The 66,263-nt window shown below is 30.0% G+C and overlaps 6 protein-coding genes, 1 long non-coding RNA gene, 21 other non-coding genes and 3 pseudogenes across 30 annotated transcripts; 29 read left to right on the plus strand and 2 right to left on the minus strand.

Moving 5' to 3' along the window:
• The first annotated feature begins 458 nt into the window (after window positions 1–458).
• On the plus strand, window positions 459–4,285 carry LOC137812868 (uncharacterized). 2 transcript variants are annotated; one of them, XM_068615102.1, is made up of 5 exons: window positions 459–648; window positions 1,150–1,218; window positions 1,305–2,999; window positions 3,102–3,222; window positions 3,544–4,285. In XM_068615102.1, the coding sequence occupies exons 3-5, from the start codon at window positions 1,320–1,322 to the stop codon at window positions 4,170–4,172; spliced, it is 2,430 nt and encodes an 809-aa protein (XP_068471203.1). In that variant the 5' UTR covers window positions 459–648; window positions 1,150–1,218; window positions 1,305–1,319; the 3' UTR covers window positions 4,173–4,285. The 2 variants fall into 2 exon arrangements, with proteins under 2 accessions (XP_068471203.1, XP_068471204.1); XM_068615103.1 differs by lacking the exons at window positions 459–648; window positions 1,150–1,218 and having other exon boundaries at window positions 1,223–2,999.
• Window positions 4,286–4,777: 492 nt separating this feature from the next.
• On the minus strand, window positions 4,778–5,842 carry LOC137812870 (uncharacterized). Its single transcript, XM_068615104.1, has 2 exons — window positions 5,433–5,842; window positions 4,778–5,244 (listed from the first exon to the last, which is right to left on the minus strand). Exons 1-2 carry the CDS (start codon window positions 5,568–5,570, stop codon window positions 5,101–5,103), a joined length of 282 nt encoding a protein of 93 aa, XP_068471205.1. The 5' UTR covers window positions 5,571–5,842; the 3' UTR covers window positions 4,778–5,100.
• Window positions 5,843–11,446: 5,604 nt separating this feature from the next.
• On the plus strand, window positions 11,447–11,544 carry LOC137813113 (small nucleolar RNA Z43). Its single transcript, XR_011081351.1, has one exon. It is a non-coding gene; the product is annotated as a small nucleolar RNA Z43 (small nucleolar RNA).
• Window positions 11,545–11,844: 300 nt separating this feature from the next.
• LOC137813126 (small nucleolar RNA U83) lies at window positions 11,845–11,925 on the plus strand. The gene has a single exon (XR_011081361.1). It is a non-coding gene; the product is annotated as a small nucleolar RNA U83 (small nucleolar RNA).
• A 161-nt stretch (window positions 11,926–12,086) lies between these two features.
• On the plus strand, window positions 12,087–12,177 carry LOC137813099 (small nucleolar RNA snR60/Z15/Z230/Z193/J17). The gene has a single exon (XR_011081338.1). It is a non-coding gene; the product is annotated as a small nucleolar RNA snR60/Z15/Z230/Z193/J17 (small nucleolar RNA).
• A 213-nt stretch (window positions 12,178–12,390) lies between these two features.
• On the plus strand, window positions 12,391–12,492 carry LOC137813129 (small nucleolar RNA snoR99). Its single transcript, XR_011081363.1, has one exon. It is a non-coding gene; the product is annotated as a small nucleolar RNA snoR99 (small nucleolar RNA).
• A 70-nt stretch (window positions 12,493–12,562) lies between these two features.
• On the plus strand, window positions 12,563–12,686 carry LOC137813160 (small nucleolar RNA SNORD14). Its single transcript, XR_011081391.1, has one exon. It is a non-coding gene; the product is annotated as a small nucleolar RNA SNORD14 (small nucleolar RNA).
• A 112-nt stretch (window positions 12,687–12,798) lies between these two features.
• LOC137813165 (small nucleolar RNA SNORD14) lies at window positions 12,799–12,922 on the plus strand. The gene has a single exon (XR_011081396.1). It is a non-coding gene; the product is annotated as a small nucleolar RNA SNORD14 (small nucleolar RNA).
• A 64-nt stretch (window positions 12,923–12,986) lies between these two features.
• Window positions 12,987–13,110, plus strand: LOC137813168 (small nucleolar RNA SNORD14). Its single transcript, XR_011081399.1, has one exon. It is a non-coding gene; the product is annotated as a small nucleolar RNA SNORD14 (small nucleolar RNA).
• A 123-nt stretch (window positions 13,111–13,233) lies between these two features.
• On the plus strand, window positions 13,234–13,356 carry LOC137813158 (small nucleolar RNA SNORD14). The gene has a single exon (XR_011081389.1). It is a non-coding gene; the product is annotated as a small nucleolar RNA SNORD14 (small nucleolar RNA).
• Window positions 13,357–14,151: 795 nt separating this feature from the next.
• On the plus strand, window positions 14,152–14,249 carry LOC137813114 (small nucleolar RNA Z43). The gene has a single exon (XR_011081352.1). It is a non-coding gene; the product is annotated as a small nucleolar RNA Z43 (small nucleolar RNA).
• Window positions 14,250–14,591: 342 nt separating this feature from the next.
• On the plus strand, window positions 14,592–14,681 carry LOC137813102 (small nucleolar RNA snR60/Z15/Z230/Z193/J17). Its single transcript, XR_011081340.1, has one exon. It is a non-coding gene; the product is annotated as a small nucleolar RNA snR60/Z15/Z230/Z193/J17 (small nucleolar RNA).
• Window positions 14,682–14,822: 141 nt separating this feature from the next.
• On the plus strand, window positions 14,823–14,929 carry LOC137813132 (small nucleolar RNA snoR99). Its single transcript, XR_011081366.1, has one exon. It is a non-coding gene; the product is annotated as a small nucleolar RNA snoR99 (small nucleolar RNA).
• Window positions 14,930–16,471: 1,542 nt separating this feature from the next.
• Window positions 16,472–23,500, plus strand: LOC137812875 (uncharacterized). Of its 2 annotated transcripts, none has more exons than XR_011081292.1 (3): window positions 16,472–16,662; window positions 20,069–20,168; window positions 23,112–23,500. It is a non-coding gene; the product is annotated as an uncharacterized lncRNA (long non-coding RNA). The 2 variants fall into 2 exon arrangements; XR_011081291.1 differs by having other exon boundaries at window positions 16,523–16,662; window positions 20,123–20,168; window positions 23,112–23,249.
• On the plus strand, window positions 16,578–16,673 carry LOC137813122 (small nucleolar RNA Z43). The gene has a single exon (XR_011081358.1). It is a non-coding gene; the product is annotated as a small nucleolar RNA Z43 (small nucleolar RNA).
• On the plus strand, window positions 17,391–17,513 carry LOC137813166 (small nucleolar RNA SNORD14). Its single transcript, XR_011081397.1, has one exon. It is a non-coding gene; the product is annotated as a small nucleolar RNA SNORD14 (small nucleolar RNA).
• LOC137813175 (small nucleolar RNA SNORD14) lies at window positions 18,384–18,485 on the plus strand (annotated as a pseudogene).
• LOC137813108 (small nucleolar RNA snR60/Z15/Z230/Z193/J17) lies at window positions 18,858–18,923 on the plus strand. The gene has a single exon (XR_011081346.1). It is a non-coding gene; the product is annotated as a small nucleolar RNA snR60/Z15/Z230/Z193/J17 (small nucleolar RNA).
• LOC137813131 (small nucleolar RNA snoR99) lies at window positions 19,071–19,174 on the plus strand. The gene has a single exon (XR_011081365.1). It is a non-coding gene; the product is annotated as a small nucleolar RNA snoR99 (small nucleolar RNA).
• On the plus strand, window positions 20,090–20,179 carry LOC137813118 (small nucleolar RNA Z43; annotated as a pseudogene).
• On the plus strand, window positions 20,616–20,704 carry LOC137813106 (small nucleolar RNA snR60/Z15/Z230/Z193/J17). Its single transcript, XR_011081344.1, has one exon. It is a non-coding gene; the product is annotated as a small nucleolar RNA snR60/Z15/Z230/Z193/J17 (small nucleolar RNA).
• On the plus strand, window positions 21,651–21,745 carry LOC137813105 (small nucleolar RNA snR60/Z15/Z230/Z193/J17). The gene has a single exon (XR_011081343.1). It is a non-coding gene; the product is annotated as a small nucleolar RNA snR60/Z15/Z230/Z193/J17 (small nucleolar RNA).
• LOC137813157 (small nucleolar RNA SNORD14) lies at window positions 22,643–22,765 on the plus strand. The gene has a single exon (XR_011081388.1). It is a non-coding gene; the product is annotated as a small nucleolar RNA SNORD14 (small nucleolar RNA).
• Window positions 23,341–23,434, plus strand: LOC137813100 (small nucleolar RNA snR60/Z15/Z230/Z193/J17). Its single transcript, XR_011081339.1, has one exon. It is a non-coding gene; the product is annotated as a small nucleolar RNA snR60/Z15/Z230/Z193/J17 (small nucleolar RNA).
• Window positions 23,501–23,599: 99 nt separating the features above from the next.
• LOC137813127 (small nucleolar RNA snoR99) lies at window positions 23,600–23,704 on the plus strand. The gene has a single exon (XR_011081362.1). It is a non-coding gene; the product is annotated as a small nucleolar RNA snoR99 (small nucleolar RNA).
• An 89-nt stretch (window positions 23,705–23,793) lies between these two features.
• Window positions 23,794–23,895, plus strand: LOC137813174 (small nucleolar RNA SNORD14; annotated as a pseudogene).
• A 466-nt stretch (window positions 23,896–24,361) lies between these two features.
• LOC137813103 (small nucleolar RNA snR60/Z15/Z230/Z193/J17) lies at window positions 24,362–24,451 on the plus strand. Its single transcript, XR_011081341.1, has one exon. It is a non-coding gene; the product is annotated as a small nucleolar RNA snR60/Z15/Z230/Z193/J17 (small nucleolar RNA).
• A 1,052-nt stretch (window positions 24,452–25,503) lies between these two features.
• On the minus strand, window positions 25,504–28,306 carry LOC137812874 (chloroplast processing peptidase-like). The gene is made up of 5 exons (XM_068615109.1): window positions 27,833–28,306; window positions 26,547–26,684; window positions 26,188–26,274; window positions 26,032–26,099; window positions 25,504–25,933 (listed from the first exon to the last, which is right to left on the minus strand). The coding sequence occupies exons 1-5, from the start codon at window positions 28,253–28,255 to the stop codon at window positions 25,789–25,791; spliced, it is 861 nt and encodes a 286-aa protein (XP_068471210.1). The 5' UTR covers window positions 28,256–28,306; the 3' UTR covers window positions 25,504–25,788.
• A 5,181-nt stretch (window positions 28,307–33,487) lies between these two features.
• On the plus strand, window positions 33,488–35,284 carry LOC137812876 (polyol transporter 5-like). The gene is made up of 2 exons (XM_068615110.1): window positions 33,488–33,728; window positions 33,803–35,284. The coding sequence occupies exons 1-2, from the start codon at window positions 33,626–33,628 to the stop codon at window positions 35,167–35,169; spliced, it is 1,470 nt and encodes a 489-aa protein (XP_068471211.1). The 5' UTR covers window positions 33,488–33,625; the 3' UTR covers window positions 35,170–35,284.
• Window positions 35,285–44,858: 9,574 nt separating this feature from the next.
• Window positions 44,859–45,997, plus strand: LOC137812877 (transcription repressor OFP8). Its single transcript, XM_068615111.1, has one exon. The coding sequence runs from the start codon at window positions 44,931–44,933 to the stop codon at window positions 45,810–45,812; it is 882 nt and encodes a 293-aa protein (XP_068471212.1). The 5' UTR covers window positions 44,859–44,930; the 3' UTR covers window positions 45,813–45,997.
• Window positions 45,998–53,628: 7,631 nt separating this feature from the next.
• On the plus strand, window positions 53,629–54,878 carry LOC137809830 (uncharacterized). Its single transcript, XM_068610901.1, has one exon. The coding sequence runs from the start codon at window positions 53,847–53,849 to the stop codon at window positions 54,660–54,662; it is 816 nt and encodes a 271-aa protein (XP_068467002.1). The 5' UTR covers window positions 53,629–53,846; the 3' UTR covers window positions 54,663–54,878.
• Window positions 54,879–66,263: the final 11,385 nt, after the last annotated feature.

Consider the following 66,263-nt stretch of genomic DNA (forward strand, 5'->3'; position numbering starts at 1 on the left):
GTTTCTTCTTCTTTTAGCTGACTCCTAAATCAAACATTTTTATGTTTCTTTTCATCTTTTTTCTCAGTTGTTTTTACACTAATTGAAGTTGAGTTGGGTGAAGCCTTTGGTGATGGTAGGAAGTAACAATCATTTACCTATATGATATCATTGATTAGCCAATTAGCCAGAATTGAATGACAGTTTAAGTGAGGAAATGTGATGTCAGTGTTGAATCTCCACACCCCACATGAAAAGTTAACACGTCCTTTTTATGGTCATTCATTGTAGAAGTCTTTTTATAGAAAAGAAAAAGGGAAATAGTACTATTGTTTTGAACTGATTTTTTTGGCTTCACCAACTGCAGTGCAGTGCCAGTCAGTTCAACATGTCTACGACCAAAACCATTATCTCTCATTTATTGCATTCATAATCTTTAATTGATCCCAATAAATAAACCAAGTAAGCAACTTTACTTTACCTTACGTGTGTGTTACCCCCATGAGTCTCTACTATAGGACTAGGACTTCATTCGTGTGGTTCCTCATTCTTATACCAACACAACATCTTTTCATGTTTTCATCACTTTCTTCCTCCTCTTTATCTTGTTTCTTCTGCTGATTCTCACATCTCTGCCTGACACCGTTTGGGATTAATGCTGAGAAAAGGGTAGGTATGCATGAAACTATGACTCCCTTTTGTGTGCTTTTGAGCTTTATCTTGTGTTTTGGTTTCTCTGTGGCATGTGAGTTTTCTTTTCTTTCTTTTTTCTTGAAGAAAGGAAGCATGGGAAATGTAAGGTTGTATCAACTCTGAGGATGAAGAATAAGGAGAATATCTTTTTATTTAGGGAACAAAGAAAATGTAAAGAAATCAAGAAAAAAGGAGTCTTTTTTCTTATAAAATTTCTATACTAAAACCCTTATGAGTTTAGTGGTGATTCACTCACAGATTAACTCTCTCTGTCTGAAAAAAGTTACTACGAGAATGAAGTCTGATAAATATGCATTAGCTTAGCCTACAGTCCAGTCTTAAATGTTACGATACAGACATGTCTTTTTTTTTTCCTTTGTTGATGTTTCTTTGATGTATCTTTATTTTGGACAATATTTGTTGATGGGGACTGATTATTTAAGTGCTTATTTGAATGCTTAATTGCATATGTTTCAGTGGGACAAAGTGACAGACAAGTATTATATGTCGGCTATAGAACAGTGAAATTCAAGGGGACTAGACCATGTAAGTATTCTGTAAAAAATTATTAGAATTGTTGAGTGTTTTAGAACATAAACAAATTCAGTCTGTTGTTGAAATTTATGTGACAGAACAAGGACTAAGTCATGTATAGATCATTTCTGAAATGTGATGATCCAAAAGGAGTTATAGGATGTGGGACAATCAGGAAATACAGGACTCGTTCTCACAAAGTGAAGGACAAGACAAAAACGCAGAAGACATGTGAAATAATGGAGACATCCTTGATCAATAAAAGATACAAAGAGGAGAAGAAGGTTGCCAAAGAAGGCCTTGGAAATCTCATTGGCCCATCATCTTTGCAGCTCACAGAGGTCTCCGAAGAGGATCGTAGTTGGAACAACATGCTAGATTCATGGTCTAGAGATATTATAGGTGAAGGAAAGTCCGAAGATATTGCAAAAGATATTTTAAAAGGAGCTCTTGATCTGCAAGATTCTCTAAGCATGATACGCAAGTTGCAAGAGGAGGCCTCACAGCATACAGCTCTTTTTGGGAGAAAACATACTACGAAATCAGAAAGAGACAGAATTGATGGAAGCAAGATTGGTAGAAGGCAAGCTAATCTATTTGGGGAACAAAGTAATGCAAAGGGGTTTCAAAGACCACAGCCTTCTGCAGGTGGTTCTTCAAGTAACTGCAAAGAGGAACTTAAGAAGGTGATTAAGGAGAGTTTGGTTAGGCAAAGTATGTTTCCAGAGACCACTGAAGGATTTGATTCAGGTTTAGAAACTTTTTCTATAAGCACAAGCCAATGTTCTGGGGTCAGGACTAACAACAGTCTTTCTGATCCTTCTTTATCAGCAATAGCTTCAAAGATTGAAAGAGGACCTAGCCTAGTTTTCAAGCTGATGGGTTTAGAGGAAGGCCCCTCAAAATCATTTGCAGCTGTTAAGCAAAAACTGTTGGATTGTGAGATAGATATGTCAAAGGTCAGAAAGAATGATTCTATACCTGAGAGGGTTAATCCAGAACAAAGAGCCCTGAGGGAAACTCTTGACACTATGCATTTCAAAGGTATTTTGAAGGAGAGTTTTGTCAAAGATTCTAAGCTTCATGTGCATCATTTCAATGATACCAGTTCCAAGCAGTTTGTTGATTTATCTCACATTGCACTAATGAAACCTCAATGTACTCTATACCAGCAATCAGAAAAAAGTACCTATATTCCAGTTCTTCCAAAAGAGTTAACAAAACTGAGAGGAGAAATATCCTCTTCCAAAACTATCAAACATAGAAAAGGTTCCAGTTCCACCAACATGGGAAAAGAAATGGAAACGGGTATCAGGAAACGGCTTAACAAAGTGGAAGGACCTAAATTTCACAAAGAGGTTATTAAACTGGATGCAAAAGGAAGCAATCCTGTTGAAGAATATTCAGGTAAGGTAAAACTATATTGTCACATTGGTCACACGTCACATGTAAATGAGACAATTGATAGAAAATGGAAGGTAGATCCCATTGGTAGAAAACAGCCAGAAAATGATATCTCACAACCTACAATTGTGGCAAAACATCAATACCAACGAGAAATCCCCTCCACAAAATTGAGGAAGCTGAAAAGTGGATCCAGAATCGACAAGGATGAGATTTCCTGCCTAAAGAGTACAAGCTCAAACAACATCTCCACTCAAAAAACTAAGAATACCAAGGACGTTAATGTTGAGACTAAAAAAATTAATTCCATGGTAGATTCTTTAACAGGTAGAAAGAATCAGATGAAAAAACAAAGTCCTGTTGCTGAGCCAGAACCAGCTAAACTAACTGTAAGTTTACCTTTTATTCTGTGTATACATATATATATTAACCAGAAAATGGAATGAGATTTTCAATCTGAGTCTGAATTTACAATTCTTTATTATGCATAGGTTGAACAAATCAGGCAGAGAGAAAAGAAGAAAAATTACCCTGAGATTAGAATCTCCACTAGACTAGAAGATGAGCTCCTGATGGTGTGTGAAGCAGATGGCTTCATAAATAATATTGGAGGTAAGCTTATCAAGTTATTCCTGCTGACAGAATTGAAATGAAACTAAAAATGCATTTCTATGGTGCATCGTATGTGTATGTATGCTTATCAAATATATGGAAGTAGCATGCCTTCATAATTTCTTGAGCAATGTAGAAACAAGTAATTTAGTATCTAATTTCTTTAGTATTGTTCTATAATGACAACTTAATTCAGTCATTGCTTTGTATTCTGTTATCCTAAGCTTACACCCAGGAATAAATAGAGAACTTGATCACATGACATGCATTTTCATTCTGTGCGTCTTTGTGTAACTTATTTGTCTCATTTTGACACCACAGAAAAATGCAAGCTGAGGAAGAGTTCTTCAGGCGATGAGCTCATTATGGCGCTCAAATCTGAACATAAAAATGATGCTATCACTGCTTACAGCATTGACGCTGACAAAGAAGGCACAGAGCTGAAACATTTTCTTCTAACGAGTCCATCATTCATAGGACATACAAAGAAGCTCTTCAATCTTGATGTGGATTGTCCCAACACCCCACAAAAGGATGAAACTATTTCAAGCAGGGCCAATACGAGGCTTTATTTGGATTGCGCATACGAACTCACTGAACGTAAAAGTCTTCAAGACTCTCAAGTGGTTCCTTCTCTCTTGCCACCATGTGGGGGGAACTCAACACTACACATCTCCTTAGACAGGTTGGTGGAAGAAATCTGTGATGGCATTGAGAATCTAAAATTTTACAGAGAAGATTATGATTCTTGGGAGGAAGATTTTGCAGACAATGACGTGTTTGCAATGATGGAGAAAGACATGAAGTGCAACGGAGAGATTAATGGAATCTGGGAGAGTGGTTGGAGGACAGGCTTTTGTGCAGATGAAGCTCAACTAGTTGTCAATAAAATACAGAGCATGCTTATAAGTGGATTAATTGAGGAGCTTGTTATAGATTTATCAGCTTAATTTAATTTTTACTCAAATAATTCAGGAAAACTTACTTTAGTTTTTCTAACTTCAATTGTTCTAATCAAATTTTATTTTATATTTTTAAATTAATAAAATTCAGTATCAAATCACTTTTTTTTTTTGGATGTAAGAGTTATTTAGTGTCTTCATATATATTTTTATGTTTTGGGTTTTTTTTTTAGGTATCAGTTTTGCATATTAATATCACATCATTTCTAATAGAGATATAATTGTTAGAAATTTATTGATAAATTAAGTTTTGCACTGAATTTCGGAAAGAAAAATAGAGACACCCTTTTCAAACATAAACACTCCCACACCTAATAAATAATATATATTATAAGTCACAGTATTATGGTTTTTACTATTTGGCATCTATGTGTATTCTAAATTTTATTTAATCTATGGGTAAAGATAATTTTCCCCAGATTAATCCATTTCACATTAAAAAAATATTATTTTATTATAATATAATACTTTATTTAAAAAAAAAAAGGTTTGTTGAATAGTTATTTGTTTCTACATTTTATAAACAACACTTGCTATTTATAAAACGACACATCCTATTTTATCATTTACCCTTCGAAAATGAGAAAAAAAAATCAAAAAAACTGAGACAATTTTATTTATTTGTTTATTTTACATAAAGCAGAGACAACATCTTAATCATTGTTGGACAGATACACGCATTGGCATATGAGAATCTAGAGTGGTCGAAATGGTCCATTTGAGAGACAAGATGATGGAGACATTTCATCAGTCATACATACACAGTTCTTCCATGCTTGAACATCTCAAATATTCTGCTGCTGCATGGAACCAAAATCAGATGAAGAGAAGGGATGAACCAAAAACCTACCCTGCATGTGGATGCTTCTCTCATAACCAAACCCTGTATTTTATCTCAGATTCTACATAGCATAAATCAAGAAGATGTCCCTTTAAAGATAAGAAAATTAAGAGTCTCCAAGGCAAAATATATGAAAGTCCCTGATGAATGGGTGAAATAGCACCCAAAATTGGATCCCACCACACATTGCCACCCATTCCCATACACACTATCAAATTCCTGAAAAATCAAACACATCATCAATGGAAAATAACACATACACCCCAATGGAACAGACACTAGTCTTCATTAATTTTTCTGTTAAAAAAACTGAATTTTTAAAAACTGATTAATGCTAGATTATGTTCAGAGAATAATTGGAGAAGAGTAAATGAGAAAAAAGAGAAAAAAAGATGAAAAAGAGGCACCTTTTTTATATGGGCAGCAACAGAAGTGCAATCAGAAACATCATAGAGATCAAGGGCATGAGAAGCAGAGGCCATGGCATGGATCTGCATCTTGGGTGACATGTCTGTTTCTTTCACCAAAGCTTTGCCTTCCAACATCCTTAATTGAAGTGATTCTGGTTCTCCTGAGTTGTTGTTGCTCTTTGTTACAAGGATTTTGTAGTGTAACAATCTGTTATGTTTGGCTGAGATTGTGGCACCAGAACAGAAGAATGAAGAAGGCCCAGTTCCAACTTATTCTAGCGCTGGTTTCAACAATGATGCATTGCTGATTTGAGTGATCTTATTATTGATGGGGCGACACTACTTTAAAGGATACACGTAACCTTACACCACCTTTATTTTCACCTATCTCTTGTCTCCTTCTGCTCCTCTTTCTCTCCAACAAAACACAACCAATGTCTATCAAAAAATATGTTTTGCAACTGTTTATTTTACTCTGGATACGCGTTGAGAACACATAACCCCTTAAGAAATGTGGCAAGTGAAAGCTGTTAATGAAGAAATGTAGCAATTTTCCCAAAATTGGTGCAAGACTAAATATAGTATGAGTTGTTTTTACAGATTAATAGAAGAATAATGATATCTACCTTTTGTAAATAAATACCTACTAGGAAAAATATTTGTTCAAGCATGTATTGTGAAAAAAAAAGGTTTTATAATAGTTAAAAATGAATTCATAAAAACTTGTGTTTCGAAAAAGTATTTAATATATTGATAATTTTAAATGTTGTATTATTGTTGAATATTTCTTAATTGGAAATGTCAAAAGGGTTGGCGGGGTTAACTTACGTATCTCTCCTTCTCGTTCCTTCGCAAAACAAAACAATATTAAATTTAGCAATAATTAATATTATCTTTAAATTATTAAAATTTCATTCCCCTAAGTGCTTTACTCGATTAATAAATTTGTCTTTACTTGAAGGTGTTTTTAGGCAAAAGAAAATACTAATATGAAATGAATTTCCAATATTCGCTTCTTCTTACTTTAGAAATTCATGTGTCGAACTTTGTGCAAACTCGTAGAAAAGGATTAGGACGAAAATTAGTGCAGATTAGGGAGAATCTTCCCACTCAAATCGAAATTAGTTGTAATCATTGTGGTTGATGTAAGTAATTGGCATTAATTAATCACTCGATCATGTGGGTTGGGTTTAGATATTTAATTATAAAGGGATAGATTTTAATCTTAACTTAATCTAACTTATAAAATTAGATTTACACTCATTTATATACTATGAAATGTTTTAATTTTTAGTTGATATGGGATCTAATAACAGTTCGATAATGAAAGGTATCTGATAAACCCAACAAACAATTATTAGAATAGAGTTAAAATGAGTCTGATACCATATTACGATTTTTTAATGGTGTACAACAAAAGACTAATTCAATCATTTAATGATGATACATTATATTTTAAAATACAGAAAAAAAAACTAATTTAGTCATTCAATAACGATAACACATTATATGTGCATCTAGAAGAACAAACAAAGATATAGTAGAATGAATAGAATAATTTCTTATCTATTATTCATGTACTAAAAATAATAATAGAACAAACTATTTGTAAAGGAAAAATATTAAGTAAAAAGTCTAAAAAAAATAATAAAGACAAGTCGAATAGAATACAAAAATAATTTTAAAATAATGAAGTATGAGAAATTATTAGAAGGTCGCGTAAATAAGCTTCCAATAACATGATTTTGTATGGTATTGTGAAAAGAGGTAGAATGAAAAGTTGTTACAATTGTATTTTGTTTTTATTATAATAAAAATATGATTTGGATGTGTCACGTAATGTGTTTATAAATTTATTGGGTTAAGCCGAAAAGATAAGTGTGATGAGTTTGTTTGTAGAATAATAATAAATATAATAGTTGGATATGGGTTTCACCCGTCATTGGTTTGCTAAAAACAAGGTAAGATAGAATGGTTTGCTATGCGTCGTGAGTCGGCTACTTTCTTTATAATTTTATTTTAAATAAATAAATAAACATTTATTTATATTAAAAATATATTTAATTATGTAAATATTTTCTAAATTTTTAATCAATTAATGTTTCTAATCTATTTTTACATATTAAATTACACTGTGATTAATAATTATAACTTAATTTGTAAAGTTTAAATTAAATTACATATTTATATTTTTCAAATAATATAATATACAAGTTTATTTATTTTTTAAATATTGTTTATTTTAAAATTGAAAAATTGGACAGATTAGGCTGAAAATAAATTCAACCTATCATTCTTTAGTTATTTATTTATTGATAGTATGTATGTACTCCCATGAATAAAAAGAGGACGTTAAAGAAAGTCTTCACTATATCTAAGTAATTTTGTGAGTATTTGATATTTTTGATGTTATAAATTCTTAAATAATATACAGTAAAATTACTATATTTCTACAATAAAATTATTTTTTAAATATAAAAAGTTGTAGATCAAACTCAAACACTGTGGAATAAAATGACAATGATAGGTTAAGGTACTCGTGAAGAATAAAAATCATATTTATTATAATATTTTCCATTTAACAATTTAAAATAATAATATTTTTATTATATTGATTATTTTTTAATTTAAATTTCTCACATATATTATTATTAAAGTAAGTTGTCAAATTATTATGTGTTTTTATGACAGGGAAACAAAGTATTACTTTCCTTATAAGGTATGAGGGCGATGAAGACTACTCCATGAGAAAGTATTACGTGTGTAATTGTTCGTAGTATATTGAAATTAACGCATGTTATTAGTGTGGTTAGTAGGTTTATGACAAATCCTACACATGTGTTATTGGGAGGCTTTGAAGTGGGTATTGAGATATCTTAGTAGAACAATATCATCTAGTATAATGCATAGACAATCTACTCAACACAAAGTTATCATGGAGGTTTTTGTGGATGTTGATTATGGAATAAATGTTGATATTTGAAAGTCACTTTTTGGTATACTTTTACATTGTTTGAAAATGCAACTTGTTGGAAATCCAACTTGCAATCAGTGGTGACTTTATCTACTACCCATGTAGGGTGTATCACGCCCACAAAAGGTATATCACACTCACAAAAATAGTGAAGGATGTACTATGGTTAAATGGGACGGTTGAAGAGTTAGGTATTGTGCATGACTGTGTGGTTGCTCATTATGATAGTTAAAATAGCATACATATAATTGATAATCAAATTTATCACAAGAGAACGAAATACATATATGTTACATTACACTTTGTGAGGGACACTATGGAGTATGGGGGTCAGGCTCGAGAGGATAACCTCAACGGAGAATCTTGTATATGTGTTTACAAAGTATTTGCCAAGATCGATGTTCAAACAATATCTGGAAGTGATCAATTTTTCTTTTAAGAAAAAAAAAAAGACGAAGCTTGGAACTCTTTTGTGATCTGGAGTTAATGTGGAAAATTGTGATGATTGACTATAAATCATGTGCATCAAATTATGTCCTAAAAAGCTTAGTCAAATGATTATACCATACTAGAGATAGTATAGTAGTGGTGTGACTAACCATATAGTGCAACCATTTATTAGACTTGTATACTTTGATCAATTTTTGTTATTCCTTTAGTTTATGTTCTATATATAGATATCGTTATAGGCATGGATGATACACTTTATTGAGTTAGACTTTGTGTACAAAACCTTCTAACGTTTTTGCTCGCAAATAAATGTGGGTATGCAAATAAACCCACCATTCGAACACACACCTGCATAAAATTTCATTATAAAAGACTCGTCCTTATATCTTATAACTTTATTCGTCTAAAAAAAACCCATGGGTTAAATGGATAAACTCATACCTACAAAGATACATTGACATTCATTGCCATTCATTTACATAACAACAATCTACTTAATCCATTAAACAATACACAATAAATAAAAGCAATAAAAATTGTATTCTAAGTTGAATTGGACTCGGCCATATAGGTTACAAGAAGCCCATAAAGTCCATGAGTAAAATGAAAAAATTTCCCTACACCTCCATAAATCCTCCTACACCTATATATTTGTTTAATTCCAATCCTACCCCTTATAAGTATATGTTAATTTTTTTTATTTTTTTTCAAAAATATCGAATATCCGTAACACCCATTTAATATAAATGTATTATAGAATTGTATAATTTTGGATTTGGAAATATTTTATTGTACAATCGAAAATACATTTTAAAATTATATTTCGGATTGTATAATTTATAAATGATCTAGAAAACATATTATAAGAAAGAAATATTATAGATTCTACAATAAAAAAACTAATACTGGATTTGTGAATATCTTATAGATTTTGTAGTTTAAAATGATTTTTTTAAGAAAAAATATATTTCAAATGTAAAATCAGGGAGTGTAAATAGAAATAAACTCCTATGATTTGTTGTTAATGTGTAATTTTTTTCTAAACAATGTTGTGGTTAATATTTTGTCTTAAGTTGTTTTCTGGAGTTTGAATTAACTATGTGTGATGGGTGGAAAGGAAATGATTGAATTGGTAATATATGATAAGATATTTCCACTAAAACTCAAATGAATAAACTGATTTACCTACACTTTTTGAAAAAACGTTATAGGACATAGTCCTTTATAGTTTTGATTACACTCAAATATCGTATATTACTTGAAATTAGTGATATTGGTCATATATGAAATCTACTTATATATATATATATATATATATTTATATATATATATATTTACTTAAACACACCTAATTCTGTTGTATTTTAGTTAATACATATAATTTTAATTTAAAATATCCTATTTAAATCGCAACTGACTCTCATTAGTCCATCAATTATACAAATTAGTTATCATCGTCTTTTATTGTGTAGAAATATTTTTCTATGTATTAATATACAAAAATGTTTCTCCATTTTGTATACACAAATTGATATTTTCTATTTATTATGTATATCTAATATTTTTAAATAAGATTAAATCATAAGTGTTTTGAATATTTCATTTTACTAACAAACCTCTTATTACAACATGACTTCATTATAATATATATATATATATATATATAATTATTTTATTTACATATAAAATAATTAATAACAATATATACAGAATTTTTTCTTTGAACATTTTTCTATTTTGTCGTATATAATATTTTTAAGTTATCATATAAAATTCACCATAACTGACACGGATATCAGTTACATATACAATAAATAATAACAATATATACAGATTTTTTTTTGTTTTGTACATTTCCCATTTTGTTATCTATAATATTTTTAAGTTATCATATAAAATTCACCATAACGGATATCAATTTGATAAAATTAAATTACAAGTAACTGTTAATATATTTAAATAAAATTAGATTATAAATATTTTGAATATTCATTTTATATGATTAAACTTTTTATAGTAAAATAACCCTTCATTTTAATATATATATATATATATATATAATTTATGTTTATTTTGTATTTATTTTTTATATTGCTTTATATTTTCAATTTTTCATTGTAAATTTTATATTATAATTTTAAAAGATTCTCAAGATAAAATAAAAATAATAATTTGTATATGAATAAATTCTCATCATATATATTTTATAGATAAAATAACTACTAATTAAAATATTTAACCAATTAAAAAAAAAGTTAAATTTTTATTTATTTTGACATATTTGATAAAATATTTAATTTAAAATCCCGTGTAATCTGGTTGGTTATCAATTTTGCGGAATAGGTTAAGGAGTGCGCATCCTCCGCACATTCAAGAGCCGTTTACATACTCATCCAAAACCCTAGTTCTCACTTACTCCCTCCCCTCTTTATAAGCACTTCTTATGCCTCCTTATTCTATGCGCATCAAGAGGCTAGGGTTTCATTCTTGTTTTCTATTCTCAAGAACAATTATTTGTTCTTCTTTTTTTTGAATTTCTCATTGTTATGCTAGATTTTTGATGTAGTGTTCTCTGAAATCAAATCGTGGACTGTGACGATCTCTGTGATAAGGTCTCGTTCGTCGTAATTGGCCAAATCGGCCTTGCCGACCATCCTGCTATATCACCACCCATATTCTGAGTCCCTTTCTTGTTCATTTCTTTTTTCCCCTTTCAATTTTCAATCGATTAACGTATCTGGTTTTTTTTTTGTTCAGTGTTAGTTATTGTGTGCCGTAGCTACTCTTTGATCGGCCTATGATTAAATTAAAAATAATAGACAAGCATATGTCTGAACTACTCTGTGTGGATCAAACTAATCTTCTCTATGAGGCCAATGTTCATTATTTTTTCTACTGATGTTTCTCTTTTTCAGTGTTAATTTTTTACATGACTTAATATGGTTTGTGATCTTGCTGTGAAATGTTTCATTTCTGTGTTTGTTTTGCCAGTGATGAATGAATTAGTGAATAGTAATGTATGATCTTTCATGATTACGTAACCACTACTGCCTTCCTTCTGAGGCCTTCGTTTTCTTGTAATTTAATTTATTTGTATGATTTGTCTTTTGCAGTTAATTGTTCTTAAATTTGTTGTTTTAAAAAAATTACTTTTGTCTTTCTCTTGATCGAGTCCTTAAAAGTACCTTTGTCTTTCTCTTTGAGTTGATCTGTTACAATTATATAGGAAGGGTCATATGATGATCAATAAGCATAGTTCAGATGATTTATCTGTGATTATATTTAATTTTAGTCTTTCGCTCCTATCTGATGACCCTTTCATTGATCATACTAAACTTTTTATTTTTTAAATTCTTGAGATTTGTTAAATTATTTTCCTTTCAATTTTGTCCCTATTGGTGTTTTATCGATTAATTACATTGTTTGCTTTTTAATTACTGTCCGATTGGTGTTTTTTTTTTTATGTTGTTATTGATGTTGTATTGCATGAACATGAGGGACTTTCATTTTTCAGCCCTTAGCAGTGTCTGAGTGCTTTAGGGATTTATATGTCCCTAACATTCACTTTATCCATCCGATTCACTTTGTCAGCTCTGATTCTTATTTTGCTGATCATTTTAGGGTGGAATATTTAATCAATGTACTTAATATCCAATTTTAGTCTGTGGATGTTTTCCATTTTCAATTTTATAATGTAATGAATCGTCTGTGATGATACCATTCAAGGCTTGTTTCTCTAAACATTCGCAGTGGCCGCCTAAGAGCTTTCGCTTTCGCCAGGCTTGAGAGCTAATGCTGTCCTTATCCTTCCTTGGATGTCTGAGACTTCAATCATGTTACACTTTTATTAAATGATTACTTTTATCAATTGATTGCTTCTCAGCTGTAATGATAAGATGAATGATTTGTTTAGCATAGTTTCTTTGTATTTTTCTTTGGGTTCGATGATGACAAATCCGAAGGCTTGTTTCTCTAAACATTCGCAGTGGCCGCCTGAGAGCTTTCGCCTTCGCCAGGCTTGAGAGCTGATGCTGTATATATCCTTCCTTGGATGTCTGAGACCTCAATCATATTACTTTTGTATGTAATTATTAATTTTTATTATAGTTGATTGGTGTTTTCTTTTGATTCTATGATGACAAATCCAAAGGCTTGTTTCTCTAAACATTCGCAGTGGCCGCCTGAGAGCTTTCGCCTTCGCCAGGCTTGAGAGTTATTGCTGTCTTTATCCTTCCTTGGATGTCTGAGTTTTAATGTTTTTTTTATTATAATGGATTTTACTTTTAGTTTTCTTTGTATTTTCTTTATGAAATTGTGATTGTGATTTTTATTGTATATTGTTGTTAAGTAATGTTTGGTGTGAGTTCTTGAACAATTCGGTGATGATAATTCCAAAGGCTTGTTTCTCTAAACATTCGCAGTGGCCGCCTAAGAGCTTTCGCCTTTGCCGGGCTTGAGAGCTAATGCTGCTATTTCCTTCCTTGGATGTCTGAGATCAAGCTGTACTGTTTTTTTTTTTTTTTTTGTTAACCTAAATTCTTGTCTGTTCTTATTTATATTCATTAATTTGCTCTTTTGAACTACAAATTTTTTAAGTATATGTGAAATGAATTTATGTTATTGTGGTGTTTCAGTACAATCGCACTTATTAATGTGAAATTGCAGTCAAGTTTCATCCATAACTAAATGAAATATAAGCCAAAATAAACCCAAAATTTATGAAATGCTGAAATGCATTTAGTAAAGGAGAATGTCATCGTACCCCAAATTCTATTTTTCCTCATTCGTACTTCCAATCTGTATTTTATTTTTCGACAAATTATTTCAATTTTATTAATTAAAGTCATTTCTCCACCTCTAAACTCACTTAGACATTGTATCCATCCAACCATAGAAGCATGCTAGTAGAAGTGGGTGTGGAAATCAAAATTCACGCCAATTTGTATTAATTAACGTTGATTTTTATAATTAATTTTTGTAAAACTTAATTACCTTTAATTGTAAACTATTGAATAGTATATTGATTTTATGCGTGAAAATAAAGTAATCTTTTTCTTTGAACTTGATGTTTTTGAATATTTGTGTTATAACGAAGTTGATGATTTGTTGTAAATATTAATTATTTAGATTAGATGTTATTTATGATTCGTTAACCCGATTTGTTATCTATTGGTATTATGTAAATATAGTTGTAAATTTCAATTATTGTCCCATATTGATTTCAAATTAACTATTTTTCAAACAATCATTTCCTTTGATTTTCTATTCGGCTATGCTTTTTAATCAAATGATGGACTGTGAAGATTTCTGTGATAAGGTCTCGTTCGTCGTAATTGGCCTAATTGGCCTTGCCGACAATCCTGCTATATCACCACCCATATTCTGAGTCTCTTTGTTTATCCATTTATTTTTTCCAGTTTTAGTTATAACTAGCAGTACCATAATTCGTACTCTTTGGTCGGCCTATGATTTAATTGAATATAATTGACAAGCATATGTCTGAACTACTCTATGTGGATCAACTAATCTTCTGTATGAGGCCTTTTCATTTGTTTTTCTATCGAATGTTCTCTTTTTGAGTGTTGGCGTCTAGATCTGATTTTGTTGTGAAATGTTGTTCTATGCTTCCATTGATGTTATGATTTAGTATTGTATGATCTTTCATAATTATGCAACCACTTTCATTTTCTTTCTTTCTTTGTCATGAAATAGTTATTGTCTTGAATTTATTCCAGGGTCATATGATGATTATATGCATAGTTCATATGATGTATGTGTGATTATATTTTGTTTTAGTCTTTCGCTCCTATCTGATGACCCATTTATTGATCATACTAAACTTAATTTATTTATTTTTTATTTTTGATTTCATTAATTATTTTCTTTTCTGCTTTTTTCTTGTCCCTATTGGTGTTTTGTCATGTTATTGAGGATATATTGTTCGAACATATGCGGCTTTCCGGCAGCTCCTTTGGGATGTTCTTGTCACCATCATTCACTTCATTCATCCGTTTTCACTTTGTCAGCTGTGTTTTTTATGTTTTGCTGATCATTGTAGTGTGGAATATCTAATCTATGTACTGTAGTCACCAATTTTAGTCTGTGCATGTTTTCCAATTTTAAAAATGGATCGTCCGTGATGATGTCAACGAATTCTCAAAACATTCGCAGTGGTCGCCTAATAGCTTTTGTCGTCGCCAGACTTGAGAGCTAATGCTGCATTTATCCTTCCGGATGTCTGATGCTATTGTTCTACTGTCATTTTCTGGCCAACAGAAATACTTGTTTCTGGTAGACTTAGACCTCAATCAGTTTGCTCTTTTCATCTATACTTAGTAAAGAAAGTATGAATGTCATTTTCTTTTTGTGTTTTTTGTCGTTTTGTATTATTTTATAAGGATTTATTTACTGAAAAATTTCTGGAGTATTTAGTTTTGCTTCTGCATTTATGAGCTTTTGAATTGTATAGGCAGCTTTTATGGGAAATCACAAATGTGGGAAGACTGAATTTAAATGACTTACTGGTATTGCAAATACGGAAATTTTTTGTTAAAGCTGAAACATTATGAATACATAGTGAAATTTTTTTATTTTCTGGATTATGATTGATGTGTTTTGATTGCTTACAAATTTAGATTGTATTATTAGATCTCTTACCAAAGTCTTTCTATTAAAATTTGGATTATTTGAATGAAAGTAAAAACGAGTATTCATATATAATCGTACACAAACAGATGTTCAAATATTTCTGAATAGAATTTAATGTAACCGAAATTAAATGTAAGTCAAGTTTATTGTACCGTCTCTTTTTATAGTTACACTTTTTGAATGTAAAATTGTGGTCCATTTTCATCCATAATTGATTGTAACATAAGCCAAAATAAACCCAGAATCTATTTTTGAAATGCTGATATGGATTAAAAATTAACTGTATGAAAAGTAGAATGGCCTTAGAAAATTATGGATGTTAAAACATTGCCATTTTACTACCAAAGTCGACTTTCCCCATGTTATATTTCAATCTCAATTTTATGAAAGGCTCTGTCAAATTTTACTAATTAAAATACACATAAAAATTGTTGGGATGGTCTTTCAACTTCATTTCATCTCTCCTTTTGATCTAATAGAGATTAAAGGTGACTTTTTAAATAAATTTAATAAGTATTTTTGAATACATTTTTTATAAAAATTGTAAATAATATTTTTGTTACCAATTTTTTTGAAAATTTAAGTTTTTGAATTTTTTCTTTTGAAATTTTTTGAAGATTTAAAATTTTGTAAATTTAAATTTTTTGAAGATTTAGAGTTTTTAAAATTTAAAATTTTTGTAAAACAAGAAATGATGCTCATAATATAAAATAAAATCTAACTATTAATATAAGAATAAAATAGAAAAGAATCTAAAAAACTTCAATATTTTAAATATTTTTTTTTAAATTTTTTATCTAATATGTTTAAAAAAATTTATAATTTAAAATTTAATTTTTTTTGAAATTTAAAATATTTTGAAAAAACTTAAAAATAAATTTTGAGTTGAGAGAATAAAGAATTGAGAGAAGAATCCCATTCTACCTATATATAGGTATAGATAGAAGCGAGATTTTTAATTAGTATCACACAGATCGATTTTAAATTTTTTTCCAAACAAATTTTTTTCTTTTAAGTTGTGTGATTGTTGTGCTGGCTTTTTATGTAATATTTCTCGAAAATCAAATCGTGGACTGTGATCATTTCTGTGATAAGGCTTCCTTCGTCGAAATTGGCCAAATCGTTCGTCGACGATTCTGCTATATCACCACCCAGGTTCTCTTTTCGTTTATGATTCTTGATAATCGATGGTTCTCTTTTCGTTTATGATTCTTGATAATCGATGATTCTCTTTTCGTTTATGGTTGATAATCGATGGTTCTCTTTTAGTTTATGATTCTTGATAATCGATGGTTCTTTTTTCCTTTATGATTCTTGCTAATCGATGGTTCTCTTTTCGTTTATGATTCTTGATAATCGATGATTCTCTTTTCGTTTATGGTTGATAATCGATGGTTCTCTTTTCGTTTATGATTCTTGATAATCGATGGTTCTCTTTTCGTTTATGATTCTTGATAATCTTTATTTCTGCATTTGTTTTTCCAATGATAATCATCTTACTGTTGTATGTAATTATTATTTTTATTTTTTATAGTTGATTGGTGTTTATCTGTAATTGTAACATGAATGACGTAGTTCTGGAATTTTCTTTTGATTCGATGATGACAAATCCGAAGGCCTGTTTCTCTAAACATTTGCAGCGATGGCCTGAGAGCTTTCGCCTTCGCCAGGCTTGAGAGCTTTCGCCTTCGCCAGGCTTGATTGCTTTCGCCTTCGCCAGGCTTGATTGCTTTCGCCTCCTCCAGGCTTGATTGCTTTCGCCTCCGCTGTCTTTATTCTTCCTTGGATGTCTGAGTCTTGAATGTTTTTTTTTTTTTATGATATTGTGATGTTTATTGTATATTGTTGTTAAGTAATGTTTGGTGTGAGTTCTTGAACAACTCACTCGGTGATGATAATTCCAAAGGCGTGTTTCTCTAAACATTCGCAGTGGCCGCCTAAGAGCTTTCGCCTTTGCCGGGCTTGAGAGCTAATGCTGCTATTTCCTTCTTTGGATGTCTGAGATCATAGTTGTACTGTTTTTTTTTTTTGTTAACATAAATTCTTGTCTGTTCTTATAGACATCCATCAATTTGCTCTTTTGAACTACAATTTTTTAGGTTTATGTGAAATGAATTTAGGTTATTGTGGTGTTTCAGTATAATTACATTCAATGAATGTGAAATTGCAGTCCAGTTTCATCCATAACTATGTAATATAAGCCGAAATAAACCCAGAATATATGATATGCTTAAATGGATTAAGTAAAGAAGAATGGCTTTTTTACTGATATTTCAAATACTGTAATTTTTTGTTAAAGCTGAAACTGTACAAATGCATAGTGAAAAAGTTTTCTTTTCTGGTTTATGATTGATGTGATTTAATTACTTACAAATTTAGATAGTATTATTAAATGTTTTACCAAAGTCTTTCTATTAAAATTTGGATTATTTGAATGAAAGTAAAAATGAATATTTATAAATAATTGTATTCGAAGAGACGTTCAAGTATTGTATTATCATCTATTATAATAAATTTAATATCCTCATTCTTATGTGAATTTAATGTAACTGAAATTGAATGTATATCTCAGTTTATTGTAGCGTCTCTTTTTATAATCACACTCCTTACTGAATTTTATTAAGATTGAATGTGGCTTTCGTCGCCAGGCTTGAGAGCTAATGCTGTATATATCCTTCCTTGGATGTCTGAGACCTCAATCACCTTACTGTTGGATGTCTAAAACTTCTAAATTTATGTATTTAAAAGAAGAATCTGATTTTAAGTTTTGTAAGGCTGAGACAACAGAAGTATGATTTTACAGACGCAGACGCAGAAATCTTGGGAATTTTAATCTATGCATATTTTCCAATTTCAATTTTATTATTATTATGAATTCTCTGTGATGATACCAATCAAGGCTTGTTTCTCTAAACATTCGCAATGGCTGCCTAAGAGCATGCTAATGTTGCTTTTTCCTTCCTTGGATGTCTGAGACTATAGTTCTACTGTCATTTTTTGGCAATAGAAATACTTAATTTGCTCTTTTCAACTATGATGTTATGATCCCCAACGACGGCAAATACCAACGACGGCATCTGCATTTATCAGCTTTTGAATTGTAGAGGCTACTATATCTTATAAGTTAGGCAGCCGTTTTATGGGAAATCATGGCCATTATTTATAATTAATATTGGTCGAACTAAGTGGGCATTGAAATTTATACTACTGAATTCGTAGGATATGGATTTTAAGCGTCTAATTTATAAATAGTTAACTTATCCTTGAAATTAGATATGATTGTCCGAGGACGGTCTCAAGGCTGAGGCTTTCTACCCATAGTTGATCAAGTTGTGTTATAATTATATACGAAGGGTCATATGATGATCATATGATTATATTTAGTTTTAGTCTTTCGCTCCTATCTGATGACCCTTTCATTGATCATGCTAAACTTTATTTATTTATTTTAATTCTTGATTTGTTAAATTATTTTCTTTTCAATTTTTTTCTTGTTCCTATTGGTGTTTTTCATGTTGTTATTGAGGTTGTTTTGGTCGTCACCCCCTTAGCATTGTCTCTGAATACTTTTGGGATGTTCTTGTCTTCAACATTCACTTCATCCATCCGTTTCACTTTGTCAGCTCTGTTTTTTGTGTTTTGCCGATCGTTGTAGGGTGGAATATCTAATCTATGTACTGTAATCTCCAATTTTGGTCTGTGCATGTTTTCCAATTTTCTATGACTGCATTAATAATTTTATTGTTCTGTTTGTATTCTTTATCGTTTTGTATTATTGTATAAGGAATTATTTACTGAAAAATGTCGGGAGTATTTAGTTTTGCTTCTGCATTTATGAGCTTTTGAATTGTAGTGGCTAAAATATTAGGCAGCTTTTATGGGAAATCACAAATGTGGGAAGAATGGATTTACATGACTTATTTACTGATATTGCAAATACTGTAATTTTTTGTTAAAGCTGAAACTGTAGAAATGCATAGTGAAAAAGTTTTCTTTTCTGGATTATGATTGATGTGATTTAATTACTTACAAATTTAGATAGTATTATTAAATGTTTTACCAAAGTCTTTCTATTAAAATTTGAATTATTTGAATGAAAGTAAAAATGAATATTTATAAATAATCGTGTTCGAACAGACGTTCAAGTATTGTATTATCATCTATTATAATAAATTTAATATCCTCATTCTTATGTGAATTTAATGTAACTGAAATTGAATGTATATCTCAGTTTATTGTAGCGTCTCTTTTTATAATCACACTCCTTGAATGTGAAATTGCGGTCCAGTTTCATCCGTAATTGATTGTAACATAAGCCAAAATAAGGCCAGAATCTATGTATGAAATGCTGATATGGATTAAAATTAACTTTTCTGTCTTTAAGAAAAGAAGAATGGCCTTAGAAAATTATGGATGTTAAAACATTGTCATTGTACTCCAAAGGTCCACTTTCCTCATTTTTCAGTAGTTTCAGTTAGTCGTATGTTTCAATCACAGTTTCATATATCTTCAAATTAGTTTTTTACAAATTGAAATACACATAAAAAGAATTTCTTTGTAGTGTTCTCGGAAATCAAATCGTGGACTGTGACGATATCTGTGTTTTTCGTTGTAGTTGACCAAATCGGCCTTGCTGACTATTCTGCTATATCACCACCCAGGTTCTGAGTCCCTTCTTTCTCCGTTTCTCTTTTCCTGTCTTTGTTATTTTGAGTATACCATGATTTGTACTCTTTGTTTGGCTTGTGATTGAATCGAAAATAATAGACAAGCATATGTCTGAACTACTCTGTGTGGATCATTAGTTTTTCTATCGATGTTCTTGTTCATTAGTTTTTCTATCGATGTTCTTGTTCATGATTCTTGATAATCTTTATTTCTGTATTTGTTTTTTTCCAATGATATATGAATTAGAGAACAACATTGTATGATCTTTCATGATTACGCAACCAGTACTGCCTTCATTCTGAAGCCTTCATTTTCCTGTAATCCTGTAACTTATTTGATTTGTATCATGTTTATGTAGTTAATTGTTCTAAAATTTTCTGTCTTAAAAAAATACCTTTTCTCTTTCTCATGATCGTGTAATTGTCTTATAGTTATATAAGAAGGGTCATACTATGTTTACAAACATAGTTCAGATGATTTATCGTGATTATATTTATTTTTAGTCTTTCACCTCTATCTGATGACCTTTTATGATACTTAATCTAATTTTTTTAAATTCTTGTTTGGTTACATTGTTTGCTTTTCAATTGGTGTTTTGGCATGTTGCTATGGAGGTTTTGTTGTCTTAAATGTGTTACTTAGTAGTGTCTTTGGATGTACGGATCGGGTCTGAACGATGAGGATTAAAACTCTAAGTCTAATTCTCGAATTAACTCAAGATTCTTGTAACAATTGTTGGTGAACCCCCGTGGAGTTATCGTCATGTGATAATATTAATTTAAGTAAATATATTATGGAAATCAATCTTATTAATGCACAATATTAATAAAATTGATTTCCATCATATATTTACCTTAATGTTATTACATGAGGATGACTCCATGGGAATTCATCAACGATAGTTACAAAAATCTTGATTAAACTCGAGAATTGGACTTAAACCCAATGTCGTTCAGACTCGATCAATCAAATACATATCCGAGTCAGGTACGCTATCCAGTAGGAACGCAACTGGGCCACCTATAGGAGCATGTCAGATCGGCTTAAAACTGATCAATCCCGGGACGAGAATTGAACCTCTTAAGTCTAATTCTCGAATTAACTCAAGATTCTCGGGACAATTGTTGATGAACCCCCGTGGAGTTATTGTCACGTAATAACATTAATTTAGCTAAATATATTATGGAAATCAATCTTATTAATGCACAATATTATATTATACATTAATAAGATTGATTTCCATTATATATTTACCTTAATGTTATTACATGAAGATGACTCTATGGGAATTCATCAACGATAGTCTCGAAAATCTTTATTAAACTCGAGAATTGAACTTAAACTCAATGTCGTTCGGACCCAGCAATTGGACCACCTATAGGAGCATGTCAGATCGGCTTAAAACCGATCAGTCTCGGGACAGTCTCAAGGCTGAGGACTATCTACCCATAGTTGTTGTGTTATAATTATATAGGAAGGGTCATATGATATGATGATCATAAGCATAGTTTAGATTATTTATTTGTGCTTATATTTAGTTTTAGTCTTTCGCTCCTATCCGATGACCCTTTCGTTGATCATATTTAACTTAATCTAATTTTATTATTATGCAATGAATCGTCTGTGATGATACCAATTAAGGTTTGTTTCTCTAAACTTAATGTGTTATTAATGTATCAGACAATTGAAAAAATTCTTATTATAAGTTATAATAGGATCTTAAAAAAACTATGCATGCAAAAGTTTTGAAGGGTCAACATTCTCATTTTTCCTCCAAAGACCTATTTTTCCTCCAAAGACCAACTTTCCTCTCTTTTCTATTATTATAGTGTGTCATTTCTCCTTTCACCTTCAACTTTCTTTCTCAGCAATTCAGTGGAATTTTATCCATTCAAATGTGAACCTCATATTTAACTTAGACAGTGGAACACCTAACCTAACATACAGGCTAAGAGAAGTGTATATGGACATTAAAAATATCGCCAAATTGTATTAAATAATGTTTGATTAAAATTGGTATAACAAAGTGAGCGTTGAAATTCAAACAGTTGTTTTAAGTGGTTAATTTCTATGAGAAACTTTGCTGATCAACAAGTGATGTAAAACTTCTAAATTTATGTATTTAAAAGAAGAATCTGATTTTAAGTTTTGTATCTCTAGGCTGAGACAACAGAAGTATGATTTTACAGACGCAGACGCAGAAATCTTGGGAATTTTAATCTATGCATATTTTCCAATTTCAATTTTATTATGAATTGTCTGTGATGATACTAATCAAGGCTTGTTTCTCTAAACATTCGCAGTGGCTTGAGAGATTATGCTGCTTTTATACTTCTTTGGCTGTCTGAGTCTTTATGTTTTTTTATTATAGTAGATCTGCTACTTTACTTAGTTCTGTTTTATATTTTTTTGAAATTGTATGTCAAGTGTAGATTGTTGTTAAGTAGTATTTGGTTGTTCTTCAACAACTCGATGATGATAAATCCAAAGGCTTGTTTCTCTGAACATTCGCAGTGGCCGCCTAAGAGCTTTCGCCTTTCCCGGGTTTGAGAGCTAATGCTGCTATTTCCTTCCTTGGATGTCTGAGAGTATGCTTGTACTGTCGTTCAGAATAATGTTGAGAGAATTTGATTTTGCTTCTGAATTTATCACAGCTTTTGAATTGTGGAAGCTACTATATTTTCTAAGTTAAGCAGCAGTTTTAGGCTGAATCACAATTGTGGGATTCTTAAATGAAGAATGATATACATGACTTATTTTTGTATCAGTAATTATGTAACTCTAGATTTAAAATGTTTACTGATATTGCATATACGGTAATTTAATGTTAAAGCAAAATTATTACATATAGACAGTAAAAAACTTGCTCTGTATGTTTACATTTATCCAATTTATTGTTATTACATAATGATATCTCCATGGGGATTCATCAACAGTGTTCCAAGAATCTTGGTTAAACTCGAGAATTGGACTTAGGCCCAATGTCTTCCAGACCTGGTCGATCAAATACCTACCCGGGCGAGGTACGCTACCCAATACGAATGCAATTGGACCACCTATGGGAGCATGTCAGATCGGCCCAAAACATATCAGTCTCGGGACGGTCTCAAGGCTGAGGGATTTCTACCCATAGTTGATCAAGTTGTTGTGTTATAATTATATACGAAGGGTCATATGATGATCATAAGCATAGTTCAGATGATTTATCTGTGATTATATTTATTTAGTTTTAGTCTTTCGCTCCTATCTAATGACCCTTTCGTTGATCATATTTAACTTATCTCATTTTTTAAATTCTTGATTAGTTACATTGTTTGCTTTTCAATTGTTCTCTTGTCCGATTGGTGTTTTGGCATGTTGTTACTGAGGTTTTGTTCCTTGAAGATGTGAGACTTTTCGTCAGCCCTTTTAGGGGTGTCTCTGAGTTCTTTAGGGATGTACGAGTCTCTAACATTCACTTCATCCATCTGTTTCACTTTGTCAGCTCTATTTTCTTGTGTTTTGCTGATCATTGTAGGATGGAATATTTAATCTAAGATGGTAAAATTGATGTACTGTAATTGGCAATTTTAATCTATCCATATTTTCCAATTTCAATTTTATTATTATGCAATGAATAGTCTGTGATGATACCAATGAAAGCTTGTTTCTCTAAACATTCGCAGTGGCTGCCTAAGAGCATGTTAATGCTGCTTTTTCCTTCCTTGGATGTATGAGACTATAGTTCTACTATCATGTTTTGGCAATAGAAATACTTAATTTGCTCTTTTCAACTATGATATTATGATCCCCAACGACGGCAAATACGAAGTTTTTCCGTTTTCGCCAGCTCATTTTATGTCCGTCTACATTCATTGTTTTTTTTTCTACAATGCATTAATAATTTTATTGTTCTGTTTGTATTCTTTATAATTTTTGTATTATTGTATTAGAAATTATTTACTGAAAAATGTAGGGAGTATTTAGTTTTGCATTTGCATTTATCAGCTTTTGAATTGTAGAGGCTACTATATCTTATAAGTTAGGCAAATACCTATCCGAGTCAGGTACGCTACCCAGTAGGAATGCAACTGGGCCACTTATAGGAGCATGTCAGATCGACCCAAAACCGATCAGTCTCGAACTCTCAAGGCTGAGGGGCTCTCTACCGATAGTTGATCTAGTTGTTGCGTTATAATTATATAGGAAGGGTCATGTGATGATCATAAGCATAGTTCAGATGATTTATCTGTGATTATATTTAGTTTTAGTCTTTCGCTCCTATCCGATGACCCTTTCATTGATCATATTTAACTTAACCTAATTTTATTATTATGCAATGAATAGTCTGTGATGATACCAATCAAGTCTGTAATAAAATTAAGTTCCTTTCAAACAGTCTCATCTCCTTGTATTTTCTAAAGCAGTTGGATATATTTACTATTCCAACTAGTTTTGTGTTGCCTTTTTGGTTACTTTGCGCTTAATTTACCTTGCTTCTCTATAAATATTATTCCTGGTTTTAGTTAATGTCTTAATCATCGTTTAAACATCACATAAGCTCTATCCTATTATAATCATGCTTTACGAATTGACAATTTTTTGCAAACTATTCATGATTCAAGAAGGGGTTTATGCTTTATGGGTTGTTTTTAATTTTGGCTAGCTCTAAGGGAGGATGGTGTTTCTTCTGGGCTACCTTAGGGAGGCTTTTATGCCTTAGGATGAGGTTAAAATTTTCTAGGAGTTTTTTGGAGTAAAATTGTGAATATTATTTTACAGATTGAGGTGATTCTTGGTTGTCTTTTTGGAATTTTTTTTGAGATCGGACAAGGAAATTATGGGTGAGATTTCGGTGTAAACAAGTTGGCCAAGAGTTATCAAACTTAAGTAATGGAGAAGAAACTTAGCAAGAGCACAATTGAACAAGACAATAATTGGAATGAAAAACATCAAAGATAAAAACATATGATGAAAAAAAGAAGATAAAAGAGGGTGATGAATACTTAATCAAATGTACATAACCACATAGATTTGCTATAAACTATTAAATATAAATCAATTTTTTGCTTTAAAAGCCTTTTTTGTGTTTATTTTATGAGGTTTATTTAGTTAAATTGGCCTAAATAGTCTCTCCTTTTCTTACCTCTTTAAACTGCCAAAAAAGTGTATCAAGGGACCTTTTTAATTCAAGTCCACTCTGGTAATAATACGATGTTAGTTTGAATTCTACATTCCATAACTTTAAAATCCTAAATAAGCTTTATAAATTTTACTTGGTAACAATCAAATCAGCTATATTATACACACAACGCCTTTCTTCCAAAATAATCAATCATTCCTCAAAGATTCAATAACAATCGTAAACAATTTATCATTTCATAAATAATAAAGCCATTTTATAATGTAATACAAATCAATCGTTCTCTAGAGGAAAAGTAAATTCCTAGAAAGCTCTTTTGTTACGTTTGTGATGCACTATGTTTAAATAAATCTTGTTTGCATCTAAATTATGAGCATTTACATAAATATGTTTTTCCAACTTAGCAACGTTCTCTTTCTTTTCTAAGATTAAGACTAACCTCAAAAATTGGCATATTTTACATTATCCACACTAATGGATGGCAAGTGTGGTCATTGAGAAGGTAGAGCAGTCTCTGTATTCTCCGGCGTGGTCTCAATACTGCAACTGTCCTTAGAAACTGTGCCAGCAATTCTATTTGGTGGCCAATACCGAAATACTGATCTGCCTATGATGTTCTTCGATGGCAGGGGACCCCTAACAAAATCACATTCCATTCACAACATTATTATCAAATATGAAAATAATAGTAAAAAGAATGAATGTATGACAGGATACTTAAAAAACATCATTACCACACATGGGAATCATAGCTGTTATTCCGGTTGTCACCCATCACAAAAACGTAGTTTTCTGGTACTCGCTGCAAAACAAAACAAATTATGTAGTTCCTTAGGATCAATAGAGGAGAGAAAGACAACAGAACCAGAATATTAAAATATATAACTTACTGTGGGTTTCATCTCATATGCAGGTGGTTCAAGAATGTAGTCTTCATTCCTCTCAACCCCATTAACTACAAGATGCCCTTTACGGACCTGCAAATAATTCAATTGCTCACATTTCAGCCTAAGCTGCTGAATCAAGCACCCCATTAATCTAGCTTAAATTATAAATGGCTACTAAATGCTATTCATGCAGACTTTGAAGTTCCAATTACATATAACAACCAGTAGCCACTATCTAACCAACCAAGTGGAAAAGTGAAGGTATGGACAAACAAATGATAACATGACTATGAATGTAACATCCTCAAAAGACAATACCATCACAAAATAAGACTATCAATGCTCTTCTCAAAAGATCTTACCTCCACAATATCACCTTCCTTTGCAACCACACGCTTTATAAAAACATCGTCGTCACTATATCCAACTTCTTGAAGAACTGGAGGACTTTTAAATATCACTATGTCACTTGCACATGGTTTTCTAAAATAGTAAGAAACCTGAAAAATGAAGATGTATCTTTACAATGGAGATGCATCATGGCCGAAGTAAGTCTAGCTGAACCTTGATGTTAAAATCTATTATAGCTAAATTTGACACTTTGCCTCACAACACAAGTATCCAAGCCTACATGTACATATATATTTTGCGAAGTAGTCAAATTCAACATTAAACACTTGTCATCAGAACAAATACGTACAAACAAGTAAAAAAATAAAAAACTATTATCTACAAATTTCTAAGTTGGTAAATAATCTGTTTAAGCAAAACAAAAAGAAACTGGGAATTTACCAATTAAGTCTACCGTAATCCCCATAAGCTAGTATATGTCTCACAACAAGAAATTTTTAGATCCATGTTTTACATAGTTAAAAACTTTACAAAAAATTTCAGAGAATCAACATTTCAATCACTAGAACCCACAAAGGTAAGACACTTATAAACATTTCATGAAAAAAAAATTCAGTTAATGGTTTGAAAAGTAGTGTCTTAAAAAGGAAGTAAACAAACTACAACTCTTATGTTTCCAGAGCCTTACAGACTCTCCACACATTATAGAAAAACGCCAAATTCTTATAATTTCCAACAAATAGCTGAAGTTGTCATGAAGATGAATATTCAGCTCTTCACATACAGACACACCATAAATCATAGCAGAAAGCCTAATCAGATGATGATGATAAAATCTATTAAAAGGGAATAGCCATATCCACACACACAAGATGTTGTCTGGACTCTTTTTTCCTTTTCATTGGTGGAGTAGTTAATTTCAACATTGAGCCAGTCTCATCATGTTTCAACTAAACCGACTCTTCTAAAGTGAGAATAGTACAATTTCAGAGGATAAAGTGTACTTGCATTCGTCGTTTAAAAAATTAAATTTCAGATTGTGATCAAGATCAAATACATGTTTCACAAACTTCGAGTTTAATTACACTTTCAAGTTTAAACAATTGATTTCTTTAATCATTAATTACCAGTACACTTTATCTCCAAATAGCATTCTCCTTGCCGTAAATAGTGCCAAATCCGAGCTGAATATCGTCAAAGTTTCAGTCCTAATCGAAAATACACAGCTAATAGCAAGTTCATGAACAATTGAACACCCTTTTGAAATTAGAAGAAGGTAAAGGAACAAAAAGGCTACCTTTTCAGCAACAAGTCGATCGCCAACATCAAATGTAGGGTACATTGACAGCGAGGGAATGTACCTAGGCTCCGCCACGAAGGTGCGAAACGCAAGGGAAATTGCGATAGCAGCAAGCACCGTTTTGGCGTCATCAGTAGTGAAATTCAACCACTCCGGCAAAGGCCCTTCTTTTTTCTCCGCGTCCCGGTCACCCCCACCGTCTCCGCCTCCGTCTCCACCGCCGCTGTCGTCGGACTTGAGGACCGCTTTGGTGTCCTCGCTGGAATCCCTGAACGCTCTGCATAGGAAATCACGGCGAGAGAGTGGTGCGAAAGAACGCGTGGAATTGAAAGGGAAATTGATGAAATTAGAGAGACGGGGATTAGTGAAGTTAGGGTTTTGAAGCAATGGGAGTGAGGGAAAAACAGAGAGAGAAGTCATCTTGTTTGGTTGTAGTTGCAGTTTGAGACACCAACCTTACCTTACAAAGGAAATCTTATAATACTGATTTCGATCAAGAGACTTTGTCTTCTTCCTGTCAATTTTCTATTCCATCTTCACTCTTTTTTTTTTTACTTCCTACTTTTTAGTCAATCTTCGATTCTATCTGCATTTAATTATGTTAGTAAGATTTTCATGGATTGTATAAAGGGTAAAATATTCTTAGCATAAGAATTTTAATTTGGCTTGTTCTTTTTATCAACTTTGTTAAGATCTTGTTAAATTATACTTGAAAGGTATATTAATTATGATGTGATAAAAGAAATGCATGTTAATTGTGAGCTTTGTGTTGTTTTGGTGTATTTTTGGCTATATATAATAATATGGACAATGTTTGTATAAATAAAAGAAATGACATAAAAAAATTATGCAAATCTGAAAGTGTTGGGAATTATGATGTTATGCAGAAGATTGTGTATTGTGATTATTTTTGTTAGAGAGATGTTCGTGATGGGGGACCTTGATATTGTTTATGAAATGTGTTTGAAGAACAAAAGAATAAGATAATAAAGTTAAAAAAATAAAAAATAATGAGAGCAATAAAAGAAATTTGGTAGTATTGTGTGATTCAATATTTTGGATTATTACAATGACTCTATGGGGGGTGTATTGAATATGGAGTGGTGTAGCTAGGATTGGGTGACAAAATTGGATGCATCACAAATTGAATGAGTTAGTTTGTGGAGTTCATATATGATTTTTTTTATTTTAAAAATGGAATATGGGAAGTTTTTTTGTAGTGTTTTTTTTTTTTGCAATATATTGGTTTGTATCCAATTTTATTATAATGGTTAAAATGGTCAATTAACAAAATTAAGTTTGTATATTATACTTTGTATCAAATTAACAATGATTTATAATTTCTTTATACATAAGGTTAATTTTATGGTTAAGATGGTTGGTGGACAAGTTATTTTTATAATTCACACACCTTTTTATAATGTACTTTGGATGGTGAAAAATATTTAATTTAAAAAAAAAATTAATTTTCTATTTTAGATTGTTCATGACAATGAAAAATACTAGGTCCAAAACTAGAAAATGATTTTTTTAGAAACAAAGACTAAACAACAATGGGTTCCCAAAATAGTTCTTAAATAGACAACATAATAAATTTGAATTTCAAAAGAAATCCTTAAAAGACAACATTCACATGCCTAAAATTGGTTAGACCTCATTTGGACTCTAGTTAACCTACTTGATTCACTTATTAGACAAATCAACCTACCCAACTTATCTCTTGGTGAGTCCTAAAATGCTTAAAACAATTGAAGTTGGCATACTTATGTGTTTAGGATTTAGGGTTATTAACTAAAATGTTTTTGTTTTGCACTGAAATCCTGATATGAGTGTTATAACTCTTGAGGAGTGGAGATTTATATCTAGTCGCAATTGAAGTTTTGTATTAGTCCTGACAATGGAACCAATACAACACTCTAATTGTTGTTAGATATATGATCTCAATTTGATAAAACGTTTTTGTTACACCAAGTTTATCAAATTGGCGTCGTTATCGAAAAGCACATGCCATTGAATCTTATAAATTGATATTCTTTCATTATATATACATATATATTTGTGTTTTTCAAAATTATTTTACTATTGTACGTTGTTTGGTTGTTGAGTATTATAAAAATTTGTTCCAGAGGTGTATGAGCAAGAACATACCATATATATTATATCCTCTAAACCTCGAGTTGAAAGAACATGCAAAGAGATTACAAAAAGGGATTGAAGTTATATAATTCTTGATACAACTTTATCTAGTTATAAAACTAAGCATTCTCGTTTGAAGAAAGTGAAAATTAGCAAAAGAATAACTTTAGAATAATTGGTCAATCTAGACATTGGATATTAACCCTCATGTATTCAATTTCCATAACTACTACTATAAGAAGAAATTAATTGTGAACTTAAATTCGGATTGATACCTTTATTTTTCAAATTTCATGAACTTGAAGGAGAAAACATTCACAAACATCTAATGGAATTGAATATGGTATGTTCAACCATGAGTCTAGTTAATATATTTGAAGAATTGATCAAGATGAAAGGTTTTTCCATTTTTAATTGTGATATGGCAAATGAGTTGGTTATAAGTATAACCTTAAAACCATTATAATTAAATTTGTTACTAGATTACACTATTTTTTTTAATTTTTTTTTTATTAAAATTGTTGAACAATGACTTATCCATACTAGTAATATTTTTTTACTATTATGATAATAACGAAAGCAAATTATACAACTTTTGTGAAAAAAAAAATCACTTGATTAATTGTATATATGATCTTATGTCAATGTATCAAAATATTTTGGAAATTTTATAATTGGTAAAAATCTTATTAAAACAAACAAAATTTTATTAAATTAACTTAAATTTTTGTTGTGGAGAAATTTTCTTAAAGAAGTCAAGTACTTAATGTGCTGTTATTATCAATCAACGAGAATGTGGTTCTTTTATGAATTAACGGTCTTAGTTATGATAGATATGCATCAGTTTGTCATGCATGTAATATGTTTAAGAAACACCTTGCACAGTTTGGTGTTTATCATCAGATATATGCATAACATTAAATTTGTTATATTTTAAAAAAAATCAAATTAAATTAAACATGATTTTTAAAAATATTTTGAAATATATATTTGGTTACTAGCTAACATAGTAAAATGTATTTTATATCATAAATGGTGAAAACTCAAATTTGGGCTTATTATTAGAAAAAGAAAAAGAGGTATGTTTTGTGGAAAGATGGTAAATGCATTGTTATGAGATGTAATTAGAAGCATGTTGGAAAAGGTTGTAAGAATTGATACATTAATATCTCAAGTGTTTTTTTTTTAATTGATTAAAAAAAGTTTGATACATTATGTTGGTATCATAACATATCATTATAAGTATGCGGGAAGGATAATTATGAATACGCTAATTATTACTTTATTAACCAGCTTCATTATGTTTAATACCATTATTTTCTTATATGGTTTATATTTTTTTTATAAAAAAATGTAAATAAATAGTTTGTTAAACTAGGTCAGGAAAGTTGACTCACGTTTTTCAAATAAAAAAATTATTATTTTTATTTTATTATTTAAATAATGCAAAATATACTAATGTAATGTAAATCATTAATACATAAAAAATTAGTTATTAATTATAATAAAATAATTTAATATGTAAAATAATTATTATTTTAATTTAATATATATTAATTAATTAAAAGCATACAAATATTTATATAATTAAATAATTTTTAATATATATAATACAAAATTTAAAAAACTAAAAATAAAAAAAAGTTAATGGGCCGATCCATCTTTATGAAACGAAACCGACACCGATGGATTCCTATCCTATCATTCAATGAAAATGAAGTTTCCTTGCTTGTTCATTAATATCTCATTAATGCTTCAAAACTATTTTTTTATATTATTTTAAATTGCTATTAATATTTTTTGAATATATATAAGTTAATAAATTATTAAATGTAATTATTAACTCTTTTAAGATTTTTGTTTGTTTGTTTTAAGTACATTCTTTATTTCAAATTTGACTGATAAAGCTGGTGATCTAATTTTTAATAAATTAGTTTTTAATTTAAAACAGGTGAAACTAATTAATAAACTCGTTAGTATATATTTTTTATTTCAATAAGTGATTTTATCTAAATTATATTGTCAAGTATGTTTAATTAAATTAAATATTTACTTATATTCATTTCTTTTATGAATTTAAACTATTATTATATTGGATTTATCATTTTACAATTTTGTTGCGTTTAATTTTCATATGTAATCACAGTTTCAACAATATTTCAATTGGAACTGCATAAAAGATTACAAGTAATGAGTAATAGTATGTACAAAATGAAAATGGAACAAATATAGATAAGTCATTATTGATAAGCAAAATAAAGTATTGTTATTTATGATGGGAAAAACGCACGCGGAAACAACACATACAATCACGAATCAACTGCAGAAAAATAAACGACACAAGATTTAACGTGGTTCGATTGCCAACTGCAACCTACATCCACCCGAACAACTATTATGTTTACATTATATTCTATTGCACACCAATTACAAATACAATAAGAGATAAATAGAGATAATAAAGGGATATAATAATTAAGCTCACTTACTAAACATGTGTCTAGTCAGCCCAACCAATTGGTCCTGACTTCATATCCAACCATTTATAAGCAAGAAGGTCATAAATATAAATTGTTTAAATATTCTACCAAACATTTGTGTGAGTTAGAATCCTCATATTGGTCACAATTAATTATTAATTAGTTTCTATTACGTGAATTATAAAGTTCCTTGATTAGAGGAGAAGTAGCCTAAAAAATTAAAGATATATATTAAATTTAATGGATGTGTCTCTAAATACTAAGTCGATTTCAAGACTAACATACAGATTTGAACGATACCTAAACAGGACATGGCTCTCTCAACTTTGAGCATTGACAAGACACTATCCAACATAGAAGATGCTGTAACAATACAGTTATTCAGGTTTAAACATAAATATAAACACTCTTAAACGGGTAAGACTAATACCTACCGACACATAAATACAACTTTACATTATATTTCAAATGTAAGAAAATAAGTTTAAATATAAATAAATTTCAAATAGCTTATATTTTGTCCTAAATATTGATAGAAGTCTCTATATATCAAGTAAAAGTCGACTGATACAAACAAATTTCTTTAAGTTTAATAGAAGAAAAACAGACAAAATAATGATTAAACATTATGTAATACATGATTCAAAATTTTAATTTGACCTACTAATAAAAAAATATAAAATTATAAATAATTACAGTTTTCGAAAAATCATTATTACACATTAAATATACTGTGTCAAATATCGAGATCTTCGTTAATGTGTCACAGTATTTTTAGAGATGCCATGAAAAAGAATCCTTCCCTTAATCCCAACTTTCAACAACCCTTTTATTTGTTAACATCATTTCAAAATTAGTGATATGAATAGACATAAAAAAAAAAGTATGTATTTATGGTATAAAAGAAATACCCTTTTATTTGTTAACATCATTTCAAAATTAGTGATATGAATAGACATAAAAAAAAGAGTATGTGTTTATGGTATAAAAAAAAAGATATTAAGCTCATTTAAGTATTATTATTTTGATGTTGCATGAAAGTGATTGTCTTTGTTTGTATTTAAATTGATTAATAATTTTGTTAATTTGGTATATGTGGTGATGGTTTTCTCTCATCTCTTTCTTTTCTCTTGTTCGTTTTGTGGAAGCTCACATTCACAGTCACAAACAACTAATGGAGAACGGCAACGCCAAACAAACCTCTCCCACTCGCCTCAACACCTTCACGGTAGTCTCGGCTCTTCTGGGTTCCGCCACCTCCATTCTCCTGGGCTACGGTGGGTCACCGAATCACTCAATCTCTTTTTTCCCTCATTTTCTTTCACTGATAGAGCTCTGATTGGATACGCAGACATTGGGGTTATGAGTGGCGCCGCCTTGCTCATAAGAGAAAACCTAAAAATATCGGCGGTGCAAGAGGAAGTGCTAGTGGGCACACTCAACGTCTTCTCTCTAATCGGATCACTTGCATCGGGAAAAACCTCGGATTACATTGGAAGACGCTACACAATCGTCTTATCCTCGGTGACGTTCCTGGTGGGCGCCATCTTGATGGGTCTGGGACCTTCCTTCGCCTTCATCTTGTGCGGCCGAATGGTGGCAGGCATTGGCGTGGGTTACGCCCTCATGATTGCCCCTCTCTACACCGCAGAGCTCTCACCGGCGATGACACGTGGCTTCCTGACATCGCTCCCGGAAGTGTTCATCACCGTAGGGATCCTCCTCGGCTACATCGTCAACTACTTTCTCTCTTCCCTCCCTCAACACATTTCTTGGAGACTAATGCTGGGACTGGCAGCGCTGCCCGCAATCGCAATCGCTTTAGGCGTCATCGCCATGCCGGAATCCCCCCGGTGGCTCGTCATGAAAGGAAGAATCCCCCACGCCAAACGCGTTCTTCTCAGAATCTCAACTACTCCGGAGGAAGCTGAATTACGGCTTCACCAGATAACCAAAGCTGCAGACCCAGGCCCAGAGAATTGGCGTGGGCAGGGCGTTTGGAAAGAGCTTTTGGTACGGCCCACTGGGCCCATCAGGCGGATGCTGGTTACTGCCGTTGGGATTAACTTTTTCATGCAGGCCTCCGGAAACGACGCCGTCATATACTACTGCCCGGAGGTATTCAAAGCTGCTGGAATTCACCGGAAGAAACAGCTTTTTGGGGTTAACGTCATCATGGGAATTGCCAAGAGTTCCTTTGTTTTGCTTTCCGCCCTCTACTTGGACAGGTTTGGGAGGAGGCCTCTTTTGCTGTTGGGCACCACTGGGATGGCCCTGTCGCTGTCTGCGTTGGGCCTGGGCTCCATGATTCTCCAACACTCCACTTCCAAGCCTCTTTGGGCCGTTGTGCTGAGCATCGTGGCCGTGTGCGCTGATGTTTCGTTTTTCTCTGTTGGGCTTGGGCCCATCACGTGGGTGTACTCGTCGGAGATATTTCCTTCCAGGCTTAGGGCCCAAGGGTCGAGCCTTGCGATTTCGGTGAACCGGTTGGTGAGTGGGGTGGTGTCCATGACGTTCTTGAGTATTTCGGATAAAATAACGTTTGGAGGGATGTTTTTTGTGCTGGCGGGGATTATGGTGTTGGCTACTGCTTTCTTTTATGTGTTTATGCCCGAGACCAAGGGAAAAACCTTAGAAGAAATGGAAACTCTTTTTGAGGATAATAAAAATAATACTGAAAGGAACAGAGTGAAGGAGACGGACATGGATGTTGCTTAGGGGAGGGTTCTTGGTAAATTCATGTATCTCTGCTTTTATTGTGTTTGCTTTATCCTTTGTAGTTTGCATGATTATATCTAACTTCTTAATTTATTTAAACAAATTCTAAACATAACGACTTAGTTTGATCGTTAAACATAAAATGAAATTGTCTTAAAATGTTATTGAACAAGGATAAAAAAAAAGAAAATGATTATTTTTTTTATTGGTCGAATTCAAATGATTTCTGAGTAGTCCTTTCACTTTTTTGTTTCTCATCTCCGTGAACTCTTGACTCGAATGATATTTATAAAAAGTACTCCGACACTCAAGTAAAAATTTTGTGTTTGACACTTGATACTATTAGTACGGAATGATAACGTATCTCTATTAGTACTGAATGATAACGTATGTGATTCTTTGAATATGTGTCTATCTATATAATTATCATAAGTCTTTTGTTATTGAATCGGATTAAGACTTTGGATCATAATTAAAAATGTATTACCTAGTATTGATTATTGATTAACTCCATCGTGTTGCTCAATGTTAACTGGTTACCAAACTTCTAAGTGTTGAACGGGGTACATAAGAAAAAGTTAACATATTAAGATTTTTATTCTGATAAAAAGATTTGGTGAGTGTCCTTTGCAAGTTAAAGACATCTTGGTACATTTAGTGTTAACTGAGACGAATGACACTATTCATTACATCCCTACATTGCTACACTGTTATATTCGGAGGAAATACTGTTCCTGAGCTAAAATAAATAAAAAATAAACGGTTGTGGAAAACCATCTAAAGAAAGAAAATATTACACATATAATCTTATTTTTTATGCATAGCTAAAATTCAATCATATATTTCATATAACATAAACATATAATTATATTATAACATAATTGATAAATATTTAATTATGAATGATATAATTAATTATATAATATAATATAATATAATAATATAAAATAAATTAATATAATAATAATAGTAATAAATATTAAATATAAAGTAATGATAATAAAAATAAACTTTATTATAATAACTAATATAATATAATCATACACAAATTTTAATAATTTTTTCTTAATTTTCTTTCACTTTCTCACTATTCCTTTTAATCAAGATAATCTCATTTTTCATTCTCTTTCTTTTTATTTATTCTCTTTTTTCGAATCCAAACATCCACCAGACGGTTGACGAGTAAGGATAACTGAAATGATTAAATAAATAAAAATTAAGGTCAAAATATTTGTATTCTCACATGTCAGAATCAACTTATGGATATATTTATAATTTAACTTTACTGAAAAATGTTTACTTGAAAAAATTGTTAAAGACAAAAGAAATATAAATTTAATGTTTGTCTACTCAAAATGTAATATAATTTAAATAGTTAACATTGATATTATGGTTGTTCATCATGACTCTTCCACATTTGATTAAAAAAAATAGATTATGGTGGGTCATAAGATTGTGACTTAATATGTTTGACATATCATGCACAATTGGGTTTGTTTTCACGGGTCGACCCGCATAAATTGAAAATTGATTGAAAAAATTAGAAATAAGTTCTTTGTAATTTTTAATTCTATTTTGAGTATTTTATAAAAATAACGAATTGTTGCAACTATAATAATTAAAAGAAAAACTCAAAGATTAATTTTTTACTATCTCCTACAAGTAAATATGAAAATATATTATATTAACAAAATAATTAATTAAAATATTTAGTTATATTCAACCCAAACAATTTTATACCGTAGAAAAAGATTAAAAGAAAATATGGATTACTAGAATAGCCACTCCAAACTTGGACCACGTTGATTACGGATTATGAAAGACATACTTATGTGGACGAATAAGTTTAAATGTCTAATTCACGTTACATTTTTTTATTTATTTTTTTTACTATGAACAGTGTCATCTCTAATTCAATATAACTAAATTAAAAGTCTTCAAATTATAAAGATGAAAAATCTATAGAGGAGTAGAATGAATCTAATTATAGTGGTCCAAAGTCACTTTTTTCAATGTGACCTAACTTACTTCATGTAAAAACTTTGAGATAGAAGATTTTTAACTTATTTATTAAACAAGTCAATAAAAAAACATGTGTGAATCTCACACCACTTAGGAAAAATGAATGTGGTCATGTACCCATTAGAAGAAAGTAGAGAGCAAAGATAATTTTTTTGAAAAGAAATAAAATTGTTAGCGAGTTTGATCAAAAATAAATATAAAAAGGTAAAAATTGGTGATTGATATTTTATTTGCTTATTTTAATCCTTACATTCAATATATATTTTTAATCTATTTTCTATTTGCTTTTATTAAGATGCTCCATAATTATGAATGTAAGAATTTTGTTAAGGGCATTGGTTAGAAAAAATAGAAGATGTTAGTAGGATTTTAAAGTTATGTGAAAATATATTTATTAGGCAGTGTTAGTTAGTGTGATCTCTTATTAGAAATATAATCTAACTTATCTATCTTAAGAGTTTATTATATAGATATTTAATAAAATTACTCAAAAATAATAGTAAAAAATATTTATAAAAAAATTAAAACTTATAAAATATATTTTTCACTGTAAACAGATATACTCTCGAATATTCTACCTTAAAAAAAAAACTATTCAAACTTTGAAACAGAGGAATATTAATAAATATTATATTTTAAAAAAGGGACAAGTTTTGTAGCTTTTTAAACAATGTTTAATTATTGAGACTTGACCTGTCTTCTGTATTTCAATATTGATGAAACAAAGCAGCGTGGTCCTGTTACCATCTCCGTGGAGTTATGGACTAGTTTGGTGTATTTTGGTGTATTGAGTGATAAAAAAAGTGTGTGTACATATATATATTTTGCAGCCAGAGAGAAATTAAAGTGAAGTGATGGTAAAAGAATAAGCAAAATATGTATGAGTTGAGTCACGGGTGCTGAATCCTTCATAAAATCAGGTACTCTGTTCCTCACATCACACCACACACACGTACCAAAAAAAACACTTAGGGTTGACATTAATCTTAGTCATAGGCCAAACACCGTACCACAAAATCAAATTTCCCAGTCCATGAAATTACTCCTAATGCACATGTTTTAGCTTCTGCTAGTGCCACCATTTGCTCAATTCAAAACTTATCCCATTGGTTCAATTCAAAACTTGAAACACTTTTTTGGTGACTTTTCTCACGGCATTATTTGGGTCCAATGCTGTTGTCTGATTCTGCAAGAGGAACCTGTTTGATGCAAACTTAACGTTGAGGATTTGAAATTCCAACCTAATCTCCTGTACAAATATCCTATGGTTGCACCAATCTAAGTGGTACATGTGGTATTTAAGGGAAGAGAAGAAAAAGAGAAGAAAAAGAGAAGAAAAGCATAAACCATACGTCATGATCCAAATGTCAAACTATAACACCTCCCCATGCGTTCATTGACAAGCCATAAGCTAACAAAAATGGGGTTCAGACCCTTTTATATATAATCATCATAAGCAGAGGAAACAGAGGAATAGTGTGGCAAGAAATCCATGTAATAGTAATTGTATCTTCTTGTCATTAACTTCATGTGAATTTCAAAAGCTGACTGTAACTATCCCACACTGTCTGTTACCCCTTGGTGGGGCTTTTCAACTAGTAAAGGGCAAGAGCTTCTCGTTTCCATGTGTCCTTATGCGTTTGGAACCTTCCAAGACTTTCAGATGCTCTTCACACACACACAAAAGTCCCTTCTCCTCATCATTCCAAACACATTTTTCAGTACTTATGGTTAATGCATTTCATTATGCTTCCCTTCTAATTACAGAAATCATTTAATCATTTCAAACTGTCATGGATTCATGATTTTTTACCACTTTTTCAAGTACACTTATATAGATTGTTGACAATAACAAATAATAATGGCATGCACTGATTTCTTTTTGCATTTTGAATTTATCTGGTGTATTAGCATGCACTTGCCTATCATGTCAAGATTAGGTGAAATTGTAATGATATTTTTTACTCTGTAAAGTGTTTGTAAACTTATTACGAGAGTGAAAAATTACACTAACTTCTTGAAACAACATGTACCGGTCGGTACTCGATGAATCACTTTTAGTCTTGGTGATCGATCGTCTAGATAAAAAACATCTTAAAGCATGCAATAAATAACAGTAAGTCAAGGTGTATCCTGGAATATACAAAAATATCTCTTACAAATCAGTTAAAACAGATTAATTGAAAGATACACATTCCTACGGAACCATGATGCACGTCAGTTAGTAACTAATGTCCAACCCATTATGACCAGGGTCCATAAACAAATGTTATAAATAGAATCATCAGTAGAAGAATAAGGTACGTTTTTCTCATTTTTACCAAAACTTGCTCTTAAACTAAAGTACTTACTTGAACTCGATGTATCTTTTACATCCGACCAAACATCAACATTTGAAAAAAAAAGACTTAAACAACTAAAAAATCATTGACACGTCAGCAATTTTACGTATTATCTAAACTCTCGAGCCTACACATTTACATAACATAAAATATTTCTCAATATGCACTAAATATCCACATAGATTTAAATATATGTGTATACAACTGATCTATTAAGCAGATTCTGGAGGATTGGGATTACAGTGTAATAATTTGTGATAGTAGATTAAGATGGTTTAGTGGGAAAGACAGAAGTTGTTGATGTGGCAAAGAGTTGAAATCTCAAAGTTGTCTTGTAACTAGCAGACGAGTGGAGAAAGACGCGAGCATGGTGACAAAAATGGTTAATGAGATCCATTAAGAAGGGAACATTGATAAGGTGACAATACTACCTTTGTCCTCCACTCCCATATCTCACATATCGAAAATCAAATTTCCCACATTCTTCTCTCTCTGCACCATCAACTTTTGAAGCTTTCTATATTCAGAGAACTGAGAAATATAAACAAAAACATATACTAGGAGATCCCCCACCGTCTTACACTCATTTTCAAAATCCAATAAAAAATAATGATAAAAAAGAAGAAGGGTCAAAATCAAACCGCGAATACATACATGATTGGTGTCTACTCTGGACTCCATATTTTATTCAACCCACTTTCTTGGTTTAGGGTTAATGCACTGGTTACAGCTATATGTCGCAAATGGAAACTGCATTTTGATTCAAATGATTTCGTGTAGACTCATTCTTCAAGAACTAAGTGGTTCAAAGGGATCCTCTCATCTCAGTTTTCTCTCAGTTGAATGCTATAAATATAGGTACTAGGTTTTACTGGTTAATGCTCACTGAGACCTCTTGTACCACTTCCTTCGGTTATCACCCAATATCCTAAACCATATTATTCCCAAGAACACCCAATTTGAATCCAGATGAATATTAATAGAATGAGATTTGAAGAGCTTTTCAATATGCTATCTATTCAAGTGTTTAAGGTTTAAGTTGGTCCATTGTAATTTGTGTGCGAGATTAGGTTTATAGCTTAAAAGTTCCGCACTATTTGTTTTTTTTTTATATAGCTACTAATTGTTAAAGGTTTTGAGATGTTATAAAAGTTGAAATACTCTGAAATATTTCATTTATTTATTATTAAAAAAAATCAATCTTAAAGTTTAATAGTCATGTGTACATAAACCTATCAAAGTTGGTTGTTTTTCATAAAAGAAAAAAGAAGTAGGAGATAATGGTTAGGTAGTTTGTTATCAAGTAAACTATTTATCATACGGACTACACTGATACGGACACAAAAATATGTATAATATCTAAAATGTAAGACACAGGTACACAGATCTATATATTACATAATTATGAATTATATAAATTGATAATAAAGATTTATGTGCACAAGTATGTTTCAGAATATATTTTGGAGCAGAAAAATGTTTTTCATGACTGTTTCATAAGAATTTGTTTCTTATTTTTATAATCATAAAAAAATTATATAATAAGTTTGAGTTTTTAGAAAATTAATGTATTTTTCATTTTTAAAATTGTATTAGAACTGTATTAAAATTGTTAGAAAAGCAACAAATACTTCTTGAATTAGATACTTCATGAATACGTGTCCTACAAGTGTCATACGAGTGTCGGTATCCGATATAAGTATCGGACGTCGACATGCTATTTAAGAGAAGTGTTTGATATTCATAAGAAGTAAATGTTTAATTTTATATTAGAGTAAGCATAGATCACGGGACTATGAAGATTGGAAGGAAGTTTAGGTAAAGATTCTTAAAGGGTTATTGAAAAGGCTATGGTAATGTAGGACTTTGTTATTAATTTTTATTTCTGTTATTGTGTATTACTAGGAGATGCCACCAGCTTTCGTTTTCTACTATTTGAATTTCAAACATGATTAAGCGCCATCAACTAAGAAACAGTATAAGTATAATTAACGTTGTTCACTGTGGTCCCCTGTTTCTATATATATCCCAGAGCAAACATATCCTGCACTTCTTAAATTGTTTTTTAACTCAATTAGTACAATTACCCAATTAATATAACAATAATAATAATAATAAATTAATTTCAATAATTTCGCCTTCAATACAACAAATAATTGTTTCCATTACTTTAGAGTACTTTTATCGAGGAATATTGCCGAAAAAATAATTGTATTTAAGCAACGCCATCTACACTTTCATCGTATTACGTTTGTTTCAACAGATAAAAAAAGTTGACTAAAAAAAATGCATTCTAAATATTTTCTTTGTAATCATATTATATAGACACGAAGTAATTATCAATTTTGTTGATAATTTTCGTCGTACCAATAACTTGCTAATAAATATCATTATATAAATTTATTTTTTTACATGGATAATGTATAAGTTTGATATATTCGCTTGTTATAACAAAATTTAAAGTATGATATGTATGCAATACAATTATATTAAAAAACAGTTTAAATAAATTCATTATCAATTATAATGCATTTATATTACTATGTAATACCTGTATTGTCTATATAATTATATATAATATATTTATTTACTTTGAAGTCTTTTGGAATCAAATTCTTATTAGACAAGATATAAATTTAATTATCAATAAACTTATAAATTTGAATTTTTATACGTCAACATATTTAATAATTAAAAGAGTAAAAGATGCGCAATTTTAATAGTACATTGCAAAAAATAATATGTTAATAATAATATATGATGTATTTATTTAATATGTTCAACCTTAAATATATTTCAAATAAAAATTATATTTTTAATTGTTTTATTATGTCTAAATAGTTTCATATTATCTAGAGTTAGTAACAATTCAAATATATCTTTTTAATTTCTATGAGATATCTTTTAAACATAGATAAAAGTTCAAAATTTAAAGTAGATAATATCTAGTTGAAGTTTAAATTTTCACATTAATCTTCATTCTCCTTACACATTGTTTCAATACATCAAAGATGTTGGTTTGTCGTATCTTTTGAGGTAGAAGTTATTTTAATATGTAACTATAAAATAAAATGAGAAATACAAAATTTGAAATGAACCTTATATTTTTTATTTTTTTTTCTATCAAAAATATACAAAATTAATATGATATCTTAGTAATAATGGTTTGTTTAACTTATGAGACAATCTACTATTGATCCATTAATGGACCACGAGATGTATTAAAAATCGTATATCAACTAAAAATTAAAATATTTTTTATATAATTAGGTGAAAATATCACTTTGTAAAATATTGAGTTAGAAAAAATCTACTTCTTAATAAGTTTACAGAACATTTCAAATGACATATACTTTCAGTTGAAAAGAAAGTAACAGTAACATTTTTTTTCCTACAGTTAAAGAAAAAAAACAAAAACCATTGGAAAGTAGCAATAACCAAATGCTACTACCTCTTCTGCTATTGGTCATGTCTAATTACGATCAAGTAGTAATTAGCTAACGATTTCTAATGGAATGTCGTGACAAATGAACCATTGTCGGATAAGGAAAACTTAAAAAAAAATCAGATTATTTTAGTACCATGTTATTCATTCCAATTCTATTAATTATTATTATTTATTAGTTGTAACAACTTTTAATTATATTAATTATGAAGTAGTAGTTATTGATCAGTATTATTTAAAATAAAATTTAGGTAATCTCGTCATCTTCATAAATGATAAAGAATACAAATTCTTACAACATCTCCGATGAATATAAGTCTTAATAAATATTTTATATTTAAGATAGTATTCTTTCATTATAATATAGGTCGATGGGTTATCAAGTAGGTTTTCATTCAATAAATTGGGTCTTAAACTATATATTAATGAATACTATTTTTTAGATGAGATATTCTTAGAATAATGACTCCTAATATCGTATTTTTTTATTAAATTAACAAAATAAAAATATGAGATGAAATAAAGATTTGAATCCACTGACCACTGTGATTTACTTGCATGACCTTCCAACTCGATAAAGCTACTCACTCACGGGTTAGGATAAGTTTTTCCACAAATTCAAATATTTATATATATATATTAAAAGTTTATGCTTAAAATATCTAATATATAATGCTTTTAAAACTTTAATATTTTTGAAAAATCGAAACATATGTTTGTCAAGAATGTTAGACTATGTTTATAAATTGATTTTATTTACTACTAAAAAATTAAACATTTAAATGGAATTTATATTGAATTATTTACATATTTTATACATCAAACTAAAATTATCTTTTTAATTTAAATTTATCAAATAAAACATATACTTTCTTCTTTTTTTGTCCCGTTTTTTCTTCTCTTTTTGTTTTGTTTTACTTTTTGGTGAATAGACTCAAAAATCCATATATATATGTACAAACTTTCTAAACTTGAATGTTGAAACAAGTGTTGTCTCTATATGAATGGTATCCATATGTTCTATAAGTAGTGTGACAACATTCATAAGTATATAGAAGAGCTCCTCTTGTGCAGTTATAATGTTCTATTATATTACGTAAAAAATTGATATGTAAGGTAGAATCGTCCTTCAAATCTTTGTCACTAAAGAATTACTAAATAATATTCATGAATATTATTGTCATGACATAAGTCATTTGAAATATTTTAATTATATTAACAATTTCTCAAAACTTAAAAATATAAATTTAAATTGAAAAAAATTAATTATATATAAATTATTGCATAATCAAGTTCACATGTCATTAAAAAATAATTAATTTATATTTGTAATATATTATAAATTGTTGAGATTGGGTTAGCTTGTGGGAGAATGCTGCTTCTGAGCTTGATGAAGACGGAAGGAGAAGAAAGAAAAGCATGCACGACCTTTTACTCTGTCGTATCTACCAAGCTTTCTACCATTTTCAGAGTTTCACCCATTCTTTCAGAGTTCAAATTCTTCAGTTTTTGCATTTTTTTTAAATCCACTAATTTTTTTATATATTAAAAATGTAAATAAGATCCAAATTCCTTCCACTGTTACTAGTAATTTTTATTTAATGTAATATAAGTGATATTAATTAGGATTTGTTGTATTATTATGTTATTTTGGCAATATTTTGAAAAGGGAGAGAGTGGGGAGTTGAAGGTCTAAGGTCAATTACAACTGTTACAAGTATTTATTAAACTAAACTCAAATTCTCTCATTCATCCACTCTCTGCAACACAAGGACAAAGCATAAAGTAGCATTTCTGTCCTTTATTATTTTCATTCATTTATTAATTAATTAAATTCCTTTCATTTCAAATCATTATTAATAACTCTTCCCTTCCACTCTTCATGCATTTATACCTTCCCTCTCTCTACTCTCTCCTTCAAACTTCTCTCTCATCTCACACTGTCTTTCGCCATGGAAAACCAAACAGGTCTCAAACTTCGAATCTCTCGCATGTTCAGATCCTCCTTCGCTTCCTGCAGAACCCGTCACATAGCGGATGTAATGGAAAAAGCAGTTTTTGCACCACCCAGCTCCACTGAACCATCCTCCCCCAAAACCACACCATGTCCTCCCACTTGTAGGCCCAAAACAATCAGCGACACTTGCATTCTGTCCTTTAACGATTCTCATTCTCTCTCTAGACGCAAAATCTCACATTTTTCATCACCTTTTCTCTGGGCTAACAACGCCACCACCACCACCAACAACAACCTTAACCTTAACCTCGGTGTCATGTCCTGCCCCCCCACTTCTCCGAGCGTTTCCCTCAGCACAATCCACGAACACCACAAAACAAAGGCTTCGGATTCAACGAAAAGGGTCAGGACCAAGAAGAAGAAGAAGAAGAAGAAGAAGAAGAGACGTGCCCAGAAGAGAAGGGACTTTTTCCCTTTCAATTCATGCTCCAAAGACACCAACTTTGGCGGCTACTGGTGGTACAGCAGCGACGAAGACGATGAAACCGACACCCTTTTCTCCTCCAAGAGCCTCTCCTCGGACTCCTCCATGTCCCGGCGCCGTGGCCGGAAAAATGACCGGAGCTCCGACATGGGTGTTCTCCCGCTGCACGGGAAGGTGAAGGACACGTTCGCGGTGGTGAAGCGCTCGAGCGACCCTTACAGTGACTTCAGGACTTCGATGCTGGAGATGATCGTGGAGAAGCAGATATTTTCGCCAGCGGATTTGGAGAATCTCTTGCAGTGTTTCCTCTCTCTGAATTCGTATCATCATCATAAGATCATTGTCCAAGTCTTCACGGAGATTTGGGAGGCTCTGTTCTCTGACTGGTTTTGATATTAGAGAGAGTAAAACAATAAATAAGAGGGAGAAAGAAAATAACCTCTATCTTATCTTCTTTCTCTCTGTTATTTGTGTTAGTTAGTTTCCAAGGAAAATTTAATTAGTTCAGTCCTTCTAACTCTCTTTGCATGTATGATATGATATGATGATATTCCATCTTTTCCCACCCAGTTTAATTACTCAACACTCTTCATATGACATCTATTTTTCATACTTTTACTGTTACTGTTCAAGATTCTTTTTTATCTGTGGAAATGTTAAAAAGTAATCTATCCAAATGGTAGTAAAATTCCACATTTGAACATATACTAGCATTATTCGTTTGAAAACCAAGCCTTGATCACATAATTAAAGACACAAGATAAGCATAGGGAGAGTGTGTTGGTTGGTTTGGGGTGTTCATGTGTGGATATAGTGACAATTATGGAACTGTGGTAGCAAAGGTGGTGGTGAGATTGTGAAAAGACCTAAAAAAAGGGCACTTCTCTTGTTTTTTGGGGTGTGTGGCAGCTTTATTTATGGCAATGGATAAGAGTGCACAATGGAAATGGGGAAACAAGGGGCGTTGGATGAGTCCTCTCCCTCTCCTCTAGGTTTGGACTTGTGAGCCTGGAGCTTGAAAGAGATGGCGATGCGATGGGGTTCTTCTTTTGATTTGAATTGAAAGAACCAAAGTAAAAGCTGTCTTACTCTCCCGTGTTCTTCATGAATTCGACCTTTTTCAAATTCTTTTCATGGATGCGCCAAAAGAACACAAAAAGACTATCTTCCTTTCTAAGCTGAGGTACTTTCCTCCATAATGCTACATCGGAGAAAAGGAAGAGATACTATCATCTTTCCAATGGAATTAGGAGGTTATCATTAGAAAAAAGTTGCACATGTGATGGGAGTTCACGGAGTGAGTGAGATCTGCATTGGATTAAGTCAACAAAATACTCTATGGATCAACTTTATGTACCTATGACTTGTGACCACAAAACATATTCTCTAACACACCTGTGCTATTTAAAAAGGAATATTTAATCAATCGTCTGTTATAAAGCTAAACGTAACGAATAATCCCATATTTACACCAAATAATACTTATCACAGTATGTTATGGTAACGAAGAAAGCACTGCCATTAAAAGTAAATATACTTTATCTGCTTAACAGCGAAGAATGTTTAATATCGTTAATTGAATAAATAAGACCATTAAAGAATAGTTCACAAAGATTTTCTATTCTACATGAACCAAAAAAAAGCATTTCCCACAATTCATGATGATTAAAAAAAAAATGAAGTTGTCAATAATATCTCGTTATGTGTGGGTAGTAGTATTTGGAGAAATGTGAAAATAAAGAAATAAGAAGATTTTTAAGAATAGAAGTATAAATCATAATGAAATCTTTACAATGATACAATTGAAAGTTTGATCGTAGATAACTGGGAAGGGTAGACTAATATGTTTTTCTACATATTAATTAAGCAAGACACATTATTCTTGAGGGTTTAGTGTGTGGTGTTGTTTTTAGATTTATTGTATAGGGATTGAGGTATCTCTGAAATATTTTTATTATTTATTTATTTTTTGTTGATAAAAAAATAATTCTTTGATATAGAGGCTAGATGGTAGGATGCATCCTTGTTCTTCAATAGCAAAAAGGGAGAAAAATAATTCCGACAAAAGCAATGTTGGCCGTATTTCTACGAGAATAATCTACAATTAATACGCCAGAAACATAATGGGAATTCACATGATGCAAATATTTTTAGGTCCCCTTTTCTTGTTTGAACATCATGTGTTTCTAATTAAGAATTATGAACTTGGAGACCAAGGTGCAGATATGGCTGAACCGCAATTTTATTTGTCACTTGTTCCATGACAAAAAAGTTATTAGCCAATAGCCGCGAAAAACGTTCTTTCAATTCTTTTCAAATGTCCTATATATCACTCCGGTCAAAGAAAAAAAACATTTGTTCAATAATTTTAGTAATGAATTTGTCACCATGCTGGGACAACATAATATAGAAATCCTTCAAAGCATCCAGTCAAAAAAATAATTGGTCCTACAATACATTTTTTATTTCCTTTCATCTTTCTCATTTTTGGTTTTTTCCGTTTAATCTCTCTTTTATTTATATAAAAGAATTAATATACATAATTTGTGATCCAAAAATAATGAGAAAGGGAAACACAAAAGTTTGTCGATTTTGTAGGGGATTGGTACCTACAGAAGAGACAAGCTATATAATTGTTAGGTTGAAACATTAGAAGTTTGTATCATTAACCAAATTCATGTCTATGAATGAATTGTTATGGACCAAATTGTATTGGTTTGAGCAAGCAAGACAAGACAGAACAAGCACACACCCCTTTAACATCAAACACTGTCCCAGAAGGAGATCATGTCGTTTGTCTTGACTATTTTGTTCAAAATTGAGAGATCTGAAAAATAATTGTTGTAAGGAAGGATCTTGGACTGTTCATGTACATATATCAATGACAGGCAAAGATATGTTTGGGTCATGATGGGACTATGGACTGCAGCTGCAACAAAGTAATGGAAAACAAGGGTAACCAAAACAAAGTAAAACTTTAGTATAATTTAGAAAGAAGTGGAAAATAAAGAATTTGAAGTTGAAAAAAAAAAAGAAGAAAAAGAAAGGATTGGTCATGTGGTTGTCAGAGGGTGGATACGTACACTTCCCATTCCATTATACTGTGATTTGAAGGTGAAAGATCAATTTGGGGGCGTAACGTCGGTGTCAAAAGAATGGGTGTAGCAGCTTAAAAACTGAAACGAAAGAGAAGGCACAGTGGAATGAGAAAGTCTGGGGCAAAACTGTTATGAGGGTTTGCAGAAAGAATAATATAAAACCAAAACGTTTCTATCTTTCAATTAGTTGTGGGGACTGCATCCCCTACTCTACTTAATGGTATCATTACCCAATTACTCCAACCTATGGTAGTAGCTATGCAAAACATGTCACACACATCACACATGAGAGAAAACAAAAGGAAGAGGATTTTGTTTTGTTTTGTTTTGCTGATGAGTGTGTTTTTTGCAAGGAGAAAGAAAAAAAGGGTGGTGTGGTGTGAAATGCAAGTTGTTTTTGTGGCAATCTAGGTGGTCTGATTTACTTAGGTGGCATTGGCAATGGGCGTAGGGGTGGGTTTGTGTCCATTTGCCTCAAATGGAAAGCAGATTAAAGAATGTCTGGTAGTGGTGAATCCGTTATGCCTTGGTTTGGTTGCTACTCTCATTAATGATCGCATTTTTTGGGTTCTTGAGCCCCAAATCTCCTTATCAATGCACACAACCAAATACATGCAATTAATTTTTGGCCGTAAAAAGGGCCAATTAATCAGCTGCATTGGGTGTCGGTTTCTGAACATGGGCCTCTTCTCAACATAATTGGGCTGCCCTACCTCCTTCTATACTCTTTGTCGTTTAATCCCTATCTTGCCTTTGGGCTACCTCAAACATTCTTGTCACTGTCCTTCCTTTCTTCTTACACAAAACCACTTACTACTTCAAAATTTTCGATCTCTAACTCACCAACTCTCAACAATTTCAAAAATAATTCTCTCTTCACGGGTATGGCGTTTATAACATGCACTTCACCACACACTATCAATTTTGTTATTTTCTTTAAGCAACCAAATATTCTCACTCGCTTATATCTTTGTTGGAATCTCACCTTCGATTAGAGATTTAGAACATTTCATAATATATAAGTGAGTGCAAATCTTATTTTATAAGTCGATTTTTTGAAGTTGAGTTAGATTTTAAGTTTACTTCTTAATATAGTATTAGAATCATTTCTAATATATTCTAACGAATGTTTGTTGAACTTATCAAAATATCTGTTATGAGATCGGATCAGTCATAATAAGTTGTCCTAACATAAAAGTTGTTATTCTTTACGCGAAAAAAATGTATTGAAATATTTTATCTCAGTTTTGATAGTTTTTCGTGCTGCATCAAAAGATTCATAATGCCGAATACTATAGTCTTAATACATTCATTCATATACAAGTTTTGAATTATGTACTGTAAGTACTACACCCACCTATTTTCACTCGCGTGATTTACTAAAAAAGTGATTGTGCATGTTACATAGCACCCATAAAATCTGTAGAGAGATAACTAAATACCCTCTTCACTCTCTTTCAAAAATTGTGAGGATTACAGGTAAAATTTGTTCCTTTAAATTAAACACATTGTGGTCCCTCATACTGTGAGTGTTGTAGTACAGGAATTTGTAAGCAGTGAGTGATTGCAAATTAGTGGGCACTTTATGGAATTGAAATGAAAATGAAAAATAGGAGAGGTTTAAAAAATTTGAAAGTTTTTGGGGGGCATATACATTCCGCTTGTTGAGGATGTCTGGTTCTGGAAGACAGAAAAAGAGAAGGGGTATGGTCAGAGTGATGCAGGGTTGTATCTGTATATTATATAATGGCTATCTTGACTCTTAAACAAGATGACAAAACAGAACTGACCAAAACACTGCCTTTGGCTTTAATAAGGGCACCACCAACGAGTAACTAACTCTGCACCTTTGCTGCACCCATATTTTCCTGTCTCTTCTGCCTCCTCACACAGAATGTGCATGCCATTTCAATAAGAAAAACACTTTTAGTTTTGCAGCTATCAACTATAAAATCACTATAATGAACTCTTGAAATGGTGCAGCTTCCATCTATGTGTATTATTTGAATGCAGTAGACTCAAGTTACTATATGAATGTTATTTTTTTTTTTTTATGTAATTCGTTTGGAAAATTTACTATTCTGATACAATTTCTTGCATAAATGAATGAATAAATTTGTTGATTTTTGCACTTTTTTTTTTATTTTCTTGAATTCACAACTTCAACTTTTTTTTAAAATGAACTCATCCGTGAAAAACACGACTTTTACTCTCTTTTTTTTTTTCTTTTTTTTAACTCAAGTCATGCTTCACATGCATGATTTCGTTACAACATTGATAAAAACAATATTCTATTTATAACACATTCATCAATAATAAAACTTAGAGAAAAATTAAAAGTTCTGCTTGTGATGTACATTTTTAGTTTAAAAGAATAAAGATTAGAACTTGTCCTTATTGACTTCAGTTTAAAAAAATAGAAAAAATAAAATAAATTAAAATTAGTTTATAAAGAAATTAAAACAAAAAATAAGAAAAAATATATGAAAGCTCCTATAAAATAATTTATGTTTAAGATAACTGATCCAACATTTGGTGGCACTCTAATTGAATATTTAAATTAATTTGTTCTTTTAGATATTACTTTTTTTTTTTTTTAAGAAATTTAAACATTTAATTATAAGGCTGCGTGTTGAGTGAGATTGATGAAAAGAAAGAATGTGAATGAAATAATCTTAAGATTAATTGAGAGAGGTAGGTGAATATTTGGAGGAGATGCTTGAACATAATAATTTATTTATTTATGTGTAATAGGTTCATAGGGGCTTTAATTGGGTGTGAAATGCAGGGCAGGTATATACATAGACATGCTTCATTTTCATGCAATGCAATTACAAAATGGTTTTGTCAATTGAAAGGGTTGTTATTATTTGGTACGTTGTATGGGGTTATATCTTTTATCTTTTGTTTCAGATTTTCACGATTTAGTGATTTCTAATTGGTTTTTTTTTTTTTTGTCGAATAAGTGAGAAGAATTTGTAAAAACACTATGACGATTAAGTTTGTATGAGTACATTATGCAAGTGAGTTGAGAGAGAAAAATTATCTTTGACGTTTGACTTCTTCTAGTATTTATATCTTTTGAATGAGTCTTGATTGTCATGAACTATTCAAGGGTCAAAAAGAAGTTTCAATAGTGCCTTAATCAAGATTTACAACTAAACTTGTTTAATTACAATTAATTTTAAATTTATGAACTGTGTTTGGATTAATAGAATTATTCGGCTTTCTAAATCATTCGACATCAGCTTTCTAGATTATCTGGTAGTAAATTTTTATTTGTATTTTGATAATTTGATTGATAATAAATTTTTATTTGTATTTTGATAATTTGATTGATAATAGTTTTCCAGATTTTTCGAAGTAAAAATTCTATCGAGTAATATTTAAATGAATATGTAACACCCAATAAATTTCAACTTAAAAATCAAATAAGTATTGTTTATTAGCCACTACATAAAGGAAACTTGGCCTTCTAACTCCCATTTAGCACAAGAACAGGATTGTAATTTAAAAAAGAGACTTTATTGTCTAGTCTCCAACCATCACTTGCAACCTTAAAACTTTATTTAAAGCACAAAAAGGTAAGGTAATGTTCTTTTCTATTCTTCGAGGCTATTTTGTTTTCAATCATGCTTAAACTAAATCAATTCCTTCATTTTAATGTATTTTTTAAAACTCTGACACCAATTCTTAAATTCTAATTGCTTGCTATCTTAGAAATCAAATACGAAGGAGTTTTCATTTTCTTTTTTGTTCAACTTGAATAATCACATGTTAATTAAGTTGTAGTAAAATTAGCGTATATTCATGTTTCAAATGGAAAAAAAAATGTTTTTAAGTGTTTAAGAATGTTTAATGATTTTTTTTTAATATACTTTCACGAATCATTCAAAAAAATATTGATAAAGGGCATAAAAAATAAATTAATAATTTATATTCTATAAAAAATTGATTACTTCATGCTTCTGAAATTTATTTTAAGTCATGAGCGCAAGAATAATCGATTTTTTAAGAGACAATTAATAAATTATCTTGAATAAACAATAGACTATCATAAATAATAGTTAATTATATTGAATACTCATTTCACTTAAAATAATTGATTACATAAATGATTAAATTGAATCCGGTTTAAATTGTCATGAAACTTTATTTAATAAATTATGTCTATAAATGAAATGATCACATGTTCTTATGAATACTTATTGTTGAGGAATGATAGAAAAAATTATATTAATGCATGAAACATCTTTAGTAATATAACTAAGTCTTGTTTTCAAAATTTATTGGAAACAAATGAACTAAACTCTTGTATATAGTCAAAATCCAGACAAAACAAGGAGAGATCTCAAATTCAGAATATTTAGTGTAGTTATATAATTTATCTTTTTATTAGTGTGTTATTTGATATATACTGAAAATATACTTTTATTTTTTTTATTGGATATTGATATTGATTTAATTTATTATTGAAAAGACTAATTATTCAATACCTTTTTATTTATTATGATTAAATATTAATATTTTTAAATATAAATTATCTACAGACAATCTATTTATTCATTTAGACAGAGAGCATGATGCTAAAGAAATAATGGTTTCTTTGGTGCTGCAACCCAAACTAATTTATCAAAAAGAAGAAACTCAAACATGTTTCAAAATTATTAAGAATTTCAGTGATAAAAAAGTAAATTGTAAATCTGAGAGGGAACTTGGGAGCTAAAATGATTGAGTAGTAGATGGTGAGAGTTCTAACTCACTGTTCATTTTCCACTCACTGATAAAGTTTCATTCGGTGCCACTTTTCGCTCAGCAAAATATATTTGATGAACGATTCTACAAAACTCTTTCTTTTTTCTGAATCTCTCTCTTGATTGAAACTTTATCCTCTTCCTTTATCCAAAAGGTTTTTCATTCCTTAAATGCAACCTCACAATCCAAGAAAAATCAACACTAATGATATTTCAAAAAATGTTTGGATTCGGGATAAACATTGCTCTAAATAAAGAAGAATTCAACTATAATTTATTGAAATTTGGCAATCAACGTGAGAGTGTTCACAGATTAGGAGAAAAGCTGCTATAAAATGTATGACAGAATTGTTTGAGAGGCACACAAGTCAACAACAACCGCTCCTTTCCTCAAAAAGCAAAAGCAACAAAACTTAAAAAAACCTGTTTATGATGAAAACGAACGAGTGACTATATTCCACATAGAAAAATAATTAGGGTTTTGGAGGATTGTGGGGCCCTGTAGGTAGCAGAAAGTAAACAATGGCAATAAAGGGAGCGTGTGAAGACAAAAGAGCAAAAAGCAAAGGAAGCCGATGCCAGAAAGGGGAATTGCATTCATCATTCAAAACAAAAAGCTAAAGAATCTTTCATGGCTCCTCTTCTTCTATCATCTTTATAGCCAAAACACTTCCCTCTCAGATCATTCACTCACACCAACTTCTCCATCTGTGTGTCCCTTCATGCACCAAAGTACACAACATCATAAAATCTTACTCATACACAGAATCAATACTATCACTGTCATCACATCACCAATGCAGCTAGGAAGCTCCATTTCCAACACCATCAAGTTCTTGCACAAGACTATTCAGAACTTCAAGTCTTGTTTCTCTCCGGGGTACCAAAAGCTTCCCAAAACGCCTCCACAGAATCATGTCTCGGGCTTGGACAATAACAACCCGTGTTTCGAAGACTTGGAAAAGTTCTACAGTGACTTCACCAAGCAATGGGATTCAGAAAAAGAGAAGAAGAAGAAAGGCAAAGAGGTTCCCGATGAAAGGTTCATTGGGTTGAACAATGCAAGGCGTGAGCAGAAGATGAATGATGAGACTGAGAAAACCGAGGAATGTGTGAAGAAAAAGACCAAAGGGTTAACCAATGAAAGGATGAAAGAGAAGGATTCATCGTTGAATGTGATGAGGGGTAGGAGGGGAAATGGAAATTACTTGAGAATGGAAAAGAAGCTTAGAGAAATGGAGATGTTGGAGAAGAGTGATGTTGATTATGTACTTGACATTGAGGAGGTTCTGCATTACTATTCTAGACTTACATGCCCCATGTATCTTCAAATTGTGGATAAATTCTTGATGGAAATGTGCTCTGAGTTCCTTAACTCTGGGCTGAAGTGAGGTCTTAGGTTGCATGTCTTTGTCTTGTTCTTTAATGTTTCTGTCCATGGATGATTTCTCTTGTTTCTAAAATTTAACTCTTGTTGTTCAATATTCATTTCGTTGATCAATCATCAAAGGACCATTATGACATGCACTTAGATGTGAATATTCACAATGTATTTTGTTTTGGAAATTGCATTGTTTCTTAAAATAAATGAAGATATTTGTATTTAAGTGTGATTTCGAGTTAATTATTAAATAAAAATTAATTTAAATAAAATAAAATAAATTATTATATTGATAAAATTAAATATTATTTTAGAGATTATTTTTTTATATCTAAATTAATTTTTATTATTGATAAATAATTTTTAAATTGATTAGTTAAATATCAATATTTTAGATACCAACTTTAGAATCTAAATAATTGGTAGTTAACTTAAGTATTTAATAACTATAATAAAATCATTAAATAAAAACCAATATTTAGATACCAAAATAAATTAGTTACAATAATAACTAAATTAGAGATTATTTTATAAAGTAAAAAAAAACTGGTTTATAAATTGGTTATTATGAAATAATTTCTAAATTGGTATCTAATTACCTATTTAACTACCAATTATTTAGATTCTAAATTTGGTAATAAAAACATTACTTGTTAATTAGATACCAATTTATAAACCATCTAAAAATAGTATAAACTAATTTAGAAACAGAAAATTTATTTAGTCTCTAAATTGGTCTCTAATTTTATCACTATAAGAACTAATTATTTTTTGCCTTTAAAATTAGTTTTTATTTCATGATTTTTTTTAGTGAAATTAGATACCAATTTAAAACATATTTATCAATAATAGAAACTAATTTAAATATTAATAATTTTTTTTAGTTTCTAAAATAATATCTAATATAGTTACTATAGAAACTAATAATTTTTTATTTTTAGAATTAATTTTTATTTAATAGTTTTTAATAATGTATATAAAGGTGAAATATGAAGAAGACTTTTTATTAGCTCAATTAGCGGAAACAGAAGTAACGATAAACCTTTGCTTTTGCTTTCTTTCTCCTCATTAGATGCCTTTTATTTAAAAATTATTAGGTAGTTTAAAATTATTAAGAGTTTGGACTAAAATCAAATTTTATAATTTACAAAACAAAACTTAATACTACTTAATTGTATGTTCTATAAAAAAATATTAGAAGTAAAAACTGTTTAAAATTATATTAAAGATATCATTGAATCACGGACAATTATAATATAGTTTTTCTCTTTAAGTATGGGATAATAATATTAAGGAGTTTAACTCATTTGGTGACGTGAGTTGTTATAAAACTTATTATAATAGCTAGCCATTAGGTGCTATTTTTTTGGGTTAAATTAATATAGTAAATTCAGGGAAGTCTTGTTTGGATTATTATGATAACGTTAATATATTAATATGATAACGTTAAGATTAGTGCAAGAAACCAAGTAAAATATCATCATAAATCATTGTTTGGATTCTTAAAACATGGAAACGGAGTTTTTCTCTCTCTCTTAATTTATGTATTTTTTTGTTTTTCTCAATATAGAAAAATGGAACGAAATTTTGATTATCGTTCATCGTTGTCTCTTCTTTTGTCGTCGTACACTTACCACTACATCATAAACTAGTTTCCTTTTAGTGCTTTCTTTTAAGGTGAAATACAAAATTCTTTTAAGGAGAGAAAAAAAAATTAACTTCTTTATAGTTGAAAATAAGTTTATGTATAAATTAATTTTAAAAGTATTTTTATTTAATTTTTTTACTTTAATTTATGGATAAACTAATTTTAACTTATAAAGAATGTAGTTTTATTTTTAAAATATTTTTACTTAAAATTATGCTAAATTCATTGACTACTTTTTAATATATTATTTTAGTTCAGGTGTAGAAAATAAAATGGAATTAAAAAACTTCTCATTTTTCATTAGTTTGATAATTAAAGAGAAAGTAAAATATAAAATACGTAAAAATCTTCAAGAACGAAAAGTTATAACTCATTGTATTTTACTGTGTAATAACTTTACAAATATTATAGTGAATACTTTTAATTCACTTCATCGTAAAAATCATGTAATATGATATTTTTATTTTATTTTATCATATCCTATTTTACTTTGTTTTGGTCTTTTTCGTCACTTTGTAACAATATAAATATATATGTGTTTACCGTTTTCATATAGTAATCTTACATTTTTTTTATCAGCATATAGTAATCTTACATGATTGTTACGTTCATTTTACTTTTTTTTAATCAGTAAAAATAATTAATTAAATAAAGATATTTAAACAATATTACAGTTCTTATAAAAAAACTATGTATTATAGCCCACAACAACCTATTGTTGTATAAATATGACATAAATTCCCTCAAAACATTAACTATACTATTACAATAACATCGACTTGAAGCCAAAACTTTGACCAAATAAAATATTGATTACTGTCTATTAAAAAAAGTATATTGATTACACCAAGTATACAACTTTCCAACAAACTAATTTTTGCAGTGAAGAAAAGGCTAATGAATTAAATGCTAATGCCTACTCTACTATTTCTTTAGAATATATTTTCTAAGAAATATGATATATGTTAATTTTGGACAAGTTTCACTATGATTACTTTACTTTTGGGAGACCATTTTTTTTATCTCTCTTTTGTATATGTTTTCTATATTTTTTTTAATTTTATACATAAATTAATTTTAGTTTATAGAGAATTTCATCTAATTTTTCTTCTTTCTATTTTAGGTTTTGTCTCTTAAAAGTGGTTAATAAAGAAGCTTGTCAAAAAATAATAATATATACACACTAGTGGTTTCTTTATGATAATAAATATTGATTTTTTTTATAATAGTTATTAAAATAAAAAATATTATTAAATTTACTAAAATAATATTCATAAAAAATAATTATAAAATAAACAATTTATAATTTTATGTTGTATTTAATTGAATTTTAAAATAGTTACTAAATTCAAAAAAATAAATTATATTAATAAAGATAAAATTAAAATAAATTGTATACACTAAAATGTTTTTTATTAATAATTATAAATATATCAGTTTTTTTTTGTTAGTATCGCTTTTCGTGTTCAACAAGGCCTATTTTAGCTATGGGCCGATCCTTAATGGGTCCAATGGGACAATAATTGTAATGTTTTAGGGAATTGTAATATTTGTATGTTTCTACTACATTTTTTATAGCTTAAAAACATAGTTTCTAGATTTAATTCTTCTATCAGTATAAAATATATATTTTTCAAAATTATTGAACAGATTTAATTAACTAAATTAAAAATATACTTTTTAAACATTTTATATTCCAGAAATTAAATTTTAAAGCATATAAACATTAAAAAAGTATTAGAAAATACTTCAAGAATTGTAACGATTTTCCCCAAATATCATTATTGAAATTGTGAGTTAATACAAACAGTTAAAAAAAAAATTAATCAACACAAATATGAAGTCATCCCAAGAAGGCTTAAATATTAAAATAGATTAGGAAGTGGAAGAAGGGTGTATAAGTAAAAACAAGATGCAAAAATAAAAGTTTGTCTTTTGGTACTTAAACTTAAGTAGAAGAAGTGCCTATTATGACCTGGTTATTATATTAATTTATATTTAATATTTTTTAATTTATTTTTAGATTGGTATACCTTTGCAGTAGATTGTTGCAATAAAACAGACCTACTATAGAGTGAAGTACAACAAAAAAAAAGTCTTAGACCATTCAATTTACTTGCACGCTTCGCTTTCTTCCAAAGACTTTTTCTTCCTGTACCTTCATTTCTTATTTCCCGTATCTTTCTATGTTCTTCTCTCACCCTATACAAAACATGAAAATATTTTTTTATCCTCTTATGTCATCTCCATATTTTGAATTATATAATTTGGAAGTTAATCTTGAAATTGGAAATAACTTATGAATTATGTAATCCTGAATATATTTTTAAAAATTGGTATTTTAGATTATATAATAAAAAAGTCTGGATTTGATAGTAGCTTATGGATTATGTAATTTAGACATGCATTTGAAAAGAGGCGTCCAGATTATATAATCCATAAGTTAATTTAAACTTCCAGATTGTGTAATTCAGAACCTAATCATACATATGAAAAGAGGCTTTCGGATTACATAATTCATAAGCTAATTACGAATTTGGAAAAAGACTTTTGAATTACATAATCTAAAATATTACAGAAGAATATTTTTGAAATATAAAATATTTATGGAGGTGGGAGAAGAACATATGGAGGTGCAGGAAGAAACAGTATCTTCCCAATTCCCATAAGCCCAAAGCATATATTTATTTAGGCTTTTGCTTCCTGTACCCTCATTATTCTTAAATACACCCCATACAAATAGAAAGTAATACTAAAATATCCTCTCTCGCTGCTACACCTCCAATTACAACTCCGTACTCCATTTATATTAAGGAAACGTGTTAAAGTTTTTTTGTTTTTTTTTATGCTTTTGAAACCATTTGATTATCAAGATTTAAAACATTTCAGTAGTTAATAAAAAAAACCATATTCTATCCATTGTAATCACTGATATAAAATTTAATTTGACTTATATTGGTGTTTGTCAAAATCTCTTTGTCTATGACAAAATATTCCCCCCAAAGCAATTCTCCCTCTTAAGATGGTTATAGGAGAATGCTATGCATGTGGTTTTGATATAGTCACATGGTTCAATTGATAAGAATAACAGGAAAAAGAAATGACACACTCTGAGAAAAGATGACACTTTTTTAAAAGTACAGATTCAAAGGTTCATCACTATGTAAGGTGGTTCCCTTTTATCCATTTTATCTCCTATCTACATTGATCAAGAGATGAAGGGAAACTGGGGTCAAAAATCCAAGTGACATATGAATGCAAATGATGACTCAATAAATTGTGCATAACAATGAGTGTGTTGCATGTGTGTGCTTCTGGTCTTATTCATGGGGTATATATAGAAGACTCCACTCGTGTGGTATCCATTGACATTCCCAGGATATGGGGTCAATGTAACTTCACTTCAATTCCACTCACTTCTATGGATCTAGCTACTCTCCTCTTACAAACAGATGCACAGAAATTGGAGGAACCCATTCTTTCTCTCATGTATCTCGCATCAGAACAAGAAAATATTAGTTTTAGACCGATAGTAGTTTTCAGTTGAGTTGTTGTTCTTTGATCAGATCAATAATGTTCTTCTCTTTCTTATTGTTCTTCTCTTTCTTTGTATCTGATACTGTTTTAAGTTATATTCTCATCCAAATTTACAATTTCACATATATCAATAATCTCCATAATCAACGCTATGTCATTTTCATAAAAAATAAATAAGATCTTTTTTATTAATTTAAGAAATTAATCGACATTAAAACCGTTTCACCACATAATTGGATTCAGTACATGACCTGATGACTCTCCAACCTTATGGTTAAACCTAACCTCATGCGTAAGTCAATGATTATTCTTCGACCTCATAATTATAGAGCTATATATGATTTGCATTCTTGAAGAACTTCTATATATTTTCTCAATCAAAATTTATTATTCCCAAAACTTGAATGAAACCTCACCCAAGATAAATCTGTGTTAAGTTTCACATGAGTTAATGATGCATTAATGACAAAATATTGAATGAGAGTTTGCCTGAGAATAGTATCTAGGAGTGTGCATTATTGTAGCTAGTTTGTAAATATGTTCTCATTGCAATGCTACACACAGTAGTACTATTACATTAAAATATAGAGGGTAGGATGATAAATTGTTCCTTTTATTTCATCTGTTGAAAAGTATCTATGCCAATCTAGCTTTATTACAGAAGCATGCAATGAGAATCATATGATTAGAAAATTTAAGACAATGAATATAGATTTGTGATGGGTGGACTTAATTTAAAGCTTAACCCCATTCTCAAATCTTATCTTGATTGCAGGTAATTGATTTGACAAAAATGTGTCACGCTATATAGAGCTATATATACTTTATATATTATATATTGGTAACAAAATTAATTAGAGTTTTTCCGACCTCAAGTTTAAGAAATAACATTATTATGGTCAATCATCGCATTTGAGTTATTATTTGTTTTGAAGATCGGTGTTCTATTATTGTTTTATCCTTAAAAGACGTCTTGATGAATTAAACGAAAAATGTGTATTTAAATTGTCTTAAAAGATTAAGCGATGTGAGAATATATTAATGTTACGAGAATATGTTTATTATTATTATTCTGGATGAATTTTAGTTTGACATATGAGGCATTCATTTGGTTACAATATGCACTAACCCGTTTAGTTCCCGTTTAGTTTGTTTTGTCCTACTCTACTACACTACGCTACTCTACTATTTTAATGTAACCTTTTGTTATGAATGATAATCAGAAATCACATTTGAAGGGTCCCTTAGGTGATGGAGGTAGACAGAAAGAGAGAGTTCACCAAAGTGGAAATTAATTGTAACATCTTTGGTTTGGAATCCGAAACATGTGGAGAGAAGATTGGTGTAGTTAATGATTGAACATTACAAATTCAAAGTGGTGGTCCATTTAAACCTACCATCACCCTCTTCAAGAAAAAGATCATATATTTGGGAAGTACACCAAATGGCAAAAAGTAGCAAAGAAAGAATAGGATACAACATCATTCTCACAACTATTGGATTGCTATGTGCCAATCTACCAATTCAACTTCTCATCAATTTCATTTTAGAAACATGAATAATAGGAAAAAAAATACACTAAGAAAGAGAGCAAAACAAATTCAATAACAACAAAAGATAACTTCTATATCATGATAGTGTTTCAATTACTCCGAGACACTGTTTTTCAAATTATTAATATATTTTTCTCCTAATTAATTATTAAAACAAAGGATAATCTACTTTTCGTAATTTTTAAATTATTACTATTTTTTAAAATAAAGATTAGATTCAATGAGATATTTTTTAAATCATTTTCCATAAATTAAATATTTTTTTTTTAAAGTTGAAGTGTTATAAAAAGGTGCTTTTACATTTTAAAATAAATTAAAAACAATATCTTATTAATTAAATAAATAATTTCTTAAATAATTCATAATTATATGAAATATTTGTTATCTATGCTTAAAGGCATCAATAAGTAAGAGTACTTGAAATATTTACCGTTGACCAAGATACTAAAGTAATCCAAATATATTAACATGTTTTTTTCGTTTAATTTTGAAAATTTTAACTTAATTAAATTCTAATTAATATATTAATCGAAGATGGAGTTTTTTTTATTTTATTTTAACCGATATTGTATTATTATTATTATTATTATTAATAATAACCCATGTGGAAACCCAAGCAAAGACATTATGCAACTTATCTATGACATTTATTGCACAATTATTGCATACAACACACTAGATCAATTTATTCACAAGAACGTAAAAAATTAATGACAAACACTCAATTTAAAGAAAAACTTAAAAAAAAAAAAAGTATCATGCAAACTAATTAAGTTGTACTATCTACTAACTCTCTCTATATAAATTGATGTAGTAATTATAGATTTTTTTTTAAAGGTATGAAGAGAAATGTTTTGTTGACACCATAAACAATAAAAAAACATACATCTAACATTGTTTATAATAATATAATAATACTGTTAAATTAAATGTAAAATGTATCATATCCACTACAAGAAAATCATGAAATAGAAACCAATTTTTAGAGACCAAAATAATTAGTTACAATAGAAACTAAAATAGAGACCATTTTAAAAACTAAAAAAAGAATTGGTTTCTAAATTAGTTTCTATTATTTTCTATTATTGTTAAATAGTTTTTAAATTAGTATCTAATTAGCAACTAAGGTTTTAGATACCAATTATTTAGTTTCTAAGTTTAGTCTCTAAAACCTTGGTTGCTAATTAGATACCAATTTAGAAACTATTTAACAATAATAGAAAATAATAGAAACTAATTTAGACACCAATTTTTTTTTTAGTTTCTAAAATAGTCTCTAATTTAGTTACTATTGCAACTAATTATTTTGGTTTCTAAAAATTGGTTTCTATTTCATGATTTTCTTGTAGTGATCTATGTAATATATATATTAGAAAAAATTCACATATATTTTGTCTTCAAATTTTAAATTAAATTTTTTTATATGAAATATCCATGATTTAATGTTGAATCACTCTGATATTTGTGCAAAACTAAATTTCACCCATAATGATAATCTATTTTTTTGATGAGGGTTGTAACATCTTTTTCAATTATATATATATATATATATATATATATATATATATATATGAATTTACTTATTGATAACGAATAGAGTAGAAACTTGTGTATAAAATATTTGAATTAGGTCGACTGCTTTTGCCACAAGTTTGAGGACATTTTTTTTTCAGGAACCGGGAAACGAATATTTGATAAAGCAGTAACAATTATTTTATCTTGATAATCTTGTAAATTTGTATTAAGAATTTTTTGGACACCAAATAAATGAATGAACGGGCTTCTACAATGGCTGCCATAGTAATTGCCTTATCAAATTTCTCTTAATAAGAGAGAAGCAAGTTACCTTTATTTCTTAACGTTTGTTTTTAGTGTTATGAATTTTGAAACTAAGATTCTTATTGAGTTTTTCCCCCATATAAGTTAGGGTTTTATACTTTTATTTATCTTCTTCTTTCACGCTCCATTTTAACTATTACAAGTATAACATCTACTTAAGTATATCTATTATATTTGATTGATTTTGATGAGATCCATTACTCAACCTTTAGTTATTGGTGAATGAAATAATTTATTGTTGTTGTGGGAGGGTAGAGGAAAAGAATTGGTGTGTGTTATACCAAAAGTATATAGTCATAGTTTTGGTGTTGTGGAAGTCTCTGAAATGGTTGTGATGAGTCGTCATGCTCATGCACATGCTCACGCTCTCACGCACTCCACACTAGCCTGCATGACTTGCCCTTTTCATCTACGTAATAAAGTTGAGCACAGACAAAGATCGTTTCCATCCCAATAACCTTCTCTTCCATTTAGCTGTTCAGCATTTCTATGCATGTGTTGTCTCCATAGATTCTGCAGGTTTCTATCTCTTCCTCTAGCTATGGACCGCACCCTATTCATTCACTCTTTTCTTTTTCATCATCTTAATAACTTTCCTTTTGCATATTATATCACCAATTAATTCAAACCCAAAACATATTTCCAACTTAGAACAACCCTCTCTTAGGCCCTAGTTATACCTACAACCATTAACCAAACCTTCTTCTATTCTCTTCTCTTCTCTTCTCTATAATTGCTTAAGCCGCCATATCTCCATCATAAATGATGCAATCATTGTGCGTTACTTCCATGAAAGCAACCTTACGTCCCAAAGCTTCTCATTCTCCGTACGTGTCAGACTTCAAATTCAAATCCCCTATGTCGGCACTCATCTCTCAATTCATGCTTCTTCTAATATTACACCCATTTTCTTTTCTTTTCCAAATTCTAACAACATGTGCACCGTTCATGAGTCTCGACTTTTGTAATTTCTCCAAACTTTTATAATGTAAGATCTAAGACTAATTAAAGAAACTAAAGATGTTATTAATTAAGATAATAGAAGTGAGAAAGAAAACACACCAGGGTGAGGGACTCACTAGAGCTAGTTTAGGTAGAAGTTTGGTTTCTTTGTCGAAACTTTTAATTCAAATCTCATTATAACAAAGAAAACAGATGTCAAGAAAGATAAGAAAAAACACTTTTATATTTCTGATATAATGATATCATTATAAGGACTGGTGTAACAAAATTGAAAAATGAAAGCCTTGTCACGTTTTTTAGCAGACTGAAAGCATGATTTTTTAATGGTTTTGTTTTAACCAAATAAGATGAGAGATCTATGATTTTTCAGTTTGTATGCAGTCGACAATACAATATTAGGGCATATATATATATGTGTGTATTATGGTCCTACATATTAAAGTTTGAAGGGTTTCTCATCTTCCGCAGAAAGTAGGAGTGAATCTAATGGCCAAAAAGTGAGGCTGAATATTATCATTGGTCATGTGTTGCTTAATCATCTAAACTAATGGAAATGGTCCTGCAGTACCCAATTATACGGTCATTACAATAAATCTTTTTGGACCACGAATATCAAAGGTAGGAAGTATGCATATACGAAATGCATGGTCCAGATTTGAGAGCATATGTGCACCATGCATGCGTATACCTGCACTGCACAATAAGAAAGCAGAGTCGTGGTTGTTTTTCTCTGGTATCACGTGCGATCTGGACCATCTATTGTATTCTAGATTACTGTGTTTGGGAAAATCCTTCAACCATGGCCCTCTGCTTCTATCATATATGCTTTCATTCAACTATTTCATTCAACTATTTAACCACTTATTTCAGATTCCACATTCACTAAAGAAGATTAGAGACTAGGACACTGTATCCAAAAACCCACTTTAGTAAGCTTGAATTAGACTTAAAAATTCACTTTTTCATATAGTATCAGAACTATTTTGAGTCTATACTAACGAGTGTTTTATTGAGCTTATCGTACTATTTGTTGTCATATAATCTCATATATAAGTTGATAATCTCAACGTAATGTTAGAAACTCTAAATTAATTAAAAATTAATACAATTTATAATATATAGATACGGAAAACATCACTTTATAAACTGTTTTTACACTGATTTTATGAAATTGAGTTAGACTTAAGTCATTCTTAATAGTTATAGTTATTATATATATATATATATATAAAGAAAAGAATACAGAAAAATACAAGTTCGAAATTTCTCAATTCATATTCTTCTAATTTTTTTCAAGGCCTAAAATGGCTTAACTGGGACCAAGGCGTGCCATAAGATTACCAGAGTTAGGTACCAGGAACACTGTTGTTTGAGGATTAGTTAATTACTTCTTCTACTTCTTAGTTTTACTGTCTATTTTGTAAATTTTTCGAGTTCAAACCCTTAGTAATTAAGTGTTTTCTACAATTAAAAAAAAAGTAAATACTCTCATCATGTAAACCAGGACTAGATATGTTTTTATTTTTTAGTTTTCGTCAAACTTAATTTCAATTTCTAATTAATATTATTTATATAATCATTTTACAAGTAACTACTGTTAATTACTCGTTAAAAATATTATTTATTAATTCAAATGTTACTATCATTATATTATTATTATAAAAACATTGTAAATTTGTTACATGTAAAAATAAGTTGTGAAACCATAATTTTTCTTCTTCGTTTTAGAAGTTAATAATATTAATTTTTAAATATTAAAATAATAAATTTAATTTTTCTATTATCTCTATATATATATATTCATATATTAATTGGGTCTTCTGACCTAAAAGTGCTTCACATGTAATCATCTTTGAATCCAGTACAATTAACGGGCGTCTCATTCTGCAGTCTTTTTTCTTCCACCGTCCTCCCATAATCAAAATCACTTCATTATCCACTGTCACTATCATAATTCTAGTTGGAATAATCTTCTTATCATAGCTCTATATTTCTGTATAATTTTGAGTTTTTTTTTTGTTTGTTTTTACAGTAGTTGTTGTGCATAGCAATTTTGTGTGATAATTATGTT

The sequence above is a fragment of the Phaseolus vulgaris genome, chromosome 2 (genome assembly GCF_000499845.2).
Source record: "Phaseolus vulgaris cultivar G19833 chromosome 2, P. vulgaris v2.0, whole genome shotgun sequence".
Lineage (NCBI taxonomy): Eukaryota > Viridiplantae > Streptophyta > Magnoliopsida > Fabales > Fabaceae > Phaseolus > Phaseolus vulgaris.

What these genes read in the sequence shown, in the direction of transcription:
- LOC137812876 (XM_068615110.1), top strand. Translation starts at nt 33,626, where the DNA reads ATGGAGAACGGCAACGCCAAACAAACCTCTCCCACTCGCCTCAACACC. An exon ending in CTCCATTCTCCTGGGCTACG is followed by an intron (nt 33,729 to 33,802) that starts GTGGGTCACCGA and finishes TTGGATACGCAG; the next exon opens with ACATTGGGGTTATGAGTGGC.
- LOC137812874 (XM_068615109.1), bottom strand. Translation starts at nt 28,255, where the DNA reads ATGACTTCTCTCTCTGTTTTTCCCTCACTCCCATTGCTTCAAAACCCT. An exon ending in ATCGACTTGTTGCTGAAAAG is followed by an intron (nt 26,685 to 27,832) that starts GTAGCCTTTTTG and finishes TTCATTTTTCAG; the next exon opens with GTTTCTTACTATTTTAGAAA. An exon ending in CATATGAGATGAAACCCACA is followed by an intron (nt 26,100 to 26,187) that starts GTAAGTTATATA and finishes TTTGTTTTGCAG; the next exon opens with CGAGTACCAGAAAACTACGT.
- LOC137809830 (XM_068610901.1), top strand. Translation starts at nt 53,847, where the DNA reads ATGCCAGAAAGGGGAATTGCATTCATCATTCAAAACAAAAAGCTAAAG.
- LOC137812870 (XM_068615104.1), bottom strand. Translation starts at nt 5,570, where the DNA reads ATGTTGGAAGGCAAAGCTTTGGTGAAAGAAACAGACATGTCACCCAAG. An exon ending in TTGCTGCCCATATAAAAAAG is followed by an intron (nt 5,245 to 5,432) that starts GTGCCTCTTTTT and finishes TTGATTTTTCAG; the next exon opens with GAATTTGATAGTGTGTATGG.
- LOC137812877 (XM_068615111.1), top strand. Translation starts at nt 44,931, where the DNA reads ATGGAAAACCAAACAGGTCTCAAACTTCGAATCTCTCGCATGTTCAGA.
- LOC137812868 (XM_068615102.1), top strand. Translation starts at nt 1,320, where the DNA reads ATGTATAGATCATTTCTGAAATGTGATGATCCAAAAGGAGTTATAGGA. An exon ending in CAGAACCAGCTAAACTAACT is followed by an intron (nt 3,000 to 3,101) that starts GTAAGTTTACCT and finishes TATTATGCATAG; the next exon opens with GTTGAACAAATCAGGCAGAG. An exon ending in CTTCATAAATAATATTGGAG is followed by an intron (nt 3,223 to 3,543) that starts GTAAGCTTATCA and finishes TTGACACCACAG; the next exon opens with AAAAATGCAAGCTGAGGAAG.